At 32.6% G+C, this 60,948-nt stretch overlaps 4 protein-coding genes across 11 annotated transcripts; 2 read left to right on the forward strand and 2 right to left on the reverse strand.

Annotated features, from left to right (window-relative positions):
* Window positions 1-9,726: 9,726 nt before the first annotated feature.
* On the reverse strand, window positions 9,727-47,870 carry Hrb87f (Heterogeneous nuclear ribonucleoprotein at 87F). Of its 6 annotated transcripts, none has more exons than XR_013002273.1 (8): window positions 47,732-47,870; window positions 45,106-45,317; window positions 41,848-42,160; window positions 41,102-41,348; window positions 40,795-41,013; window positions 38,314-38,470; window positions 15,683-15,728; window positions 9,727-9,777 (listed from the first exon to the last, which is right to left on the reverse strand). XR_013002273.1 is itself a non-coding variant. In XM_076381731.1 (7 exons), the coding sequence occupies exons 1-6, from the start codon at window positions 47,750-47,752 to the stop codon at window positions 38,346-38,348; spliced, it is 1,131 nt and encodes a 376-aa protein (XP_076237846.1). In that variant the 5' UTR covers window positions 47,753-47,870; the 3' UTR covers window positions 36,107-36,246; window positions 38,314-38,345. The 6 variants fall into 6 exon arrangements, 4 of the variants coding, with proteins under 4 accessions (XP_076237846.1, XP_076237848.1, XP_076237845.1 ...); XR_013002274.1 differs by having other exon boundaries at window positions 15,673-15,728; XM_076381731.1 differs by lacking the exons at window positions 9,727-9,777; window positions 15,683-15,728 and adding an exon at window positions 36,107-36,246 and having other exon boundaries at window positions 41,108-41,348.
* Window positions 23,951-24,405, forward strand: LOC143181369 (uncharacterized). The gene is given in 3 exon segments (XM_076381752.1): window positions 23,951-24,043; window positions 24,081-24,338; window positions 24,340-24,405. Coding segments are annotated over 3 exon segments (417 nt in total).
* A 1,052-nt stretch (window positions 47,871-48,922) lies between the features above and the next one.
* Window positions 48,923-49,794, forward strand: LOC143181664 (chromobox protein homolog 1-like). 3 transcript variants are annotated; one of them, XM_076382195.1, is made up of 4 exons: window positions 48,923-49,031; window positions 49,109-49,286; window positions 49,359-49,520; window positions 49,648-49,794. In XM_076382195.1, the coding sequence occupies exons 2-3, from the start codon at window positions 49,165-49,167 to the stop codon at window positions 49,480-49,482; spliced, it is 246 nt and encodes an 81-aa protein (XP_076238310.1). In that variant the 5' UTR covers window positions 48,923-49,031; window positions 49,109-49,164; the 3' UTR covers window positions 49,483-49,520; window positions 49,648-49,794. The 3 variants fall into 3 exon arrangements, with proteins under 3 accessions (XP_076238310.1, XP_076238311.1, XP_076238309.1); XM_076382196.1 differs by having other exon boundaries at window positions 49,359-49,484; window positions 49,560-49,794; XM_076382194.1 differs by having other exon boundaries at window positions 49,359-49,794.
* A 1,899-nt stretch (window positions 49,795-51,693) lies between these two features.
* Window positions 51,694-54,516, reverse strand: LOC143181604 (uncharacterized). Its single transcript, XM_076382118.1, has 6 exons — window positions 54,308-54,516; window positions 53,812-54,185; window positions 53,379-53,724; window positions 53,118-53,282; window positions 52,686-52,853; window positions 51,694-52,625 (listed from the first exon to the last, which is right to left on the reverse strand). Exons 1-6 carry the CDS (start codon window positions 54,468-54,470, stop codon window positions 51,850-51,852), a joined length of 1,992 nt encoding a protein of 663 aa, XP_076238233.1. The 5' UTR covers window positions 54,471-54,516; the 3' UTR covers window positions 51,694-51,849.
* Window positions 54,517-60,948: the final 6,432 nt, after the last annotated feature.

A 60,948-nucleotide genomic window follows, 5' to 3' on the forward strand; every position in this document is an offset into this window, starting at 1 on the left:
ATTCTTCGTGACATATTCCAAGTTTTACCTAAAAACATTGCATAAATGGCAAACGGGCGAGAATTAGTTGATACCATTACTTTGTTATAATTTTTTGGTATAAATGTTCTTCAAAATTTTAAAGAATTCGGACAGATAAGTTATACAATTTAACTTCTTATTAGTTCCATTTTAACAGCCACGCAGTGCAAATATGTTGTATACAAACTACTGTAATCGAGACATAATAGCAATTGTACACACACCAAGAAACAGTCTACACGCACCGTTTAACAATAGTAAGTATTATTAAAGATATGATTTATGTATGGTCGAACTATATGTGAAACGGTCTTGTATGGGATGTGTGTGAAAAGTAAGAGTGAGCGGTCTGAAGTTGTTGCGACATCGCATATAGAAGAACGAGCACGCGTTTTCTATGGTCCTTAATTTCGTTAAGTGATAATTAGTTTTAGTTTAAAATAAGTCGTTTATAATGCACAAAGGAATGTATAGTTAAGTTTAAAAGCTCTGATCTCAACAATTATAACAGGTATACTCATAGAAAACACACGCACACGTAACACATGAAACAATGCCTGTGTGGCTTATGCTCACACAAGCATTAAATAATTATGTATAGTCCAAAAAAACTCAATATTCATGATACAAGACTGCAACATTCTTGCACTAAATTCAACTGTTAATAAACAAACCCAACAAAATACACAAACCACACGAAAGAGTATCTTTCCACAAATAGCAATCATGGTGAGTTAGGCAATGGACACTGACTCCGACATTCAGAATATCCTATCATTAACGAATATTTGAAAAAAAGACTTCCAGGATTTTTGAGAAGTAATTCAATATAAAAAGAAAAGAGAATCAACAACTCTATCAGAGAAACCAGTTTCATTCAAAATGATACTCAAGAAAAGCAAAACCAATCCTGGTTCAGAACCATTATCTACAACAAGGGCAATCAAACTGCTGAAGAGGGACGAACGGAGAAAACTCAAGCCAAGATCAACTGTCTCTCTTGATCGGACACACAGGGTTGGTTGCGGATCATCGGTTGTCGAAGAAAAACAAAAACAGAGACAGCCGAATAGACCTGGCGACAGTGCCGGACGGGGGACCGGAAGTCGAAAGAGGTCATTGATTGTTAGGTGGTCTCCGTGTGTGGATCGTTTCTTCAGTTTCCCTAAGTGATAGTTTACGGTATAATACTTTGGGGTTTTCATAGTTTAAATAAATTTTCTATACTACAAAGGTTGCGTAGCATTATACTACCGCCTGGAAGAGGAAATATAAATCATACAATACCTACCAATCATACGGCACGTGTGCCAAAAACCTACAGTACAAAAGAAAAGGTCTATCCTATACGAGTGCCATTAAAGAACGAACCACGAGAACAACAGTGAAGAAATCTTGGACAACGATATGCAACATAAGAATGCAGAGATCACTATAATGATGCAAACGATGACAGAAATGAAAAATCTCATAAGCGAACAAACAAAACAAATAAATATATCCTAACAAGACTTAACTACATTCTACAGAAGATCCAAAAATGGAGTCATATGAGATAACATTGTGGAACATTAACGGCTTATCTCAACACATCTTAGAGGTCCAAACACACTTAAATCTGGCTAAGATAGACATATTGTTAATCTCTGAAACACATTTCATAGATCGCAGTTATCGTAAAATGCCAGGTTACAATGTATACGCCACCAACCTCCCCAGTCGTAATGCACACGCAGGGTCAGCAATGATCATTAAAAATACCATCAATCATTATATTTTACAACCCTTTAAGAAGGATTATCTGCAACCCACAAGTTTGGTTATAAAAAATTATAATGGACGACTAATCCTTTCGACAATTTATAAATCACCACGCTACCAAGTGTTTAATGGAGAGATACATAATCTTCTTTAAAACGCTTGGTAACAGATTTATCGCAGGCACACTTCCTGGGGTGCAAAAGCAACAAAGCCTCAAGCAACCAGTCCAATGAACACCATACTCAAACTGAATCTAAAAGTTTTTGCAACTGGAGAACCCATGTATTAGCCCACTCACGAAAATCACAGATCGGACATATTAGATTTTTTCATCGCAAGAGGAATAAATCGAGAAAGTTTTTCAATTCAGATATGTCTAGACCTTAAATCAGACCACGTAACAGTTGCAGGAATCATCTCAAATCAAAACATCACTCACAAGGAAAGACCACCCACGTCACACAATGCTTTCACGAATGGGAACAAACTATAAAAAACCCTAGAAGATACGATCCAAATAAAACATGCATTAAAAATAGAAAAGGAAATAGACAAAGCAGTCAATCATTCTGCTCGCACAGTACATATGGCGGCATGGGAATCTACTCCTCCCCCGAAAAATAATAAAACATTTACATGGTATTCTAAAGAAATAAGGGAAATGATAATGCGCAGAAGAACACTCCAAAGAAGATGGCAACAAACCAAACATTCCCAGGACAAAACAAAACTTATTCAAGCCGACAGAAAACTGAGAGAATTATTGCAAAAAAGACGAAACGACACCTTCAAAGAATTCCTGAAAAATATTATTCGCTGCGAAATCATGGATTACTCACTATGGAATTCCACAAAAAATCGAAAATAGCCAATGAAATCCATCCTACCAATAAAAATAGAAAATGGAAACTAGGCAAGAACAGCAACAGAAAAAGCCGAAACGTTCGCTAAACATTTAGCAAAAGTTTTTCAACCGATAACAAAACAAATAAACGATCAAGAAAACGACAAACTATCAAGTCGTGCAAAGCACCACTAATGCCATCGCATTCGATTAAATATTTTACTCCAGGTGAAATCCAACATGAAAATCACTAAAACGTGAGTTCAAAAAAGGCACCCGGAATTAACTTAATAAGAGGTAAAATTCTTAAAGAACTCCCAAAAAAAGCAATCATGCTACTGACTGCGATATATGTAGTGGAATGCTTAGAATAGGCTACTTCCCAAATTACTGAAAAATAGCTCAAATTATACTAATCCTCAAACCAGGGAAACCACTAGAGGAAGTAACTTCCTATAGACCAGTAAGTCTACTGGCAATTATTTCCAAGTTGTTTGAGAAATTATTACTTTGTAGGCTGAAACCGGCAATAAATGATTGCAAGCTGACTCCAGAACATCAATTTTGCTTTCAACGGCAACATGCCACGATCGAACATAGACTTGCCAACAAAATTAGGAGAGACCTGAATGACAAAAGATACTGTTCTAAAGCATTCCTGGACGCAACCCAGGCATTCGACAAGATCTAGCACACTGGCCTACTAATCAAGATCAAAGAACTATTACTATAGTCATTCTACTCCATATTAAAGTCATATCTCACCAATAGATTTTACCAAGTTAAAACACAATAGGCAATATTTACTCTATAATCCTATTAACTCAGGAGTACCGCAAGGTAGTGTCTTAGGGCCGCAGCTATATAGCTGTATAGCCTTTATACGTCAGCCTTTCCGACAATGCCCAATACCACAACTGCTACCTTTACTGATGATACTGCAATACTAGCCTCCAACCAGGATCGACAAGAAGTTTCTAACAAATTACAACAATACCTTAACGAAATAAAACAATGGCTAAAAATTAACGATACAAAATGAACATGCCCACCAGTAAAACTAAACGACATACTACCTCAATAAAAGACAGTTAAATACTTGGTGTACCACTTAGACAGAAAACTTACATGGAAAATACTCATGCGCAAAAAAATAAAGTAACTAAACGAAAGATATAGAAAACTTTGGCAGCTAATTGGCAAAAAATCACAACAACCAACAACGAACTACTAATATACAAAATTATCCTCAAACCAATATGGACATATGCCTGCCAATTATGGGGCAAAGCTTCAAATTCAAATTTGAAACTCATAGAAAAACGGCAAAACGAAAAACTGAGGACTATTTTGAACGCCATACATACCAAACAAACAAATAAATAAATAAAGAAACTGTTATACCTACAGTAAAAGAAGAAATTACCAAATATAGCAGGTTATATCAACAACCGCTGAAGAACCATCTAAACAACTTGGCCAAAAAATTACTTGACATCTCAGAAGATCATAAAAAACTAAAACGATACCATTTTCTACACCTACCGTTTAGATTTACCGATATGCCATAATGATATACCAATTGATGTACTCACGCTTATGCCAATTTAACCACTCATAGGCTGTGCTGAATATCTACGATAATAGCACTTAATCAGATTTTAATAAAGAAAAACTTATTAAATACCAGTAATTTTTCATCTGTCTTAAATGACTTACATGACAAAGTAAAATAATAATTATACGTAAAAAATAAATACTTACCCTTACTTATACGCTCAACTTTTAGGATATGATTGTATGTTTATATCATTCATGTATTATATCGTAATGGTAATTACAATAATAAATTATAATTAATAAAGAAATGCACTCAAAGTGAATGTTTATCAAATAACTGAGCGTTTATAAGAGACATCTGACATATCTTTTCGAACTTATGTACGCATTTTTATATTTAGATCGATAAAATCAAACAGGGAATACACTTAAAGTGTTGCGTCTTATTTCAAATAAATGAATGTTCATTAATGTTTGAAGGTAAGCATCTGACGTAAGCATTTTTAGTTTTGTTTACTTAGATCTTAGACTATGTATGATTATGGACATGGTGTCAGATAATTTCCCTGAAGCAAAGATAAAACATCTACGTAACGTCACATATGGGCAAGATGTATAAGCTACGATAGTACGATGTGTACTACCTCTGGAGTTTCAAAAAAGTGATATATCAATGTTTCAAACATATAAAATTATTTTAATGTTCGACTCGAATATGTTGTTAATTTTTGTAAGAAAGAAATAAATAAATGTATACATATATTTTTAAGGTATACAATATTTTTTATACGTATATATTTTAGTCATTAGTTTTTACTTTACTTTTAAAATTTTAAATAGAGCTTATTATAACATATTTTGCAGATAATTTTGCAAAATTTATTTGGATTCAATATTGAGATGTTGATAATATTCTGTAAAAGGTGTCCGATTAATTATTTTCTTAAAACTTATTTTAGCTTAAACAAGTAATAAAGATACGAATAGTACACAAGTATTTGGAGAAAAATGATTTATTTTTAATTGAAAATTATAAAATAAAATAGTTTTAGTCAGCCTGCTGCGTATTTTATTTTTATCATAAACTAATTTGTTGTTGCCTATATATTGTGAGTTTGAACAGTGTTGTGTATTTCCTTGTAACCTTGAACACAGCATGTTTGCACCATTTTTAGTAATTAATAATATAAATTAATGTCGTATCAACCATTTTGAATCATCTTTTGCCTACATGTGACGTCCCACTTTCCACGTTATCTTTGCTTCACTCGATTCCTAAATTTCCTGTACATGCATCGTATACAGGCCATATCCAGTAGTACATAGTCTAAGACTTAAATCGATAAAATCAATTAGTGTGCTGATAGCTGCTCCAGGGTGTATAAATTTGCTCAGGTTAGCAAATATAATAGCAAGTTTGAGACGTTCCTGAGGTCTTCAGATCAAAGCGACATGAAATGTTTAATGGAATATTTCTGAATAATTTTTCAACAGTTGCGAACGCGTATATACAGCTAAATTTATAAAACATAAGCTTTCTAATTATAAAGTTTTCATCCGCATTCATACAATGCTATAGGTAAGAATATTCCATCCTTGAACGGTTAATCCTACCTACCTCTGTTCTATATTCTGTTTCAAAATATACAGTGAAAGTACCATCTACAAAGAATGTAAGTACGTATTCGTTATGTCAGTATTAGACGAGGATTTTTTTAGTTCTTCGCCTCGAATATGACTGAAGATATGGAAATATTGAAATTGAACTGATATTGAAATAAATATTATATTGATTATAATAAAACTACTGATACGAAACTTCCTCTCAGTGAAAAATACAAATCATGTTACGATGTTTGCATTAAAGAGCATAATCCTTCACATTTTAATTAACAAAGGCGTCTATTTATAGGCCTTCTGCTTTCGTATTATTTGTACTTTTATTGAATCATATTTCAATACGATTTACCAATTCTATAAAAATAAACAAAAATAAAAATTTAAATCAACATAATACCGCGAATACAATCATTTAATCAACCTTCTCATGATTTTTGAAAATTGTATTGTTTCTGAAATTAGATCCTAATCCTGTCTATTCTATTCATTTCAAATAAAAAATATGGTGGCTGGTTATCGTATAATTATGGTCTAACTTACACCTGGATATTGAAAACTTATTATCTATTAACCCTATCTATTAACTTATCTATTAACCCTAATATAACGCCAAAAATATTTAAGCATGCTTGTGGGTTCGAAAAGGTTATATTAGGTTTAAGAACGTTTAGGTTTAAGTAATTTACGACTGGGCCATTTGAGACGCTGATGGTTTGCAGGCGAGTGACGATGACCGGCAGAATCGTGTCCCAAACTCTTGAAGATAGCATTAAATTTATTGTTTAGATTTGGGTCGTGGGTGAGAAAGGAAGAGATGAATGACTGGAGACGAGAGTGCTGGATGAAGGGAAATTCGGCAGAGTGGATCGGAAAGCCCTGGCGTACAGATCACGAGGTAAAACGTGAAGTGGAGTAGTATTGCGTGGACTCTTTTAGAATATCTAGTTTAAATCATTTAGTAGTGGTACATTTTAATTGAATCTCTCTCTATATATATACAGGGTGTAACAAAAATGTCGCAGTTCCTTAAAAGGGGTGATTCAGGGGGTGATTTGAAACGACTTTTTCCTTAGCGAAAATGTAAGATGAGGCTTCGTTAAAGAGTTATTAATGAAAAACACCGGCCAATGAGAGCGCGAGTTTGCCGTCCGAGCGACTGCGGTAGCGTTGGGTACGCGCTGGGCGCTACGGTTGTACTCCGAACAAGAAAGTCGACATGCGTCGAAGGAAAAGCATTAGTGTGAAAATATTTGCATAACGTATAAACGAAAAAGCAATGCAACAAAAGAAACGAACGGAGAATTGGAGAATTAACGTTGAAGATAGAAACGTTGAAAGTAGTCTGCGTTAGATTTAAAAAATAATAATCATTAATGAATTAAATGCAATTCATCTGTAGTTTGTAAATCTGTGTCACTGGGTCACTGTACCGATACTGGTCATCGACCGTCGGAATGGTTTGGGTTAGGTTTGGGTAGAATTTTGCCAAAGAAGCTCCTTGTACCCCCCACGTAGTTTAAGCACCTCAGACCTTCTTTGTTCGGACAGTCCGAGATCATGTCTCCTTCGAAACCAAAGCAATAAAGCCATAAATTACCTAAACGCGTGCCCTAGCATAAACCATTTCGACAGTCGATGACCAGGATCGGTACAGTGACCCAGTGACACAGGTTTACAAACTACAGGTGAAGTTTGTCCTCTTCTTCCTTTATTTTTCGTTGTATTACTTTTTCGTTTATACGTTATGCGAATAAGAAATTTACATATTCGTGTTTTTACGTTGCACGTAGCTTTCCTCGATTTTAAGTAATTATTCACTTCAAGTGATACGCAAAAAAAGGACTCGGTATTATTTATTATGTCGCTTTCAGTTTTCATACTAATGCTATTTTCTTCCATGTATGACGACTTTCTTGTTCGGAGTACAACCGTAGCATCTAGCGCGCGTACCCAACGCTACCGCGGTCGCTCGGGCGGCAAACTCGCGCTCTCATTGGCCGGTGTTTTTCGTTAATAACTCGTTAACGAAGCCTCATCTTACATTTTCGCTAAGGAAAAAGTTGTTTCAAATCACTCCCTGAATCACCCCTTTTAAGGAACTGCGACATTTTTGTTACACCCTGTATATATATATACATTTCACGTTATCTTACACGTGGACTTGGATTTTGCAAAACCTTCCAATCCCACATGCTTGTTAGTCAACTCCAAACCACGCCAGCAGGGAAATATGCTGGTGGTAGTACTGCAGCACAGTAGGATACTTGGCTCTAAGAGGCGAACAAATGTTGTCGAACTGAAGTTTGAAAACCACCATAACTTTATTAAAGTTCAATCAATATTAACCCTTATCGAACGTCAGACTCTCAGATCTGAGTTGTATAATGTCACGTGGGAGATAACATACCTCCGACAAGGATTAATCAATAAATAACCATTTTAAAAGATGCAATTTCTGTTTTATGCATCCATAGCCGAATTTTATGACGTTCGTGTTCGGAGGGTGAAACCAGCCCCTAAAAAGGGGTGCATCAAACTGCAGAAATTTTTCGATGTTTAACAACTGCTACGATATAACAAACAACTTTTTGCAATTTTGACAAAATATTATTCGAAGGTATAACCGTTTTTTTTTCCAAAAAAGATATTTTTTAAAGGATATGTAACTGTCTTAAAGACTTTACGTTGTACGCGTTACAGGACAGAAATAATAAAAACTGTATCTTTGTAATAGAAAATTATCAACCGAAAAATAAAATTTAATGAATACAATTTTGAATGTATTCCATCCATTCAATGTAGATAATTTTTTTTTTTATAATTTGAATACAGAAGAATCTAACCAACCTCACATTTTCATCAACTAATCTGCAAACTTGACCACATCTCAATCCCCCATCCCAAAATTTTTTCCTACAAAGAAGAAAGATAACACCATTATCCACGAACGTCAATACATAAACAGCTCTAAGATATTAATTTATTAAAGAGCAGCATCCCCATTATATCGTTATAGTAAACCTTAGATGGCTTAGAATCATTTAATAACGAATTGCTATAAAAGTATTTACAATTATCAACAGATTACGCGAATAGACGTCATATGTGATGCGTTTGGTTAAAGCATCACATTAAAAAAATGTTTTAAAAACCGATATGGTACATATTGACAATAAATTTTTTTGTGTTACAAATGAAAAACTACTAATTTGAATGACGCAAAAAAGAAAGAAGAAGATCGGGATATACCCTAAAATATATAAAAAAATTTTCGTGAAGTGTTAGAACAGTAAAATGCCTGACTGCAATATCGATTATGTCCACGTATCAATAATCACGGAAAAAATACACAATAACTACAGAGCTACTGGAAAGTGCAGTACATACCTACCTCCAAGGCAAAAAAGTATGTAGCTTCTTTGCAACATACAAAAATTACTAATACGCAAACGGTATATCAGAGAATGCTTACAAAAGAACGTGTCTTATGGAAACTCCTCACTTTCGATAAAGCACAAGATATTTTAAGAATGCATAAATGATAAAATAAATATTAGTATATTATTTTTTGTACATTTTACTATATTATGCATCAAATGCTGACTTGAGCTTGACAGTATTGTTGCTGGTTGAAGTGATAAGGGTTAATATTTAGCGAGGAACCAAAAATCAATAAAGATTATAATTAAAAGATTATCTGATGTTGGCGATCACATAAAAATGATCATGAAGATAAAAAAAAAACGAAAAAAAAAAACTGTTTATTACAATAACTTGACTGAAATAAATAGCTTTGTTTCAGAAAGATGCTCTAATACACTTTATATATTTTTGCACGTTTATTACGTATAAATACTATATTACCTATATAATATTGAATTAATTATGGTTTGGGACTTTGCATAAAAAAGACAACTACATTTAATCAAAAATAACTTTATTTCTTAGAAAATATTTAACCATGTACAATGCTGAAAAATAATTGGAACAAATGAAAATCATGTTTTTATAAAATTTTATAAAAAAAAAAAACTAAAATTCTTGAAACAAACCTAATCACGCTTCAATTTATACGCTAAATAAAAGTATCTAAAATTATATTCTGCTGTTTGTTAAAACAATTAATTATTAACTATAAAACATTATTTAGAATCATTTCTTAGTAACGGTTCACATACTATAGACACTTTTCGTCTAACCACATAAATATCATGCTAGTTCATAAACTTGCGTGTACTTCGAGTAAAAGTATATCTTATACACATAAAAATACTTCTTATGTCTGTTATGATCTATTAGTGACATAGTTTTTGTAGTATAGGTATTGTTTTATTTTTTGCATCTGACAGGGATAAAAATTCAACCTCGTGTTTTAACTTACTCCAACTTTTTGTTATCAACTAGTACTGGTACATCGATAACGTCTTATTACACGTGGCTTACACGAAATAAAAGAACGAAGGCGTTTACCATATTATATGATTACAGTCCTCATCATGTTATGGCAAATAAGGAGTTACTACAACTGAACGGCATACCAAAAAACATTCGCGAGAAAACTCTTGATCGCTTACAACTATTACCTATAACGTTCAATGGTAGAAAGATAACATTTACAAAATACATTAGCTATGTATGTACTCGCAATAGTTTTTCGTGCTTTAACCTCTAATACCAAGGAGATTTCTCGAAATCCAAGAACATTCATGTTTTAAGAATTCGAAACTTTACACTTTTTCATGATTCAAAATATTCGAAACCCAAACAAGAAAAAAGTATTTGAATTTAAACAAATTATCAAACGAACATCTCATTACGCCACCAACAAGACCTTTCTGGAAGACCTTTCAATACATCCGAAACTACATACAAGGGTGTTTCGGAAATGCATGTCAATACTTCACGAACTGAATCTGCACGCTAAAAGAAGTAAAGATGTTACATGACTAAGAAAATGTTCCAAATGTCCACCGCGTGCCTCAACATACGCTACTACGCACACCTTAACATAGAGTTTTGTATTCACTGGAAAATATTAGATGTTCCTTAAATAACCTCAAATCTATTTGAAATACTTTCTTGCACACTGTTCACTTATATTGAGTATACAATAGATTTGAAATGGCCCCAAGGATAAAAAATCAATGGGTTGAGGTAAGGAGACCGTAGTGACTATCTGGTGGGTTTAGTTTGTCCTATCTATTGGTTTGCAAAAATACTGTTTACGAATGTTCTCAGTGTACTAAAGAAATGTGGCAGAGCTATTACATCTAATAAGATCGAGACGTAGTAAAGCATATAGTAAAGCATATATTTAGGTGCATAGCGGGTCGCTTGAACATTTTTTTAGTCATCCATGACTCGAGAATTAAGATATGCAGGATGTGTTTATATGACATTTTTTACTTATTCTAGTGTGTAGTGTGATTCTAAATTATCTTGTATATTCAATAAAGGTAGATTAGATATTGAAAGACTTCAAATATTCGTGTCCTTCAACAAGAATCTGGATTAGATGTGTCAATAGCGAAAGGGTGCCAAATTTGGACTGAGGCGCCTATGTTGGATCACTACTGTAATTTTTTACGGATAAGCAATATGCGCCGTGTGACAAGCAGTATGTATTGCTTATATACTAATTGTACGTTACTTATTAAGAATCTAATATTTTGACATCAAACTGAAAGTTCTCTAGTTATGCTAAAGTAATAGCATTCAAATGCATACATAAAAAAGTACATTAAGAGTAAACTACAATTGACTGTATTGAATTTCAAACTTTTACATACAAATAAAGTTCAGAGAAACATTTCTCTACTTTTTCAACTCAACATATTCTCAACATTTACTCAAATTGCCTAGATTGGACCACTCTAATATGAGTAACAGTAGAATATTACAAAGTCAATATTATTTTTAAAGGTATAAAAAGAAGTCTTCTAAGTGGTTCCATACTTCATTTGAAGAAACTAAGGAAAAAACATTATACAATGCATAAAACATTGTATGGTGGGTGTTCATATACTATGCACAAGAGTAACTGCAAAACCCTTTCTATGAGATTTTGCACATTAGGTACGCTGATATATACAAAAATATTTTTTGTACACTTGTTTTTACGAAAGAAATCATTCCTACACTTTAATCTATCTACTTGTCCAACTTAAGAAACCAAATGTCTAATATCCCAGGAAACTAGTTACTTTCATGGGATTAATATCACAAATTATAAAAAACTACCTGTTTAACTTTCTGTATCACATTTAAGTAAAAATAGATTACATTACCTTGAAGACATAAGTACTAAAACATTTTTTCTGTTACTTCCCAAATACTGAAGGTATTTTATTATCAGCCTAAAATACACAATATTTTCATGGTTCAAATTCGGCAACTTTTCCCTATATTATTATTTTTACTTGTATTTTGTTTAATTACGGTCAATAAAGACTTATGCAAATATTTTGTCGAGACTTCAGTTCATAAAACAAAATACTACTCTCTTACAAAACAAAATCCATATTTGGGGTTCCCAGGGTTTCGAAATCTTTCAAATTTTCGGATTATTAGTGATTTATTTCTTACGAAAAAAAGATTGGGTAAGTTATGAGAAAATATTAAATTCCTCCTTGCAATAGATTTTAAAACTTCTGAAAAGTAGTTATCATAAACGAGGCTGACATCGTCAGTATCTATAAAATCAAATCAAACATCTTCAAAGTCTCTCAGATCACACGTGTTTATCCCCAACACTTACTGGAATTATTTGAACTCGCGTTTTCGGTCTGTTAAGAGTACACTGGATCGCTCGAATTGTTTGTGTAGGATGAGCGACATGCACAAGAGCGATAAAAATCAAATATTCCGAGATATAGATAAAAATTATTCTATTCTTCGTGTTGTGTTTCCGAAGATGCAACTGATGCATTCGTGACATTCTTCCAATGACAATGATATAAAACATAATTGCAGTCGAATTATTTTCTATTTTATAATAATTTATTATACTTATGCTGTTACATAAGCAGGAATATCATTGCTGTATTTAAGTGTATTATATACATGCGTTTATTTTTGTTTATCTTTATTTGGTACCTCAGTATAAAAATATTACATACTTCCTGAAATGTCAAATTTTTGTTTCATGGAAAACTTTTTGTATCCTTCTATACACCAAAAATACAATAAAAAGTGCTTGCATAGAAGTATTGAATACAAGTGAACATTTTTTCCGTAGCCTTTTGCTAAATTGCCTTTGGTTAGTATTGGAGTATTTTAACGCGTCGTCCGTGGGAATTTTAGGGTAGCCAACATTTTCATAATTGATTACACCTTTGTATAATACACTGTACATCATCGAGGCGCACCAATACGCCAATTAAAGACTCGAACTCCTTATTATCTCCTAATGTGGCATACTTTCCACCAAATTAACAGTTTTTGAAGTCTTCGTCTTCTCTTCAATACACATTTTCTATTCATTTTGTACGAAACCTTTTAAGTAACTGTTGCATTTCTTCGGGAAATTGGCGAGGAATAAATTTTCTATATTTCAAAAAGGTAAAACGACAAAGATAGTTCTACGATGTTTAACCCCTTCGTAACTTTTGACGAGATCTCGCGACCTGATACTGGCCGTTTAATGCATTTAACGCGGTATCTCGTGACTCGAGGTCAGTCGTTAAATACTTCTGACGAAATAATCTCGCGAGTCGATACCGACCGTTTAATACTTCTGACAAGATATTTCGTCAACTAACACCGACTGTTTGACTCCCTAGACGAAATATTTTGTGTATTATTCCTCCTAGTTACCTAAGACACATTTATTTAGAATGCCCTTATGTACATTCGCATGTTATGATCCGTATATTGATAATTGAACAAGAATTTAGCCTTTCTTCGTTGGTTGAAAGCGTTATAACGTTCAGTAAGAAAGTAAGAAATATGATTATAAGTGATAGTAATAATAATGACGATCAAGAAGAAACACATGCAACGTTTGGAAACGAACTTCCTTTATCGGAAAGGCTGAGCAAACTTATGAAAGAAAGTAGAAGATTTCGACTGCTGAAGAATATTTTGTGCTGGAAATGATAAAGTACACAGATAATTCTAGTAAAGTACAGACGCTATCGAATATAACTTCTGATACATTAACTATATCTACTTTTAACGATTTTGTCAGTGAGGAATTTGCCCAAGTAATAGCAGAATATACAAATAAATGTAGCAACAAAAAGATCATGAATAGGATATATGCAATCCCAAATCTGACAATAAAATTACGCCTAATGATATATATTTATTTATTGCAATTAGCATATGCATGGGCATAGTTCGACTTCCTAACATATCAATGTATTGGGGAGTACCGAATTATCATATAATTTTTCGTTAGTCAAGTAGATTATGACAAGAAAGAAATTCACAATTTTTTATTAATTTAAAAATATTTACGTTTTAATGATATACACAATGTAAAAATGATAAAACTCGTAAATCACAACCGTTTATTGAGATGCTGGTACAACGTTTTCAAGAAATATATCGTCCAGGAAAGTACGTTGTAGTTGATAAGAGTTTCATGCTACGGAAGGACAGACTATTTTTCAAACAGTTTATTCCATCAAAGCGGGTGAAATTCGGACTAAAAGATTTTGTCCTATATGATTGTGAGACCGGTTACGTTTATAATAGAAAATCATGTACTGGAAAAATGTTAGAAGAATGTTATTTTAAATCGATTAGGATCTCTGGTTCAGTTGTATTCGAGTTGTCACAAAATTTATTACATGAAGGAAGACTAATGTTTTTAGACAATTAATATTCATCTTCCGCTTTATTCGAAAAACTATACAAAAGTGGTACTAATGTGTGTGATACTGTTCGATTGAATAGGAACACAATGCCTTCTGATGAACAAGTGAAGAATATAAAGTAACTCGAGAAAGGACGTATATTTGTAAGATATATTGTAAAATATAAGACAATGGTATTGTGTATGTGGAGAAATAAAAGAATAGTATCGACTCTGACAGCAGCACATACTCCTCATATAGAAGAATCAACCAAAATTGATAGGACTACAGGACAACGTATTAAAGAAACTGGATGTTGTTCTGGATTACAATCGGTACATGGGTGGCGTGGATCGCATAGATTAAATCCTCCAGGGATTATGTACTTTTAGAAATGTGAAACACTAGACATTTTTGTATATATTTCTAGATTATTTTTTGTCGCTCTTGACTATCGGTCGGCTCGTCTTAAGTAAACAAATTGAGCTCCAGTGTGTGGATATACGAATGTATAAATATATAGTTTGTGGTTAGAAGCTGCAAAGTGTGAGTTGTAAGAAGAATACTCATAAATTATAAGTTCATGACTAAATACAAAAAACATCCCACTGTCTTTGTACTCCTCAAGCATTTTAAAAACAGTCACTGCATTCATAATTAGTCAAACTTTTAATTTAATTTTCTCCAAGTTTTAAAGTGTTACGAAAATATTTAACAAAAAAAATTAATTTTTTACATTAAATTATTAGGCATAAATCCATATACTATACTGAAGTCAACAAATTTTTAATTTGTAAAAGAAATCTAAATACTCAAATTCATGAACCAGCACGTATTATGTGGTATACTACTTAAATTCTGCAATTATACTAAAATATTACTATATTTTGTGAGTGTATAGATTAATCAGTAAATAATCACTAAATCACATACATATTTCTTAAAATTGAAGTAATTTAATGTTAAATAAGATTAATAAATTGGAAGCTACTGAAGTTCGAATATTACACTCTTAAAAATATAAATAACGAAAAAAAAAAAAAGAAAAAAAACAAACTGACTTACATTCACTTACCTCCGGTGACGACCGAGTGACAATGGTAGTTGTGACATGGAGCGCTCTGGGAGTACCAGCCCAAATGGTAAACCAGAAATTAATGAAAACGAAAGATAGCAATTAATACACAAGAAGTAAGAATAAAAATAATTACTATTTTTTCTTATATACTTTAAGTGTAAGCAAAAACAGATATTTATTATTGTCATTTTCATTTTACATGTATGTATGTAAAGTGTAAAAATGATTTAATAATAGAAACACGAAATATATGTTATTCATTTTTCATGTCCTAATATAGTGCAAAATATAAATTAGAATACCTAACTTCGTTATGATACATAATAATTAATATTGTTTTTGTACATAGAGGGAACATTTTAATAAAAAAACTTCTTTATTGTATTATTATAATAATCAAGAAATTCGATAAATGAAATACCAAAAAAGGATGATAGTGTAGAGCACACGTCTCATCTAGTTCTATCAGATATTTGAAATTGAGTTTATTAATAATTTTCGAATAATAAAACCTAGCTATTAATTTTTTTAAATAAATTCTATTTAATTATCTTCCTGTTATACGGTACTAATGTACCGAAATGAAGTTCTTAAATTTTTACATAGAAAGCATAAAAATTCAGAAGCTTACCGATAGTATGCCAATAAGTAATTAGCTTCAATTATTTTGTATTTTTGTTATATATAGTTTTGTTTATAAAAAAAATGTTGTTAACATAATTCAGCAGAAATATTATAAAACATTATATCATGCACACTCTGCCATTCATCTCCCTATGTCTAAACAAATGAATCTAATACTCCTACCTGTGGTTGTACAACAGAGGCTAGCAAGAAGTCTAGCAAAGCCTAGCTTGCTGCGCAGTTCAGAATCCTTTGCTCTGCTACCTGCCCGTTTTTTGTTTCTTCTTTCATTTTTCGTCCTCACTTCTAATGCTCAAATCTACGTATCTGTCAGATGAATTTGTCTAGATATTGACAATATATTATGCTCATAAAAATGAAGACTCTACCTACCTATTTAAATGATGCTTTCCTACCTAACAGTTACCAGTCAACTTATCATAGGAAAAGGTTTTGTTATATCTACCACTGTTTCTTGTTGAAAAATAACTATATATACAGTGAAATTTAATTAACTTGTGTAAAAATGAAAACAATCATTTTAGATTAGATATATAAATACTAAAATTAAAATTCATTCTATCGTTCTTAATAAGGAAGAGAACTTCGTTTATAATCAGTGCTGTATAACATTTGAATGACACCAATCATTACGCTATAGTGACGATTGAAACAAATTTAAGTAAAAGGTAACGAAGTTTAAATAATCTATATGGAAAATTAATAAGTGTTAAATAGTGTGAATATTTATCCATACACTTCTGTAAATATATATTTAATAAACACCTATTTTTTTTAATAGCCTTTTGAAAGAATATTGACATTTTCGCATTAGATCAAACCTCTGTTTACATTAAAATAATTGAATAAGTATTACTTATTAGATGTTAGCAAAGTAACTGTTCAAAATTTATATTGAACAATAGTTTACATGTTGAACGTTAAAACGTTATTTATCGATATGATCGATAAATAATTGTAATTTAATATGCCAAAACAAGATGAAAATCAAAAATGAAATTGCATTTGAGGCTTCATTTCTTTTCTAAAATATTCGTTACTGAAAAAACGCCAAAAATACGTTTGGAACGAAAGCTTATTCCACTGTCACCGTGCATTAACTTAGAACTAGCCAGAGACAGTGCCTTCGCCACGTAGACTCAATACATCACTGAACTGTCGAATTAATAACACAACTATGTCAAAATATAATAATAGTTTTTACACTGAATGTCTTAAAACTTAAACCAATACATGACATTAAATCCTGCCTTCTCACAAAATTCCTAAGACGCTTCTTAATATCCAACCCATTCAATTCTCAAGTAAAGAAGATAAATGTCCTTCTTTTAATCGAATTTATACATATACATGCGCATCGTAATTGTCCTGTCTGCAATGTATTCACCATGCTCTCAGATACAAAACTGGATTACCTTGTTGAACTTTACGAAAGTTTATCATTACATTTTGTATAATATCCGTGGGACATTGAATATGTAATTTCAACTTTTTCAAAGAGCGTTGAATGAACTGCTTCAGGTGTCTCCAGAAATAAAAATCCAGTAGATTTAAATCTGGAGGCTGAATGGACATCTGTCGTGAAAGATGTCACGTAGTGCGAGTGTAGTTTGGTGGTGCAGCATTTTGCACAAATTACATTTTCTCTCGTTTGCAATTGAACGACGTGCTCAAAGAGGGAAAGCAATTGACCTCGCTGGAAATCAAGATTCCTGTTCTGCTGACCAAGGTGATAGAAAAATAGGACTAGTAATTTTATTTCTGATAAAACCTGCCCGAAATATTAGCAGACAACTGACACGGTGAATCTATCTACGTACAGATTTTCTTGAATCTAGTCGTGAAAGTTACAGATATTAATTACACGACATGTATTGAAAGATTGCTTCATTTGTAAATAGTAATCGCGATACAAAACTGTCAGCTGAGTTTTTTGCATCATTTACAATGCAAAAGTTACAGCGTCTTCCAGAATCACCCTTCATTTCGTGCGCCCGCTGAAAATAATGTGGGTGCAATTGACTCTGTTTTAGTATGTTCTAAACAGTGTTATTATTACTAATATCTATCACTGCTGATATGGTTTCTTGTACTGGAATTTTGTTACGTAAATCTGACTAGCTTTAGCAGTAACGTTCTTCATTTCCTCGTAATATACGCTGATGATGTCTACGAGTTCCTTATTCGAATAATTTATGTTGTCTATTTTAAACAACAGTCGCTGATGTACATTCATTTGAACACCACATTGCACACACCATACACAAGCACACCAAAAATACTATCATCTATTTTAGCGCGAAATATTAATAAGTACTAATAACTTATTATATACTTAAAAGTAACTACTAAAACCGATTAAGAACTAAGAAAGAAGATACTTCTCACTCACATTGAATTGTGTTGTCATTGACTATCGTCATCAAACTGAATACACGTTCGCTGAATCTCATTCAAAAGATATGCAACAAAACGACGAAAATCATTTGAAATAGAGGGTACATAACTGAAACGCTTGTATCGTTCAAATGAACTCCAGCATACGTTCAATTAAATTTCTTTAAGGTACAATAATAGCCCTATATTTCATTTCTATTTTCGTTTTTCATTGCTTTATTAAAAAATAGCACACTTTATGAAAGTTTACAATTTTACTTAATCCTGAAATGACACATTAGAGTTTCATATTCCGAGTAAAACTTTCAAAAGAAATAAATAAAAAGTGCCTTATCGTATAAATTTTCCTAATTATACTGGTTACTGATATCTGCAGTTACTGATGTATAACTTAAATAAATATCGAGTATAGTAGTAAAATGCAAGGTATGTTCTAATCCACATAAAGTTCAAATCAGTGCAAAACACAGTAGACCTAAATGTACAAGCATGAGGTCTTTTTAACATATTAGGAAAGTTACATTCGTATTAGTAAAAACAATGATGAGAAAACATAGATCAAAATTTATTCAAGCAGCATATTTTTCTGAAAGCCATAGAACATAAAAATACAAATTCCTTATTATTTCGTGTTATCCCAAATTGTTCAATGTTATACATTGTATATGAATACAATTTTTCCTACAAGATACTGATTTCCGTTACTGTATCTCAAAGTAATTGCTAATATTAATCTGCTATAACTTTTTTTATATGTTTCAATTATTTAAACAATACTACTCGAAAGTGTTTCAGCGAATTCTTGCAAAATTTTTTGCGTGTTCTAACCGTATGAAAATCATGGCAAGCCTGGAAGACATTAGAGACGGCTACATCTCACAAAATCATTTCTTAGCAACGCCCCATAATATTTCTATTGTTGTAGATGTAATAACCTTAAACACAATGTAATAACTTTATACAAATTTAGTATGCGAAACATGAAATTATTTTCAGGTGAGGGTGAAAGTTATCATTACATTTGTAGCATTTTGAATTTAATGGATAACATCACTTTGACGGGTCGAAAAAATCAATTTCCTTTTTACATACTTTGAAAGTGTATCCACCCCCAATATACTCCTAATAAATTTTCGGGAAATTCTCGTAAATGATGAAGTTGCAGCGTCTTTAGCCAGAAGCCAGAAAATCTAATTAATTCTTTGCTTTATCTCCTTTAGTATACTAAAACCTCCCAAATCCTAACTCTTATTGCCTGATTACCCTCCTAAAGCTAAGTACCCACTGAAAAAAGACATCCCCTGTTATCCGATATCTATAAAATGTAGATTATACCAAAAATTTTGTTACGTCGTGGGGCGTACAGGACGTTTGTATCTCGACTATTGGCTGCTGTCGCCAGTGCAGGTAATTTGGGAGCCTGCGCTCTCCAGAAAAGGATGTGAATTTAACCCTGTCGCGGCGAACAGCGCCTTTTGGCGCTCAGCTATACATGCTCTCTCCGAGCGAACAGCGCCTTTTGGCACCGTCCGCTTTTATCAGTAGCTGCCCAATAATGTCCATTAAGTCGTTTGTTTTCGATACGCTAGCAGCACACGTTTCTTGTGCAGAGATTTTTTTATATAATCAAATACAATTATCCATAAATTTTGCCTCGATCATGGATACATGGACGACGAATATGAGCTGCGATAGTGTGGATCCGGCTGCTTGGAGCGCAATACATTTCTGAGTGCTCCGCCGCGAAAGGGTTAACTAGTGGGGCCGCTTTGAGCAAGTCTATGCGACTTATAGCTCGGGATATCGAAGGTTTAATTATTATTCGAAATATTATTATTTCATTATTATTCGAAATCAAAATACAAGATGGGGAACACTTCTTTTGATGGAGAGTCTGGGCGTGTATCTTTTTTATCTGTTTCTTGTTCTATATGTTCGAACAGTTTCTCTTCTAAATATGTCGCCAGAGGCGCAGGGGGTGTCGTTGGAGGAAAGAGTTGATTTATGGCGGGGAAATTTAGCTCGCACTCCATAAACCAGTGTTCAGGTATCGCTACGTCGTTTGCGAAAGGGGTTGGATCGTATGTCCCTTTGTCTTTCCTTTTCTTTTGCCTGATTATAGCCCGACGTATACGGCGATTTTCTGCCCTTAACTTCCTCTGCACTCATTCGATATCTATAAAATGTCGCGTTGAAACCGAAACAAAACTTAAATGTTCTTTGGATTGTTACTTCAATTAGAACAAAATGTTTTGGACTTCCGGTTGGAATGCGTGGGTGAAAAGTCGAGAGTGTGCAACGGGAGAGGAAAAGTAAAGTGTAGAGTGGGAAAAGTGAGTAAAGTGCAGAAAAAAGTGCTATCCGAGAAGAGGAAACAGAAATAGGTGGAAGGATAGAAGAAAAGTGGGGTAGAATAGGAACAGAAAGGGAAAAATTGGAACAATAGAAGTTAGAGGTTAGAGGGTAGAGGTTAGAGAACGGAAGAACTATTAACAAGTAAGAACTAAGAGGTAAGGTAAGAACTAATAACAAGGCGAAACATAGATAGCAGCAAAGATAGGAAGGCCACTGGGAAGCAAAAACAAGCCAAAGGAGTCGACGTTGGCAAATTATGGAGTGGGGATGGGAAAGGAGGAGGAAAGGGAGGAGGGACGAATAGAGAAATGATAAAGGAACTGGTAGAGGAGACATTGGAAAGAATTGAATGGATAGAAAGAAAAATAGAACAAATAAAAATAAAAATGGATATGATAAGGAAAGAAATGAGAGAAGAGTGTGAAGGGAGAATGGGAGAATGGAAGAAAGAAAGAGAAGAATTGCAGAAGAAGGTAAGAAGATTGGAGGAGGGAAGGAAAGGGAAGAGAGAGAAAAGAAAAAGAAAAACATAGTGGTAAAGGGAGAAGAGTTCAAAGAAGAGAATATAGAAAAGAGCGTACAAGCGTTTATAGAAAAAAAACCTAAAGAAGCTAATTAAAGTGGAGAAAGCACATTTGCTAAGAAAAGAAAAACAAGGAGAGACAGGAAAGATGGTGGTGACAAGACTAGAAAATTGGGAGATGAAGATAACGGTCATGAAAAATAAAAAAGAACTAAGGAGGGAGGTGTATACAGGGTGTAACAAAAATGTTCCTTAAAAGGGGTGATTCAGGGGGGTGATTTGAAACAACTTTTTCCTTAGCGAAAATGTAAGATGAGGCTTCGTTAACGAGTTATTAATGAAAAACACCAGCCAATGAGAGCACGAGTTTGCCGCCCGAGCGACCGCGGTAGCGTTGGGTACGCGCTAGGCGCTACGGTTATACTCCGAACAAGAAAGTCGGCATGTGGCGAAAGAAGTAGTATTAGTATGAAAATATTTGCATAACGTATAGACGAAAAAGCAATGCAACAAAAAAAATGAACGGAGACTTGGAGAATTAACGTTGAAGATAGAAACGTTGAAAGTAGTCTGCGTTAGATTTAAAAAATAATAATCACCAATGAATTAAATGCAATTCATCTGTACATTGTAAATCTGTGTCACTGGGTCACTGACCCAGGTCATCGACCGTCGAAATGGTTTATGCTAGGGTAGAATTTTTCCAAAGAAGCTCTTTGTACCTCCACGTAGTTTAAGTACCTCAGACCTTCCTTGTTCGGACACTCCGAGATCACGTCTCCTTCGAAACCAAAGCAACAAAGTTATAAATTACCTAAACGCGTGCCCCTGATCTCTGCTAAGGTGGTTAGACTGGTCCTAGCAGCGACAACTCGACACATTGTGCTAAAAATCTTTTTCTTATTCTTCGGGAACGGAAAAGACTCTCTTCTTCGCGGACCCTTTTGGACCGATGCACGATGTGTCTGTTTTCTGTCTCGAAGCATTGGAGATACGTAGACAGTAAAAGAATGGAGTGAGCGCTTTTGTAAAACTGCCTGATGGTACTCGTTGTGCGCTTCTGCAAAGCACGTTTTCTTGACAGATACTGATTTTTTTCTCTCTCAATCTTGTAGTCGTAGTGAAAGTTAACTCATAATAGAACGATAGGAAACTATGCGAGGGTAGAAGGAGCTTCTTTGAAAAAATTCTACCCTAGCATAAACCATTTCGACGGTCGATGACCAGGATCGGTACAGTGACCCAGTGACACAGGTTTACAAACTACAGGTGAAGTTTGTTCTCTTCTTCCTTTATTTTTCGTTGTATTGCTTTTTCGTTTATACGTTATGCGAATAAGAGATTTACATATTCGTATTTTTACGTTGCACGTAGTTTTCCTCGATTTTAAGTAACTATTCACTTCAAGTGATAAACAAAAAAAGGACTCAGTATTATTTATTATGTCGCTTTCAGTTTTCATACTAATGCTATTTTCTTCGATGTATGACGACTTTCTTGTTCGGAGTACAACCGTAGCATCTAGCGCGCGTACCCAACGCTACCGCAGTCGCTCGGACGGCAAACTCGCGCTCTCATTGGCCGGTGGTTTTCGTTAATAACTCGTTAACGAAGTCTCACCTTACATTTTCGCTAAGGAAAAAGTTGTTTCAAATCACCCCGTGAATCACCCCTTTCAAGGAACTGCAACATTTTTGTTACACCCTGTATAGATGACGATTTGACAGAGAGTAAAGGGATTTACAGAGAGTAAAGGGATTTACAAAGAGAAGCGAGGAGAATAGCGAAGGAAGAAAGAGAAAAAGGAAAGAGGGCGAACGTAGGATTTATGAAGCTAAGAGTGGAGGGGCAGTGGTAAATCTGGAGTGATACGGAGGAGACATTTCGTATGGATACGAAAAGAGGGGAAAAACAAAAAAATAAAACGAAAGTAACAGGCAAGGGGGAAGCGAATGGAGGGTGATGACTGTTTATAGTCAAAATGTAAAGGAGACAACGGAGAGTATAACGAGAGAAATGGAGGAAAATGGAGAGTAGGTGATAATCATGGGAAGAGATTGGAATGCAAGAACGAGTAATAGGGGAGGATGGATAGCAGAGGTATTTGAAAGGGAAGAATTGAGGGAATCGCGCGACAAGATATTAAATGGGGAGGGCAGAAGACTGATAAGATACATGTAAGAGAAGGCATGGACAACACTTAATGGGAGTAAAGGGGATAAGGGAAATTGGACCTATATAGAGGTAAAAGGAGGAACATCAACCATTGACTACATAATAGGAAACGAAGAGGCAAGAGAAGGAATGAAAAATAGGAAATAGGACAGAGGTCAGAATCGGATCATATGCCATTAGAGGTTGAGGTTTATAGGATAGGGGGAGAAGAGAGATGGAGAGAAGAAAGATGGGTAGAAGAGAAAGAAAGTAGGACCTTTTTCGTCAGCAGTCATAATTGAAATATGCCTCTTCTTTTAGTCTTTTCCAAAAAGAGAAATAAAGCCTGAGTTACTATACGGTTCACCTCCTGGCTCTTATGAACGTTGCAGCGATTCTGGCTGGATGACGAGAGAATTATTTTTTGAATGGATGAAGAAATTCACCGAGTTTTCACATGCGTCATCAGAAAATCCAGCATTGCTTCTACTCGATGGATACTTCACTTACATAAAAAACTTAGAAGTTATCGTTTTAACCAAAGAACATGGAGTGATCGTGATTGCATTCTCTCCACATTTGCTCACATTGACTACAACCGCTCGATGTTTCATTCATGAAACCATTAAGCACTTATTATGATTAAGCAGCCAGAGGATGGTTGCGTTCAAATCCTGAGAAGTTGTTACGATGTACCAAATTACTGAAATATTTGGAAACACTGCGACTATGCAAACGGCAATAAATGGCTTTAGGAAATGTGGCATTTGGCCCTACAATTCAGTGGCATCCATAATTCTAATTTTATTGCTGCAGAAACTACTGATAGATGTCTTACAACTTCTCTATCGTAAGAAGTCCTTAGTGCTTCAATAGTACCAACAACTGAAGCAATACTAATAGGAAATGAAAGTAGTTCTTGCAGCGAAAACATATAATCGCAAAACCAAGACCCTATTCCTTGATGTTCTGTCCATAATGATTAGCAAACTGTAAATTCGTCTACTCTAATAACAGCACATGTCGCAACTTGAATTCTTCCTTCAATATTTCACCAAGAGACATTATATCCATCCCAAAGATACAAAGCAAAGCAAAGCAAAGCAAAGAAAATAAAAGAAAGGAAAAGAAAAGAAAAGTAGAGAAAAGAAGAGAAAAGGAACGGCGTAATCGACGTGGAAAAACAGCGATTTTAACTTCTTCGTCACAGAAAAGAGAGTTATTGATTTTAAAAAAGTAACCGAGGAGAAAAGACAACAAATAAAAAAAAAAAAAAAAAACAACGATAATGGATTTCGAAACGAAAAAAACCAAACGGGAAAAAAAATTTCTTCACGTTCAAACTTGTTTCTCTATAAAATGTGTCATTAAGAAAACATGTTTCGTCTTGCCCCCACAGCAGTTCCATTTTGTCCCGTATGCGGGGCATGATGGGAAAATTTTGTTTCTCACGATCCAAACAGCGTAAAACAGCGTAAACAAGATAAGCCAAACGAATAGTCAACGTTCAGGCCCAAAGAAAGGCCAACGTTCAAGCGAGACCGACCGCGGTCCGAATAACGCAAACAAGATAAGCCAAATGAAGACCCAACGTTAAGCAAGCGATAAGAGAAGATATAAAAAGGAAGCGGGCACGCGCGAACGAGTAGTAATAAGTCGGCGACCAGTCAGTCAACCTTTGTTGTATTCGTGGTGAGAGCAAAGACCAAGACAAAATAAATAAAGATTCGATTCTCCTCTTAAGTCTTAAGGTAGAATGCTGAATCAGAAGCTATTACCAGAATGCTCTCTGATATAATGAATCGATTGGAGAAATTAGGAACAAAGGACGAATTACCGCGGAGAGATGACCTCCTTTCGAAATCAACGCAGTCGATACTGACGAGCGATAACGAATTCGAACCAGCCCCGTGTACATTACACGAATTGTTAGGAACTGTGTCCGAATTCGACGGAGAAACATTACCAGTTGAAACCTTCATTTGCCAAATAGAAACAGCTAGACATAATGTCCAGAAAGAAAAAACTCAATTACTGCTAGGAAACATATTAGGACAAAAGATAATTGGAAAGGCTAGAACGGGGATCCGCGCTGAAATGATAGGAACATTTAACGACCTAAAAGAACAATTACGACAAAACTACGGAACTCCAATCGATTCAACAGTACTTCAATTACAAAGAATCCAATGTAAACAAGAATACAGAGAACCCGTAAATTCATACGTATCACGGTTCATGAGAATATATGATGCTGATTTAAACGCCGCACTAAGCAGACCACTACCGACCGAGCATCGCGAACTGCTACTCGAAGAGGAAAAAAGAAAAGGGGTAATAGATTTTATAAATGGGTTGGAAAGAGAAGTCCGGCTAGAGGTAAAAGCAACCAACCCGCGATCAATGCGAGAAGCAATCAACGCAGCCAGGATGTCAGAAATCATACAGCAAAGACAGAGTCTCTTTAAACCAAATCCAATGAGATTTCAAAACCGTACGAATTTTAATACGAGAAGACCGCAACTTAACTCTCAAGTTCGTTCAAAACCCCGTAAAACCCTAAGCGCGGAACGCGATAAAACAGTGCAATTACTGCAAAAGAATGGGACATATAGAGGCGGAATGCAGAACTAAACAATATCAAAATTTTCAAATGCGCCGAGGGTTCTCAGAAACTCCACCAGCGCACGCAATCCAAGAAGAACAGGGATCCGAACAAGAAACCGCCCCAGAAGGGAACCTTCAAGGGGACATCAACAAAACATTGTACGAATAAACACGACGATAGGGGATCGACTAACATACGTTAATTTGAAGTTAGAAAACGCAAAGACAGGTAAATTCCTAGTAGACTCGGGAGCAGCTATGTTACTATTAAGGGAATCTATGATCATCAACAAAAAGAAAATATCGAGGCAAAATATACGTGAGGTAAGAACTTTGTCGCGAAGCACCGTTAAAACAGTAGGAGAATTCGAAACAAAATTATTTGGAAAAAATTTAAGATTTCAAGTAGTGAGAGACGAAATAATGCAAAAAGATGGCTTGATTGGAATAGATTCGTTGAGAACATTGCACTGTACATGGGACATAGGTAAAGGGCAATTACGACTAGAGAACAAAATGTTTAAGAGAAGGGATGAGGACAAAGAAGAAATAATCATACCACCAAAAACAAGCAAACTACAAAAAATTAAAGTAGCTAACGTCCAGGACGGAGAAACGAAAATAACCCTACAAGATATAAATATGTTAGTCACGGTGAACGACGGAATCGCTCAAATACCCGTAAACAATCTAAGTGAAACAGAAACCAAGAAGGTGAGAACAACGGAGGTATTAGGTCAAAAAATTCAACCGTCGGATTGCCCTAAAATTCCCAAACCATCAACGAAAGAACGCGAAGAACTATTGAAGCAAAACATTAGGCTGGACCGCGTTATAGAAGGAAAAGAGCAAATATGGGAAAAAATAAAAAGAGACCACGACACTTTCGTACTACCAGGAGACCCCATACCATTAACAAATTTAACCGAACACTCCATAGAATTAACGGACCCAACTCCACTACACACCAGACAATATAGGTTCCCAACAATTCATCAAGAAGAAATAACAACACAAGTAAAAAAGATGCTAGAACAAGGAATAATTAGAGAAAGCAACTCTCTTTTCAATTCACCGTTGTGGATAGTACCAAAACAACCTGACGCATCAGGGAAACGGAAATGTAGACTGGTGATAGATTACCGAAAATTAAATGAACGAACAAAACAAGACTCGTATCCACTCCCATTAATAGACGAAATATTGGACAAATTGGGAAATGCGAAATACTTTTCTGCATTTGATCTAGCTTTGGAGAGGACTCGTCGTAACAACCAGCAAGACAAAAAAAGGACTGCAAATAGACCCAACGGCAGAAGAAGAAATATGGTACGTTGGACTGAGAACCAAGGTACCTGAAGTAGACGAAATAGAAGTACGAATCCTGGATCCATATATAAAGGAAACTATCCTGCGAATGATAGAATTTGTTCATAAGGAAAAGACGCCAGAAAAGCGGCTGATAGTAAGGTGTAATCTCACTAAGGACCCGGAAACGCAAGAAAAAAGGGAACAATTGATAAAAAGCGTGCACGAAAGCACATTGGAAGGACATCAAGGAATCGAAAAAACGCTCCAACGACTGAAGACCATGTATAACTGGTCAGGGATAACAAAATACGTAGAAAAATTTGTTAGGAAATGTGAAACATGCCAAAGGGAAAGATGAAAATATATAGCCAACAGACCGCCGCCAGGAACGCCAGACATACCAATGAAACCTAACGACAAGGTATCACTGGACATTCTGGGACCGTTACCACCGGACAGGGAGTACCGATACATCTTAGTCATACAGGATTACTTGACAAGGTACGTGCAATTGGCTTCACTAAGAACAAAAACATCCAAAGAGGTTACGGAAAATTTTTGGACAAGCTATTGTCAGATATTCGGGGTGCCAAAAGAAATACTAACAGACAACAGCCTAGAATTCAGAGGGGAATTCCAAGCATTCATAGAAGAGAAACTCCGAATTAAACACGCGACAACCGCAGTATATCACCCACAATCGAACGGAAAAAACGAAAGAACTCATAGAGAAATATTCAACTTTCTGAGAAACTTTATAGGAGAAAAAAATGAATGGGTCAAACTTCTACCTGATGCTACCATGTCATACAATACAACACATAACGAAGTCACTGGAGTATCCCCTTCCGAGTTTATGCTAGGCTGGAAACCATACATCCCAATAGAAACACGTGAAATGGAATTTGGAGAACGAATGGCATACCAAGCACTGAGCAATAGGAGATGGAGAATACGGGAAGCCGCTAAAGAAAAAATAAAGAAAAAATAAAGAAACAACAGGAGAAAACCGGCAAAGATTACCGACAGCCAGAATAGAAAGAGAATACAAAGTAGGACAACATGTAATGGTCAGACGAAGGTAACCGCAAGACAAAAGACTCGATTCACCATAGAAAGGACCATACAAGATCATACGAGTCATAGACAACCAAGCGATCACAATAAAGAAAAACAATAAAGAAGTAACGTATCATTCGTCAGATGTAAAACCCTTCTTTGTCACAGAAGCGGAAGAGGAAAGCCCGGAGGCAACGCCAAGTCAAAATGAAGATGAATCAGCTACTGAGCTTTCTAATTCTGAATATTTTAGCCCACAAAGTCCGGATGAAACTGATCAATAAAGAAGAAATAACCATAACACCGACAGAAGCAAGGGAATCAGTCTACCTAGAACACATACAGAAAACGTAAGTATATCGTGATACATGGGAAAATAACGGTAGGAATAGAATACGGACATATGCAAAAGGAAATAAGACTGTTAACGCTACAAACGAACCAACTAGCAGAAAGGTGTAAGGAAATCAAACCATCGTGAGCAGACGAATAACGTAGACGCACTATTCCGATTCAGGTGCACGCGAACTTACAAAACCACGTAGCGATTAGCTTACGGTTGATGGCTTACGTTCCTCCTTACATATATCATTTCAACATATGATCCTCTTTTTGCAAAAAAGCAGATATATCTTTTTTATATTTTATAAAAATCTTCCCTTAGTTTGTAACTGTTGACAATACGTATCTTAATTTCTTACAGGTTGGTAGTATGTGTGTGTAAGAGAGGGAGATGTGACTGGGTTATGGCTACTGTATGAGAGAATCCGGCGAGTTATGGACGGACGGTGTTATATCTAAGTTGCAAGTTTAAAGAAAGAAGTTTATTACTTGTGTTTTCATTCATCTATGCAATTAATGTATCTTTGTATTTAATAATCAGTACTATATAATAAATATACGGCCAAGGTGTGGCCACATATTTTTCTGGAATTCACGTGCATGACGCAGTTTTATTCTTTCCCTAACCAACAGTAACCAGGATATGCTCAGTGTATGAAATCTTTTACCTGCCCTTACAAACTATTTATTCATAAACAAAAATGTAAAAGTATACATATTTTGGTGACGTATTATGGATTTATTCCGTAATGTGCCCTTCTATTTAAAATTATTTACTATTTTTTTTATTATTTACTGAAGCTTAGAGTACAAGGCCCAATTACTGCCACCTACCCGATTACTGTTACCCTAAGCTGTTTTAGGTACTTAAAATAACGCATAAACCTTACAAAATTATACGAAAAAAATCTAACATACAATTGTAAGTGTAATTAAGATAATAAAAATGACGGCACATCATTCTGTTTGTCATTAAAAAAAATTTTAAATTGATTAGTGGACTAAAAATTACGATTTCCTTACTACTGAAAGGGAAAATGAGGCAATAAAAGCAGTGCTATAATTACAATGTTTAAGTTATTAACGCCATAAAATATTTTTTAGACAATATAGATATGACAGAAACTATTAACGATCGTAATTCAACGACTGATTCAATTATTTTCACTTAATATTTGAGTGATAGTGATTGGGTATACGTATTTCAAGCATTTTTAATTACTGACATGGCAGTAGTTGGTCATGTGAACAAAGACCTATGCTATTACTGTCACGGAACTGTTACACACATTATGTTCAAACTGACCTATAAAATTATTCTGTGAATGGTGCAAACAAATTTGTAAAATTATTCCTTGAATAGTGCGAATTGGTCCAGAAATATTTGTTAGGTTACTTTTTATGAATACCTAGGTACCTATAGTATAATACATAAATTAAAACATTAAATATAATACATTAACCAATAAAATATAATCTAGAACAGTTTTGTATTATTTTGTAAGTTGACAATGAATACAAAAAAAACAATTCGATATTCTAAAGAGGATATGCATTCAATAGTACAAAATCTGGAATGTCTGTTAAAGCGGTGAGTGAGAAATACAAAATACCTAGGTCCACATTAATTGCAAAAAGAGATAAAAAATATACAATTAAAAAGCCAGGTCCGCAAACTGTTCTTTTGAAGCATGAAGAAGGTACACTTGTGAATTGGATTTTAGATAGAAATAGTCTAACTGCTCCTGTTACAAAAGAACGGTTACTAAATACTGTCCAATATACTGTCTCGGATAGAAAAAAATCCTTTTACAAATGGTAAGCCAGAATGCCACTAGTATCGAAACTTCATTAAATGCCATAGTGAACTCAGTGGAAGAGTTACAAAAAATTTAACATTCAGTTATGCTTACTGAAAGGTTACTGAAAGTGTCATTAAAGAATGGTTTAATGAAATAAAAAATTATCTAGTTTTAAATCATTTAAAATATATAGAAGCATCACAAATTTTTAATGCTGATGAAATAGCTCTAATGTTATATCCTAAAAATAATCTTCCTATTTTCAAAAAAGGCAGTAAAGTTGTTTATAATACACTAGGCCAACAACGAAAAAGAAAGTCTAATCATTTTAATTATGGGCAATGCTGTAGGTCAATTGATGTCACCTCTATTATTTGCATTCAGAGTTTCTGGATACATTATATATGAATAAAGTGCCAAAAGGATAGAGTATTGGCACTTTTGATCAAGACTGAATGGTTGGACAAAATTTTTTTGAATACATGTACAGTAATGTTGCGGACGAAAGCCGCGGTCTATCCCCACTACCTCGTTTGATACGTGCCGCCGAGAAGCCAATTCTTGGAACCATCGCGTTCGAGCTCGACGCCCGAGAACAAGGAGGTCATAGAAAACAACGATAGCATTAGGGATTTAAATAGGAAAAATTGAAGTTTCTTATTCACAAACAGATTTTCACGCAAGTAACACCAGTCGATTCCTTGTGCTCTCCCGATTAAAATGATGCCAAACACGACATGATTCCGATTATTTTGAACAAAGATACATAAAACTTGGTTTGTAGAAAGAAAGGTCATGCTCATCGCGTTATGTATACAGTATGTAATGTTATGAACGAGAGTCACGAGCAGACCCGAGCGCGGCTCTCGTCCGTGAGTGGTGGTCGATTCCATAGCCACGACCAGACCTGAGCGCGACTGTCGTCCGTAGTATGTTAGAATACAACCTTTATTATTTAAATATCTGTATTATAAATAATTAGAATCATGTCGTGTTTGACATCATTTTTATCGGGAGAGCACAAGGAATCGACTGGTGTTACTTGCGTGAAAATCTGTTTGCAAATAAGGAACTTCAATTTTTCCTATTTAAATCCCTAATGTTATCCTTGTCTTTTCTGACGTCATTGCTTTTGGGCATCGAGCTCGAGCATCGACGGTCGAGCGAGACCCTTTTTTTTTTGCTTCTCCGGTCCTGTACCAATTATCTCGGCGACCGAGAGCAAAGGAAGCCGAATCGACTACCAGTCACGGATGAGGAGCCACGACCAGACCCGAGAGCGGCTCTCGTCTGTAACATTACTGTCTAACCAACAGTTTCCACCCATGGCTACTGGAGGTGGGTATAGAATTACAAATTGTTTTATACACGGATGAGATGAAATCCGTGGAAATTCTGAAAATAGTCATTCGACTATACATTAGCTAGGCAGTACAAGGGTGTTAAAAAATGTGTTTCAAGACTTTAAGGGTTTATAGTATTCAGTGAGAGGAGTAAAAAATATCGAATAAAGATAGATCCAAAAGTCAATCCATTCGACCAAAGATCGTCTTTTAATATCCAAGAATATTCAATAACGTGACTAAGTTTCTCTGCAACGCATAGAATGTAAATAGGGAAATTGATAAAGAAGTACATTCAAGGTTATCAATACAAGATTATTAGACTAATATCAAGAAATTTAGTACGAACCTTTTTTGTTACAGTAAATGTTCGATGTGACTTCCTTCAGTTGCAATGCAAAGCTCACATCTACTAACTTCGCTACTACGCTCACAATTACTCTCAATACTAAATGAAATCTGAAAATTTGTACTACATTTGAAGCTACGAAGTAATCTTTGTTGATGCTAGCTTAATAATCTTGTTTTGACAAACTGGAAGATACTTCTAAATCAATTCCTCTATTTGCATTTTCATTTCATTTAATTCCTCTATTTACATAGCATCGTGGAGAAACTCATTCATGATATCAAATATACAGATAATAAAAGTCAATTTTTCATCGACAGGATTGATTTTAGGACCTACGTTGATTAAATGTCTTTTACTCCTCTCACTGAGTACTGTAAGTCCTTAAAGTCTTGAAACACTTTTTTAACATCCTTTATATGTTTACTGAATTTATACACTAAAATAACTAAAAAAATGTTATATGAGCATATATCCCTATATACCTTATATTTTTGAATTTATGGATAGTTAAAGAAAATGTTCGAAAGTGTTCATCACCCATTGAATTTTTATTTTTGGGGCCATTAAAATTTATGAATATTTAATGCAAGTGAACAATATGCACCAATTGCAATAAAGAATACAAAATAGATTTGAGACTACTCGAGGAACAACTAATATTTTCGAACCTATGCGAAACTTGATGTAAGGCGTGCGTAGCGGTGTGTTGAGGCACACGGTGGATATTTTAAACATTTTCTTTAATCATCCGTAACTCGAGTAGTAAGGTATATTAAGATGTATGTTCATGCCATTTTTCGCTTACGTTAGCTTACTTACTTGCTTATGTTAAACTATTTGAGATACAGTGATGCCGGATTAACGGTCTATAGGTCGGGATCATATCTGGACCATAATCAAGGGTGGTCCTGGTTTTAGGAATATTCGAATATATTTTTTTCTGCCGCTCGCTTTCATCGGGGCGGGTGTAATGATAGAGTGAGGAATACTGAGTGCAAGTCAGACACGGATACCCGACAGGGGGTAGCGAGGTCATTGAGACTCATTATGGGCTATTTAGTTTGACGTAAGTCACTCGGAGGTGCCAGTTTCAACGATAGAAACGGACTGTAAACCCTGGAGAATTCTGGAACGATACACGCCAGCATCACTGTATTTAAGAAAGGGCTTTGATGAGTTATGTAACCAGAAAAATGTAGCCCCACAGAATTATTTATGTTAAATAACTTACATTATTTAGCAGCCAAGTGTTATGGGATGATCCTTAAACATTGCAAACATAAGGTTTGTTATATAAAAGTAATTGCTCTATTAGCCGAACACTTGACTCCCTATAAATTCGAATATGGGAGACTCTACTGCCACGACAGACAACTTATGTCGTTGTGGAATTGCGAGCATACTGCGATGAGTATCTATCTTCAGCAACCACCACTACCGAATGACCAAATGAGAACGAATTAGCTCGTATCTATAAAGGAATCACGGAGATAGGCCCGGAAGATTTTATTTAACCCATTGATTTGTAAAGAACTTTATTCAGGAACGATTATAAAGGAATGGACTACACACACAAATCTGTTATACTAGATACGGTATGCTACTTCTGCGAATAGAAAAAGTCTATGATTTTATGGACTGCTTGGACCACGTCGTCATCTATGAACATAAAGCATGTTCGCTATCTGAGCGGATTTAAAAAATCATCTAGAGTTCTTTCAACTAACATGCATACCTGTATAGATCACTGACTACACATTAATCGACCCATTTAAAAATCAGCCTAATTGTTACATCATAAGCAAGCAAATCTTTCTAGATGGTTACGACACTGTCACCTGAATTAGCTAATGCATATCAGTAATGGAGTAAGTCTTCGCGCCAAACTTTTTACGCACATTTAGGCCTATTTTTTCAACAATATTTCAGAAACGAAGCCTCAATCGTAATTTCCTTATTCTTAATTTTTTTTTCATTTTGACATATCGAATATCATTCTTATAATTTCTGACATCTGTTACAGTATATTTTAAATATATTCCTAATTCTTCATAGAATTAAAAAAAATCATAAGGACAAATAATATTAATTAAAAATCAATATATCTGATTTATATTTTTCAAATTTAATGTAATAAATGTACAATTAAAACTGAAGAGTATTATTTAAATTGTTTATTTATTGTTGTTCTGCACAACACTGATTAAAGGTTTTATCTTAAAAAAGTGGATTTTTTAAGAGGGATACGAAGAAGGACTAAATTAACTAAATTGTATCTATTTACCATAATGGAAAATAAGAGATGTGTACTATTAAAAGTGTAATAGTTCTATCTAAGTCTTTCAATATAATCATGAAATAATACTAATTTCATAAACAGTAGTTTTATAGGCATGTAGCAAATATTTTATATTTTAATGCTTATACTTTATTATAAGATGAAGTTGCCAATTTCGTATCACTCTACAAATATGGCATTATGAACATTTTTAGCAGATGTAATTTACAACATGATATTTATATATAAAATATTAAATTCAACGTACCCCTTCATTCATAAATCCATGTACCATACAAGTTATCAGAACTACACAAAATTGGTCATAAGACTTCATTATGTACAAATTATTTAATACTGTGATTACACATAAATACGCGAAGCCCTTAAAAGTGCTGTGTTCATTGACTACACAATTGACAGAGAATACAAACATATTTTTCTATTGTACATGGTATTTAAAATTTCTCATCAATATACTTCGTTATCCACCAAATGTGTCTGTATCTAGTTAGCTTTTCCTATTCTTTTAAACTCAGTTATCAAGTATTTGTATTCCTGGCTTATCCTATACTACTGAAATTTTATTTTATAAATTAAAGAGTGACATGGAAAAGGTTCTGGTCATTTTTATTAGCTAATTCTTAAAACATTACAACTTAAAGAATAATTAGTTAATCTAGATAATCTTTAAAAAATGCTAACTGATAATCGGGTTATTCAATTCTTTTAAATCCATTAATGGATATTTCACTGATACTTTTTCATGCGTTTACCTCGTATCTAAAGTTTTAATCTACATAAGAATCTCGTTTCTTATTACGAAATAAATTTGCATCAATAAAGTAAAACCTAAATTCTTACATGGACCGCCATTTTAATATATTCTACTAAATTAGAGAAACAATCGTGCTCTCCAATGTCTCATACATTATCCTATATGCGTAATTATTTTCAGAAATATTGCAGAAATGAACGTAGCAAAACATTATACACTTCAATGTTTGGATGGCACGGATGTGTCCCTAGGCATAGCAATCGAATGATTAAATTAACGTATCTCGTGATTTCTAATGGTGGCGCTAATTAAATATTAATAATAGTTTTTTTTGGATGTCATTTGTGCTGCAGAAGTGCAAGCACAATCTAGAAAACTGTGATACTGTAATATTCACATAAATGGTTGAATATGTAAGGTATATGCAGTAGGATGCTAGATACCAAAAGAAATATAAGCAAAAGCCTCCCTCTCACTGTGATCTAATAGATGACGCTTCTCTGTCCTGTATCCTGATTGTCCTGCCTGGTCTTGTCTCTAGCCTTATAGCCCTGCCTGCTCCAATACTAAACAGTACAGAAGTACTGGCGACTAGAAGACAAGTAGAAGGTTCACCTGAGGTTCAAAAGTCACAAATCTATTAGTTAAGATGATTGCAAATACTCAAACTGTAAGAATCTATCAATTTTGAGCTAAAAATGTACTATAGTATTTACTCTCATAAAGATATTTTTTATTATATTTCATACTATATACCTATAATAATTGCAGAAGTGTATATATATATATATATACCTATAGAAATATGCTCAATTTTTAGATTCATTTCAAACTTTATACCATACAACCTAAAAATATGCTTGATTTATACTATGAGATAATTATTAACAAAAAAATTAAGAAACTCCTTTTAACATCTGCGTGATTAATAAAAATCCGATGAAGTTTTACAATTTAGTTCTCAAAATGTATATAAAAAATTCTTGATTAAATATATTTAAATACTTGTACCAAATATTGGACAAACTAAGTTACAATTACATCTTATCTTATAAAACATAAAAGACAGTATTTCCTCGATCAACTCGAGATAGGATTCGATACTATTCGTACTCTGCATACGTTAAAAAAGTCGTTTGCTTGTCAAAAACTCACCCTGACTCGATTTACAATGTAAAAGAAAAAATACTAGAGAAATGAGTTGGGACAAAAGCCGGCAATAATTACTGACTTTGTCTAAATCAAGAATTGGAAGTATTTTCAAGCTCAGATTAAACACATATAAATGCTTCAAATCGTTGCAATACTTTAAGATATTTTAAAATTGCACAAATATTTTATATATTTTTAAATTGTACAATTTTCTATCTTGTTCTGATAATACTACTTCAAAACTCTATATCCTTTAAAACCTGAAGCTGCAAAGAAATTACAGGGTATACAACAAATACTATTAAAATGTTTTTGAGCTTGTATTTGTTTCATAATTCAATATTAAATTCTCGTAATTACGTTGAAATAATTTTAAGAAGATCTAACATTAATCAAATCATATGTCGCGTATAATAACTCACAAACCACTTTTTTCACACACGGAAATTGAATTTTTAAATTTCATATTTAGCAGAGTTTTATATAAATATACAATATGTATAATGACCAATATCTATTAATAATACGAATTTTGTTATACTTATATTTCTACTAAAATACAGATGAAACTAATTTGTATTTAACCCTCTTGTTGCTGAAGATAAGTATAGTTACCTAACCTCAAACCTCACTGTACTCTAAAAATAGCCATAGTCGCCTGTCAAAATTTTACATTAACTAACAATAATTCTAGTTGACAGCTTGATATCTCCATGATAACTAATATTTTGTGACAAAAACATTTTGTATATAACAAGAAATCAACAACTTTTATAGTATGACAAAGTATCAAACTTTATACTGGTAGCTAATTTGCTATAATGAAACAATTAAGTATCTTATACACGTTACAAGTTACGTAAGCTAAAAACAATGGTAAATTTGATTGAAACTTAATTAAGTAAATTATCAAGTAATTTGCACTGTCCTTTTGCCAATTATTTGGTACAATTTAAACATATATTTTTCAAGAATTTTTATGTAAAATAATGTATCTATAAAATATTCTGTCATCACACATTTTTTCTATTTTATTACTATCTATAAATTATATTAAACATAAATATCCTTTACTGGAAATTTATATACCATATACCTAATAATAAATAAGTAAAGTTTCTAATGTAACTATATTTTTATAACATTTTTTTCCTCTGTTGTACCACTTATAACCCCACTCAACTAAAAAAATAAACTACTATAGTTACAGATTCAATATAATCAGAACTATGAAACTTATATTTTGAAGTTTTACTAAATGTTTAGAATTGTTTAATACTTTTATCCAAAAATAAAATGTCACATACTTCTATCTATAATTAAGTAGCAAGATTTCATATGTCATACATAATGATAAATAAATATATATATATATGTATATTTATAATATAAATATATATATATAAAATTTAAAATAGTAATTATTTGAACAAATTTTCAACTTTCATGTAGCAATATTGTGTTTTGTATACGTATATATCGCTTTAATAATTTCAGATAAGTTAATATTTGCAATAATATTACGCTTACCATGCGAGGGAAGCACCCGTGGGTAGACGGATTTAATATCTTCTTCCACCACCACCACCTCCACCTCCCATGTTTCCACCACCAAGAGAACTGCCGCCGTAGCCTCCTTGATTACCATAGCCTCCACCACCTCCAGAATTTCCACCGCCCATAGGACCTAAGAATTATTTAAATAAATCACGAAATTAATAAAATATGCCAGCAATGACGAAACAATACACATTAATAACAATTTACAGTTTAAATAAATAATCCTAATAATAAAAAGTCTAATGAGAAATAATAATATTGATTTAAAATAATTTAAGTAATTGTATATCGTGTAAAAGAATTATTAATATTTTAAGAATGGTGTAAGAAAATTGAATAGAAATATAATAGAAAGAAATGGACAAAGGCGCTCCTTCCCTCTGCAATATTGCGCCTTATTCTTTAATCCAATTAATACGTTCAAAGTAAAGCTAAGTTCTTCCGTCTGTATTGTATTATGTTAATATTAACAATAAGTATAATTTTATTGATTTGAATAACCAATTTGAATAACTAATTATACAATCATATCCTAAATTTTAAAGACTTACGAGAGAAACATACAATTTACTAATCACCGATATTAAGAGTCTTTTATGGTAAATTTATATCAAAAGTATAAGATTTTAGTATTTGAAATTTTTAATATTTTGTACTCATCCACATAAGTAAAAAAATATATACTTATTCTTGCAAATTCGTTCTAACCAATGGCAAATAACTTATCCATGTGCAATTAGTATAATATAGGACGTTCGACAACAGGTAGAAAATTAAAGACAATCCTGGGCACGAAAATGAGACGAAAATCAAGAATAATGAAATTGCGTTCGAGCGTTTGTTGGTTAAATGCAAACGTTTAAAGATGGGTCTACACTATATGTTACATAACATCCAACTTTTTAGAGAACAGAAAAGCGGAATGCTATACATGTCTCTTTTCTATTTTCTAAAAAGTTATAGAACTTTGTTATAGAGGATGTACTAGAAAATATGGGATATTTCTGTAGGTTAGGGTTACATTGTACATACGGGAACGATGAAAAAAATTCATGTGTATATATATTCAGAAACATCTGGTTTTTTAGTTATATGCTATTTTGTGTTAAGTAAAAGGGTAACTCAAATCTAGTAAAAAAATAAGAAAAACGTGGGACACTTTTGGAGAACAGATTCTAAGCACAAAGAGGATAAAGAAAAATAATATGTACATGTGTTCGAAAGTGCATAGTCTTTTAAGTACACACTATTTTATTTTGCGTAAAACGATGGTCTATCTCTTGTCTGTGCAGTGTGTTATCATCCTCTTTAAGGTTTTTTACTAGGCCTAGAAATATCCTGACCCAATGAGTGAGTGTCGTAGATTTTAAAGAAAATATCACACTATACGCAATATAAAATAACGTATAACTAAAAAACTAAGCGTTTCCTAACATACGTCCACATGAACTATGTTCATTATTTTCGTGCCAAAAATATGCCTTCCAAAAATGTTCCACATTTTCTGATAAATACTGTTTAACGTTTAGTATAGACCCATCTTAAGGAAAGCGCAGTGATTAGTATAGTTGCGCCTCGTAATAATTATGGCTTTACCCGTAAATGCAGGTAAAATCTACCTGAAACTCAACAAATCACTAAATACTATGTTGCTACATACTCCCGTGTCTAGGGTAGGTATAGTGGGGTATAAAGTCATAATGGGGTATATGATTATTAAACTGTGATAGGGACAGATTTTACCTACATTTAGATATCTATAATGTACAAACCCTGTCGTAATTTCATTATGACGTTTAGAATCAGCCTTAAAATTTTGTTCTTAAACACATAATATATACTAATTCTATGCGGATACATTTTATATATCAACATCGTATAGTGACTCTACGAGATTATTAATATGGTAGTTATTTGACAGTGTCATGGAATCATTAATGACTTATTATATTAACTATTATTATAGTTAAAGTATTACGAAAAAAGAAAAATAAGGATTCGACTCTTCAGTATGTAGAACATACATCTCGTTACTTTCTACTCTGCCGTACTACAACAAATTCAAGAAAATAAGTTCATTCTATTAATTCATATAAGTAAATACAAAACATTTAAAATTTGAAATACTGAAGTCTTAAACAAGCGAAACACATCGAGTCGATCGGCTAGACATGTGACAATACAACTTCAATATAAATTAACCATGTAAAGACCCGGTTAACTTAGCTGATCAGTAAATTGTTTCTTCCCCTTGTTAGTTTCACTATATGAAGAATTATCGGCATGTAAAACAATAATATTTAAACTGAACGCTCTTTGGGCAACTTATTAAAGTCACTGAACGATAATATTACATTAAAATGTAATGAAAATAATAAAAAATAAATAGCGAGTATCTCTAGTTGCTCAAAGTGCGTAACAGACGCGTTGGGTTTTGAGGACAGAAGCAACCTTGTCCACCGAAGGGTGATAGCCATCTCGAATCTCCAGACTGTCGGCCACTAGGACCCGTATTAATACCATAGGGAGCAGGTCTTCCTCCAGAGTTGAAGTTATTCCGAACTGGACCACCGCCATAACCTTGTTGATATCCTCCTCCGAAGTTATCATTGCTCCAATTTCCACCACTGTTATATCCTCCTTGACCTCCTTGTCCTCCCCATCCACCACCTTTAAATTTCATTCATTAAGACATAATCAAAAGTGATCAATATATTACATACTTAGTAGGGTATAAAAAGTTTATCTTTCTGCGAACCTTTACCTTGATTCTGATTCTCCCAAGGACCGTTACCGCCCCAACCTCCTTGATTACCTCCACCATAACCACCCTGATTACCACCATTATTCCAGTCTCCTCCACCGCCACTGCCTCGTCCTCCCCAGTTACCACCACCCTGATTGCCGCCACGAGGTCCTCTTCCTACGTTTTGTCCTCCTCTGCTGCCACCGCCACCACTACCACCACCGCCAGATGCAGAAGCCATTTCCGCCCTGCTTAAAGCCTATAAAAATATTATAAAGTATATCGGAAAGTTTCTGATATATTTTCCTTTTTCTACATAGACCGTTCGAAAATAATACAACAAGCAAAACTTGTTTCTATAAGTAGCTAATGTAATTTATAGACTAATTAGGTACCGCTTTACACCTATAATTAGTCACGTAAACACAATAACTAACTGTAGATTATAATGGAAACGGTACAAATTCTTGAGTCTTAATAACATTTGTATCAATGTTTTATACCCCGTTATGTACTTAACTGCTTTCAAATATTAAACTACTAAATAAATTTTTAATTCCCTAATTAACAGCAGTGCAATGCTAATATTTACTCGTTTGTGCATTGAAAATAAAAATCTGATTAATTCTATCTATTTGATTATCTATATAGAGAATAAAATACCAAAGTTGTCAAATATGTTTTAAGTAAAGAAGAAATAGGTAAAGTTATGCTTATGTAATTATGGTAGGACACTGTATAAGCTAACATTTCTTTACCTTTTTAACATCTACATGTTTGCCACGTATTTGGTGATTACGTTGTAAACAAATTTTATCCACAGGATCATAATCATCAAATTCGACGAAACCAAAACCACGCTTTTTGCCAGATTCCTTGTCAGTAACAATGCTGACTGAATTTATACTACCATAGCTTTGAAAGTATTGTCTAAGATCTTCTTCTTCATGGTCATCTTTTAAACCACCCACAAACAGTTTCTTCACTGTTGCACCAGCTTCTGGTCTACCAATTTCTTGCCTAGGAACAGCTCTTTTGGGTTCAACTACACGTCCGTCTACTCTATGCGGCCTACAGTTGTCAAGGTGAAAATATAAAATAATTAATTTAGATAAATTGAAATCAAACTCAAAATTAGATAATTTTATGACAAGAAAATTAATCAATATTAATAGAAATAGTTTATACAAACATTTTTGTTTGTTATATATACTATGTGCATTTTTATTCGATATATTTTCCCAATAAATAAAATTAACCATTTTCGAGGAAGTCACAAAACATATTTATAAGTGTTCAGATTGAAGTTAAGACATAATGTATAGGGCGAGTCACTTCAACGTTTGCACCTCAAATATTTTTGTTGCTTTTTAAAATGCGTCAAATATCCCAAGTAGAAAGTTGGATGGTTTAATGGAACTCGTACAATATCGAAAGAATTTTTTTTTTGTAATTTTTTAAAGAGATATCAAGGTCACCTCCATTTTTTTAAAATGCAACCACCCCTTATTAAACACCTACAATGATAGTCCCTTGCATTTAGGAATTCGGTGGCTAATTATTCAAGGTCATTCAAGGTCACAGACAGAGAAAATGTATAAGATTTAAAATATGAAAGCAAAATACGTTTATCAGGAGTGAAAATTGTGAACATCTTAAGGTCATATTCAACGATATTGAATATTTTCAAATATCCTCTAGCTCAATTAATCTATAGAACGCTCTTTATTGGTCTGTTGATAATCCGCACTGACAAGATCTGCCAATTTTGTTGGAAGATGTCTGACAAAACCATCATGATACGTGGTACCAACATGACTGTTGTCTGCTCATTATGCACGAATAGCAAGAGAAACGTTGCATTCTAGATTTCCAAACAGATGGATTGGACGAGGTGGAACAGTTTCATGGCCAATACGTTCGTCTGATTTAAATCCACTAGATTTCTTTTTGTGGAGTCTACTAAAAGAAACCGCGTACATGAATGCTCCAACAATAGTTGAAAATATACATCAGTGTATCATCACAGCACGTGAAAATATAACCTTGGATATACTTGTCACGGTTCAACATTCCTTCATAGCCTGTTTACAGCAATGTATCGACGTAAATGACCATCATTTCGAACATTTACGAAACACAGGTATTCCGTTTTCATATTTTAAATCTTATATGTTTTATCTGTGCATGACTTTGAATGACTTTGAATAATAATGGTCATTGAATTCCTAATGAAAAGTATCATTGAAGGTGTTTAAAAAAAAAGGTGGTTCTATTTAAAAAAAAATGGAGGTGACCTTGATATTTCTAAAAAGACATGATAAAAAACAAAATCTTTTTGGCATTGTATGAGCTCCATTGAACCGTTCAACTTCGCCCTTAAGACATTTGACGTATCTTTGAAAATAACAAAGATATTTTCAGGTACAAACATTAGATAACTCACCCTGTATATTAAATTATTTGGTATTTGTTGAATTGTAAAAGAAAGTTTAAACAAATGAAGAAATTCATTCATACTCCAAAAGGATAACATCTCAAATAGCTTGTTATTTATTCAGCTTGATTTAAGAATGTTTCAAATGAAATTTGTTGTATTGGAGAGGTAAGAATAAACTACAATAAGTGTAATTATAATTATAGCTATACGTATCGAGGTAACTTAAAAAAAAATTATATCGCCCAATATATTTGGGTAGAGAATTCATTCAATAGTGACTAGCCATAGTAGTAACTCAAACATAGAAGATTCAACACTTCTTGTTTCAAGTTCGTTAAGCAGATAGCTCTAATTATATACAAAAATAAAAGAATGTTCAAAATATTCAAAATTTTCATAATTATAACATTTAATGCAATACTGTACCACATAAAAAAGGTTTCCACGACGGATTATGAACCCAAAACAATAAATTTATTGCGCTTGTCAAATTACGTCACAGTCATTGTTCAATAAAGCATTCGTCTACCCATATGTACCAGACTATACACAGCCTTCTTAAAATTTTACACGTATTTTTTCTGAAATTAACTCAATATCTGCAACTACAATTATGGTTACCAGTATTGCAGTTATAGACTTATCACTCTACCAAATTTCATTGAAATTGATCACAGCCATACATAAGACTTCCTTTATTAATAATCCTGTATATCTTCATCTAAGCATATATATATAACTATTGATAAAATACACTGATAAATATAGTCCAACCACACTTTTTGCAATATGCGTTAAAATTGTTAAAAATTGTTAAAAATTGTTAAAAATTAACCTTATTTTTATAGAAATTGCTTGAAGAAATCTTGTACTACGTATTTCATACGTTTATTTTAGGCAGGTAAAAGTACTTATTCATATTTCTGTGTCCATACCTAATCCTGTGCTTTCAGATTAAAATCATGTATAAAAAGAGAACTTTTATTCATATACTGAGGTATTATTTTTTTTAAAGCTTACTCAACATATAAGATTTAAAGAAAAGTATTACTGTTAATAAAAATTCTTTTTTAAAAAATTATTTTAATCCAAAGGAACAGAAATACGGACAAGTATCCAAAATTTATTGAAAGCTCACTTCGTAACACTAGTTCCAAGAACTGGTGGAAATAGTGACGATCAGTTAATTCAGCAGAATTCCAGACAGATAGGGCGGCATTAAAGCGACTATACGATGTTGATAAGTTGGCAATGGAGATAGTACAAGGGCCAAAACAGTATTTTTCAAATTCCCTTTAACCTCGCCTATGTTGTTTTGTGCAAATTAATAGCGATAAAGTTAAACAACACTAATGTATATGACGTTGGAAAAGGCGAACCATAATCCACCTATATTCCTTCCAACTGCCAACTTACCTCAGCAATTGCAAACTATTTACTATTTACTACATTCTACTATTAATTCTTTGTTAAGTATATAGACCCCAATTATAGTGTAATTATAATGTGCTAAAATTTCATACATGTAGATAAAACTTAATACTAATCTGAATAAATTCAATTTATTATAAACAACCTTGCATTTTGAGCATCGTCCACCATGTGAGCACGAGAGTAAGTAATAAATCCAAACCCTCTGGACCGTTTTGTCTTTGGGTCTTTCATAACAACTACATCCACAATTTCTCCCCATTTCTCAAAATGCTTCTTTAGAGAATCATCTGTGGTTCTATAATCTAAACCACCAATGAATAATTTTCTAACATGCTCTGGTTCATTTTTACCATCCTGAAACAAAATATGTGTGAAATTAGAATATTAAATTGTAACATCAAACTTGTTTATGAATAAAAAAAATTTATTGAACATATGCAGAGAAATTCATATTAATACTTTAAATGTTAAATCAGTTTTACAGATTGAGAAAAGTTTAAAATAAATTTAATAAAAATAGTAAAAGCAACATGAGCGTGGAAGTATTTTTTGAAAATAATATTCCATTCAGTGACTATACATGTATTTTACACATGTATTTCAGACAAATATTTACTAATTACATCTATATTAATGAAATATTAACATTACATTTAAGTTACTGTTATAAATGAACCTTTTAAAAACTACGAACTGATGAATTTCACTTTCCATAAAAATTTCATTTTTATCACAAAAGTACATAACTAATAGTAAATATCTACAAATTGAAAAATTTGCCTACATAATCTAGTGTTGTAAAATATTAATTCTATGTATGGTTGATAAAAAAATATTTAACATATTTCCAAAGCTATTTTGATAAATTAGGTTTTGAATCAAGAATTCAATATCTTAGGAATAAAACCAATAATCTTTTAAACGATTTACTATAGTAAAATATATTATTTATTATATTGCCACTTTTCTTTGCTTTTTGTTTTATGGAATTGATCAGTTTGGCACCTGAGCAGCTCTAATATAGAATTGTTTTAGTTCTAACATACTAAAAATTATATATTGTACATTTTAAGTCAACATACATAAAAAAAAAACACATTGCATATTATATCATGCAATACAGGTTATAATTTATAAAAAAAAAAATTTGTTTTTATAAAGTGAAATTTTTATCATTATTGCACCATTAGTGAATGTAATAACATATAAAATTAATTAATTGAAAGGAATTAATCTTGTCTCATCTACTTTTTGTTGTCTTTCATTTTTCGAAACTATAACCACTGTCCAATATTAGGTGTCATCCAACACAAAGGAACTTTCCTTATACTATAGAATGTTTCTAAATATATAGGACATTTTTTAACAGTAAATTCTACAGATGAAGATAATGAAAGACATTCATATGCACAATAGATATCAAAGACAACCTTCTTATTGGTACCTGCGTAAACCATACATCAAACATACATATTAAAGATCTACTAAAGATTTTTAACTCTTCTAAGTAATTAAGGCTATAGTCAATAATATTAAGTAGGATAATATAAAGTATATTACTCAGCTGGCATGCAAATCTAATAATCTCAGGACTTATCTTATCAGCAGAGCATAGTATGTAATATAAAATAGTGTATAACTACAAAATAAATGTTTCAGGGTATATGTACAAATGAATATTTTTGATTGCTTTTACATGTAGAACATGTCTCCCAAAAATATCCCATACAAATACCTTGCATCTTCATAAATTACCTTTGTAATTATTTTTTTTGGATTATATATATTTGAACATCACAAAAAAAAATTAAATTCAACATTTATGTCTATATAACTTGTAAAAGGAAGATTATGCATTTATATTATAATAAATAAACTGTAAGAGGTAACTAAAAAGATAAATATAAACATTCACCATTAAAACATAGAAAATCCTTTATTTTTTACTTCTATCCTCTATAAAAGGTGATGTAAAAATCTCCTTAATTGCAATGTTAATAAGTTCATTAAGACTTTCTATTTTTCGCTTTTTATCGTATATCAAAATTTCTTTTATTGTGTATTTAAAGTATTTTTCTAAAAACAATCATAACCTTCAAATTTCCCACAATTGTATTGATAAAATATGACTTTATGCATATTCAAAGTACCTATCTACAGAAACAAATATTTGAAATAATATGAATTTACATATGCAGGAATAATACCATAATAAATATTAGAGCTGTAATAGTTTTCTCCAAGCACTCGGTAACTTTTGAAATATATTTAGGGCGTGATAGAAGATTGCTGCGTGTACGTAAATTTCACAAATCGACTTAAATGGCGTAGCGTCACAATACGCCATACTAGAACTGGACATACACATACACACACTACACATAAATATTTGGTATGATTATTATACACTTAATTGTACATTGTTGGGAATGTTTTAATAAACAATGTTGTCAATTCAATACAAATAATGTAGTCTCCATTGTTATATTACAATATTTTGCATAAGTATACACGTAACTATGAAAATTCCGAACATTTTCGTAACAGAAGCATAAATAGTAAATTAAGTAACTAATGTAAATATACAAAAAAGAAGAAAAATATACTATACATAAAATGATAAATGAAATTATTTTAGACTTTGTAAAATGTACGTATAAGTATAGAAAAAAGAATCAACTTCTATAATACATGTTCATTCCGGTTGTTATTTATGTATAGACTGAAAATTTGAGAAATATACAGTACTAAATTATTCATTTACTTACATCATGTTCCATTTTCACCATTTTAGACAATTCTAAAGGGCCAGATACCCTCTGCTACTTTAAACACCAAGAATCTCACACAACAGTTACGTGCAACGAAATGGAGATCACGCACGTCGTCCAATCGATTACTACTCCTTTCAAACACCTATGTAAACCCCAAATGCGTAAAACGCCACCGTCGCCGCCATACAAATACTTTGAGCATGCGCACATACACATCCTATTCTATTTTAGTATTTCCTTAAAAATATTTTACAATATTTATATCAAATGCTATATAGAAAAATATAACAAGTTGTATTCTATGACTTCTAATGTATTTTAATGATTTATAATGAAGAAAGGTTTCAACTAAAAATTTGTGATCGTATCTTCACAATTTCAAACAATATTCATCTCAATTTCATATATTACATTGTTATTTTATATTAAATTATTACTACAAAAATTGTAGTGCTTAATACACCAACAATACATACACATATATACCTACAAATTTATTTAATAGAATTTAATAAAATATATTTACGATAAACATGATTAATACACAGCGCCGGAAATACAAATCGTCAGTATTTCTAACTACATACAAATAGGAGAAGAAAATGTATTTTATATTTCCAATTATTTGTAAGAAATAGTAAAGAAAACAGAATGAAATCTGAAATATCTAGTTACTGAAATTTTATGTTTAGTGTGAATTTCTTAATAAAAGTAACATAAATTGTAAAATTTATCAATATATGTATAAGTACATATAAAAATGTCAATACCATATTAGTTGAAACAATTATAGGTACATAATAAAAATGATGCAAAATATGTATATTAATGTAAAAATCAAAAGTAATGTAAAAGTGTATATTAATGTAATTATAAATTGAAATTACAATTTTACGAATTACTATTTGACATTACTAGAAATATATTATATTTGTTGCTACTTGAAAAATAAAGCAAAACATTTCATAATTTATTTCGTAGAAAATTAAAATATATAGTAATTATATTAAAAAATCTTCTAATCTCTTTTAATAAATTTTCATTAAAACTTAACCTTTAATATTGTTTCCTTTCATATAGAGGTTAAATGGAATGAAGATTCAAAGTTAACAAGTGTTTCGTATAAACAAGATATATATTTAAATAATATTATGTCGGACACTTACATAGTATCAATAATTTGATGCTTTTTATTATAAAATTTGAGAAATGTGATACAAGCTATTTGCTTTTATACAAATTCGATTATATATGATACAAACATAATCATGTTTTATATTTTGGAAATCTTTAGGTATATACCATAATATTTTCTTAATGATATTTCTGTTGTTTACTAAATTTCATTGTATGCATACTGATGTTTTGTAGGTAAACGAATGTAAAATTCAAAATGTTTTTTAAACTATAATTGGAATACTATTACGATGAACAAAATGGAAAATTTTAATTGTGACAATAAAGTTTATGGATTCAAAAGAGAATTGGAGCCTGATAAAATTATTGGAGCTGCTGACTCTAACGGAGAGCTAATGTTTTTAATGAAATGGTTAGCTTATGTTAAATATTTATAAAAAATAAGATAATTGTGTTATTATTATCATAGATTTTGTTTATTTAGGAAAGGAACTGAAGAGATGGATTTAGTTACTGCAAAAGAAGCTAATTTGCATTGTCCACAAATAGTCATACAGTTCTATGAAGATAGACTTTCATGGCATGTTACTAAACAAAATCAAAAATAAAAGTATGAAATTAATAGAGAAGTAATACGAATAAATAGGTAAATTATTTACTTAATAAACATAACTTATTTGAACAGGATCATTGCACTATATGCACCTGGCGTGTACATAAAACTTATTATACATATTAGATTTCTATGAATACATAAGTTAATTATATTCCAGCACAAGGCAAAACGTATGTTAATAATTTATGCATAATTCATTGGATCTTATAAATGCATAAACTTTAAGATTTACATTATATTGATGAATGTATTCACAGAATTAAGTTATAGGACTAAAAAAAAAAACATACAATTTATATGTAATATCAAAATGTTCGAAAAAGACAGCAATTAAAACCATCTATATTAAAATTATTGGCATTTTCAAATGGTTTTTGATTTACTTTTTAATATAAAAAAAATAAAACTGTAGTTATTAGCTTCCTTCAAACGTTTGTTTTCAAATTTGTAAGTAAACAGAATAGAATTATAACAAGAAATGTTAAACAATAATTTTATATTATCAAATAGTGTCACATCCTTTGGAATTTTTTTACAGTTTATGCAGTTTATATTAGAAAAATGTATGTGTGTTCTAATAAACAAAATATATAGCTAAAATACATTCAATATGTTTTATACATCAGTACTTTACTTCTAGGGTATACAATTAATTTGTTTTATTCAATGTATTTTTTAAAGACATATTTATGTACAGATTATATGATAACGCTTATTTTGAATAAGAATGATCGTAACATGTTTTTTATAATAGTTTAAGGTATTACATGTATTTTATTATTGCAAGATTAAATAATTAGTGAATCAAATAGAATCAAAATGTTTTATGACATAGGGTCTGATCTGTCTTCGTTTTGCAATAATAATGCCTTAAAGTTAACATACTTATACAGTATTAAGTGAAGTACAAGATGTATAGAAACTTGTAACAAAATGGCATTTTGGTTGCAAATGACCTTTACTATGTATATAAAAAATTGTATACATATCCATATGAAAAATCTAAATTGACCTTCATAACTCGGAAAGGTCACAAATAAAAAAAAATAATTTCTGTATACCTTATAGCTGACTTAAAGCCATGTAAATTTCTTTTATTGAACTTCTTTGTAGCTTCAACTATTTACGAAATATTTGTTTGGATATTTATGAATGGACACATTGTATATGCTAAATTAACAATCAGAGGATTTTGTAATTTTACAGATGTGTTGAAGAGCAAAAATAGAGCAAAAAATTTAATGGATTTTGTTATATTTTTTATGGTTTAACTTTTATAAAACTTTCAAACTCCGCGATCCATTTTCTACAAGTATCTTGGATTTCTAAAGCTTTATAAAAGGTAAAACATAAGAAATACAACAAAATGTTTAAAAATTTTTTGCTCTATTTCTGTCCTTTAATGCATCTGTAAAATTATAGTCTTTTGATTGTTAGTTTAGTATACATATAGATGTGTTAACTTTAAAGCATTGTTATTGCAAAACAAAGACAGATTGGTCACTATGTCATGGGTCATTTTGTGCTTGAAGTTGTATATTCAACCACTTCTTAAAATATCGAAGGCTATATGTGTTACACACTGTATATAATGTAAATATAAATATCACAAATATCAGAGAAATTGTATTACATATACATGTACATTATTACATTAACATTGTAAATTAACAATTATATTATTTTATTACTAATAAATTTGAACAATCTTTTATTAAGATTAAAGTAAGAATAACTAACAAATAGTAAATAAGAAAGAAATGATCGTAAATGATTTTCGAAATTTTATCTACAAACTTTTGTTAATCTTTTTTTAATATTTTATATTTATCTATCGTTTTATCTCTTTTATTACTTTTATATCTGTTTCATAAGAATACTTTATTTAAAGTAATTGTAATAATACATTGTTTAAAGTTATAATCATATAATAAGTTAGAACAACGTATTATTGCTTGCATTTTTAGGAGTGTAGTTTAAAATAATTAAAAAAATAAATAACATAATAATTTATAAATTATTAACAGTGAATTTTTAATTCTGTAAATAAATTCCATAAATAAATGTACAAATTAGAATTAAACTTTTTCCCAATATCTTATGAAATTTGTCAAATTGTACATTCTCACAGGTGAGGACATTTATGTGAATCATATGTTTAGTATATTATTTAGTTTATTTTTTCCTATTATAGTTTCAAAATTATTCAAAATGTTACTTTTCACTTTTGTCATTTTATTGTTAAACAGTTTATTTTTGTGATTTAAAGATTTTGTGGTATCTATGTTTCTTTCTGATTTAAAGGTGTCCAGATTGGTTTATCCTTTTAGAATACATTATTATTGCTTATATTCAGAGTTCAAATTTCATTGGAATTGATCACTAAATTTTTATTTTCATTCTCAGGTTTTAGTTTGATTTCCTTTTCATTACAAATTAATTTGTCTTCACTGTAGCATTTAAGATTTATTTTTGTACTTGAATTTGATTCAGAAAATGAATTTTCATAGGAAGCTGTTTTGTGTGCAGAATTTTTTATATCAAGCGTTGTGGAGAATGTTTGATTTACAGAAATAGGATATGATTTATCTATACAATTTAAGCAATTTCGAAAAAAATAATTATGACTGGCTGCATTCTGTGGGTACAACTTTTCTTCAATTCGTTTATTTATTACAACAGCTTCAGCAACAGGTATTGGTTCTGTGTATGTAAACATCTTTTTTCTAGTGTCAGTCTTATTTTCTGATTTTTTAATGCTAATTGGTCCATTAATGACAGGAACTGCATTGCTTACTTCACTGGTAGTTCTTATAACAGGTGTAATATTACCCATTGAATCTAATCTTGAACTAATCTGATCACGAGAATTTACACAAACTACTGATACTTTAGCTGAACTTTTTGGTAATGAATTGTAAGTAATCTTTTGTACTTTCTTTGTTTTTAGTTTCTGCTTTGAATTTATCTGTTTAGTTTTTTCTAAATTTGTGTTTATATTAGATTCATTACTCTGTACTTTATCAACGGTATTAGAAGGTGGATTTTCTGGATGATGATGTCTAACATGACGATGCAAATTATCTTTCCTTCTAAATACAGTTTGGCAGTATTTACAAGAGAATGGTTTTTCATCTAAAATAAATTGTATACATTACTATGGTAGAAAATTATATTCTATTAGTTATAACATACCTGAATGCACTGTTAAATGACGCCTTAGTTCACTTTTAGACAAAAAGACTCGACTACAGTGCGCACATGAGAATGGGCGATCTTTTCCATGTGTCTTTTTATGTCGAATTAATAATGATTTATCTTTGAAACTTTTAGTACATTGATCACATACATGTGGTCTTTCACCTATAACATATGAAAATGCTTAACAAGTCAATAAACTTTAATTTTCTACACTTCATTTGTATTTATATAATATAACGTTAATTAACCAACATGACTTCATTACATGCATAATATGTAAATAATTACTAAATAAACATTAATATAAAATAAAAATTTAGAATTAGAAACAAAATATTTTAAGATATTTTTTAAACTTTTTATACAGATATTTTTGTTACTTATATTACAATGAACTAAAAAATTTTTGTATGCATTCATACTTACTTGTATGTGTTTTTAAGTGGCGTTTTAAGTTAGTCAATACTCTAAAAGTTTTTTCGCATGCTTTGCAAGTATATGTTTTATCATTATGTACATTTAAATGATTTTTTAAGTCATCTCGTTTAATATATCCCTTGTTACATGTAGGACAAACAAACCGTTTTTCTTCTAAACAATTGTATTCAATAAGTTTGTTTTCATTAATACTCGTACAGCTATTAAATCTTAATAAAAAATTATATGAGTTGTATCACGTAAACTTACTAGTATGCGAATACATATGTCTATTAAGTTTATTTTGTTGAGGAAATGCTTTTTCACAAAGATGACACTTAAATGGTTTATATCCCCTGTGAATTCTTTCATGATATTCGAAGTGGGAACGTTTAATAAATGTTCTATCACAAAAAATACATTCATAAGGCCTAATACCTGTTACACAAGTATCATGATAGCACTTCCCTTTTTTATTTCGAAAAATTTTATTACAAATATTGCACTTGTATTTTTCTGGTGTTCCTGGTATTACTGAAATATGACTGCGATCATAACATTTTATTGACTTATTTCTCACCAACTTTCCTTTAATTGACAACTCTGTTTTATTTTCCTATAAAACAATTTGTTATAATTAATTATAATTTATTACAAATATCTGGATATTTTTCAAACATCATATATAAATTTTTAAACTTACAGAAGTGCTATTTTCTGTTGTTTTACTATAAGACAGTAATTCTGTTGGTACATTACTAGTTAAATGTGTACGTACATTCAAATGTACATTGTTAGTTTCAACTTTGGAAACATATGATTTATTTACAATGTCATTATTCTTAGTATCAGTAGGAGAAGATTTACATATCTCTTTGTTTTTATTACATGTATTTTCATAATATATTTCAGAATTACTTGTACAATCATTCAAAATGAGTTCAAAATTATGATCTTTAAGTTTAGAATGTTTATGAATGACTAATTCCAAAGGTAATACTACTTCTCTATTACATTTACTATTAATGCTGGAACCAGTAACATTATCTGTATGTTCTTTTACAGAAGACTGAAAATCTGGAAAAATATAAATAAATGATATTTGATATAATGATTTACTGAAATACAATGCAAAATTAATATAATAATAATCAATAATAAGCTTATATTAAATATATAACATGAAGTAATTTTTTTACCATAGTTTTTAGCATTCAATATACAGTTTTTATTACAAATTTTGCAGCCTTCATCTTCATACAATAGACACATACGACATTTGGTATGGCCACAACTGTCTTTTACAAGTCTCGAACATGATGTATTTGTTACTCGTTTACAACTAGGGCATTCTTCGTTCATTATAAAATGTTTATAATTATAATTTCTTAATAAATGCTTAATTTATTACTTTGTACACCCACATTTCACATTTGTAAAATAAAATAAGGCGATTATGCACATATATTCAGTTATTGCTGTTTTTAATATGTATGTATGTACATACATACAAATATTTTTGTTTCATTAACTTTTAAAGGCACATTTAAAAAGTTAAAAATGTTGAGAACAGTAATAAATATATTACTATACAACGTAAAAATTGACAAACCTAAATGCATTGTCAATTTAACCAATGGCATAAACGAGCAGGTTACATACAGAAGGCAATATGCCGAGCGTAGAAAGAGAGGAAACTACCCAACGAATTTAAAGGTCCATTCGGCCATATTCGGGGAACTACGGTAAATATCGGTAAACTGCGGTAAAGTTTAAATCCTAACGAAGACACTTTTAGTATAAAAATATTCTCTAAGTACATTCGCAAAAACTGTGATTGTTCCGATCATATAAATTATTGAAATCGAATAAGGCCAATATACATTAGCTTTTAATGTGTGTTACAGAAAATTTGTGAATTGAGCATTACTTTAGGAGTCAGACAAATTGAAAAATTAAACGTAAAATGTACTTGACATGTTACTTTTACTATTTCTGTTTAATTGTTCAATTTGTCTATGACTCCTAAAGTGATGCTTTTTTTGCAAATTTTTTAAAAGGTATACTATACTATTCACATAAACTATAGGGTGTCCAATTTAACTGGAAACTCTCGGAAATGCTGCCTCTATCGGCCAGAGATGGAAATACAGAGGTCTTGTCTTCGTTCTATACTGCGTTCACTCAGAGAACGCAGTCAACGCAAATCTTGAGAATTACCTCCTCCACTACATATACAACGCACGGGCCACGTATCCGTGACAGAAGGTGGATCGTGATGCGCACTCTCTCATTCTTTGAAATGTTTAAATCCCAATCGCCAGCAAGCAGCAAGCGGCACGCACTCTGTGCGACCTTCCCGTTTGCTCGAATATTTTCAGTTTCTAACTTAGAAAAGTATTCTAATGAAAAAAAATTTCGAAAATTTTTTTCTGCAGAGAAACTCATTTTAAGACCCCCTGATTACGTTTTAATTATTAAAAAAAGAGCTTTTTTTAAAACACTGTATATGTTTATTAACTCAATTGCATTCAAACGGCTGAATGAATTTCAATGAAACTGTATATCTAAATTTCATATTCTTATCTCAAAATCTTATTAGATTTAGAGCAGAATCGATGCATGGATGATGATACTTACCTCTTATATTTATATTTATATTACACATATATTTTTTACTATTAGGTGGGAAGATAAAGGTTTTCATTTGTAAAGTTAACGTAACGCGATTTAGTCTGGAAAACACTACTCTTATCGAATTAACCCTTTCTGATTCAGAATTAATTGCACTTCAGAATTCAAGATTATCATAAAATAAATACTCTGATACTGAAAATTCGTCAAATGTATTAGAATAAGAGTCCACTCTTGACCAGTAACGTGCACGTTGTCACAACCATCAATATAAAATATTTATATTGGTAATTATTTAGAATAAGGGTCTCCTCACCGATTTCTTTGAAACTTTTTTATATCATGTATCTTGATACGTGGATTAATTTTTCTAAATGAAATTATTGTCGCTCTCTTCTCGTTTTCGAGATAAAAATTTTTATATGCTTGAAAATTATGGTGCCAGGCCGAGGGTAGGTAGCAAAACGGGGGTTTGAGTTGGGTTAGAGCTAGGGCCAGTGAAAGAGGTGTTTCGAGTTGGTTAGAGCTAGGGCCAGGAAAAGAGATATTTCGAGTTGGGGTCATTCTACGCGAAATCGGGCACATTTCGGACCAAGTTCTTGTCATTTGCTCAAATTTGAATATGTTGTAGTCTTTAACGATATTTAAACGTACCCCAAAGGATTTTTCAAAATTTTGAAAATTGTCGATTTTACAGCTGTTTGAAGTTAAGTGCTACCTTTTTTTTAAAATATTATAGCTATTGAACTAGTAAGCGGATGGAGTTGACCTGTATGGTCCTTATAGAGAAAACATTGAAGTTTGTAAAAAAAATTATTTCATTTAAAAAAAATTGTATTTTAATCATCTTTTTTGCAATTATTTTAAACAAATGCAGGTTTTTAAGATGATGCGCGATTTTAAAAATCTGAAAAAAAGGAGAATATAGTTTGATCCTTCCCCTTGATGGACAAACTTTCAAAAAGATAGACATTTTAAAAGTAGCCCTGTGAAAATTGCGGAAAGTTGACGCTGCGTCGAGTTGCACGGCCGCGGCGCGGTGGGCGCGTCGTCGCTGCAGCCTGGTCGACTCCAGTGGGCGAACGTGCGTTATTATTTGCGATCAAGTATCATCATCCATACATCGATTCACCACGATCCACCTTCTGTCTCGACCTCCCGAAGCTGCCCGAACTGTCCGAAGCTGTTCGAAGCTGCCCAAAGTGCCGAGCTCGCGGATACGCGGCCCGTGCGTTAGTATATGTAGTGTAGGGGGTAATTCTCAAGAATTGCGTCCTCAGTCTAGCAGCACAGACGCAGTCGTTTCACGCAGATGGCTCCCATTGCCCCGACTGACTTTTCCACTGAGATTGGTGAGGGATTCAAGAGCCTGAAAGGACACGTCTTGCTTCTTTCTACTCTATATACCTAGTGTCCAAATGAAACAAATGTTTCTACCTATTAAGAAACAATATTTATTCAGATATAAATGTATAAGAATCCACAGCTTATTTGATTATAAAGAAACGGCAACAGTAGAACTGTTTCCTGGGTTTCCTACAAAATGTTCGATGCGACCAGGTAGTTTATGACACGGGAAATCCAGGGTTCGTTTATGGTATTGCAACGCAGTAAGAATTCTGACTGGTACCGATACGTTTTCGGTCGACAGAGACGATATTCAAGAAGATTTTTATTTGCTAACAGGGCCGCATTAATACTTTCGGAGGCCCCAGGTGGATTATTATGAAAATTGAAAGAAAGAAATGGGAAAAAAACTAAAATCTAAAAAAATATCGTTTGCTTGTTCAAAATTTCTTTCACACCGTTTACGCGCTAACACTTGAAGAAGTGACTTTCTTTAGAAATGGTAGAACCTCCAAGGGCCCAACAAGCGGTTCATGGGTAGGGACGTGCTCGGGAGTGACAGAGCCAATAACTAATGAGCGTAGGCGTGAACTGCGCAAAGGGTACGAAAACTCGTCAACCGGCAACTGCGTTCTCCCAGTGAACGCAGTATAGATATGTATCTCTTAAACGCTGCTGGTTATCCTATCATGGAACTGTCAGTTCTGTAACCTAAATAAATGCGAACGAATTGATTTCTCGATGATAATTATTTGCATCGTCAGCGCACAAAATGTTTAGTTGTAAAATGTTTGTAAACTATTTGCTTTGTTAATTTGAACTTTTCATTTCATGTTATCCAAAGAATATGAATATAGTAATAATTGGTTACATAATGCACAAAGATTAATGTGCGTGATTAATAATTGTTTAGACATAGCAATATGATTAATTAATAATTTGATGATCCATTAGCATAAATATGAGATGAAGAAACACCATATTCCTCAATTGTGAAGGATAGAAAGATAAGTTACTTAACCTATTACATCAAGAAACTTATAAATTTATTGTCTCTTGTATACTTTGGCTTATTTATAAAAAATTTCCTACTCCAGGTATCTTTCCTGAGGCATAGAAATTGAGCCTTGTTAATTCTGTATTTAAAAGTGAAGGCAGACTTTTAGTTATCAGTTAAAGGCTAATAAATAAAGGAAACCTTATGTCGAAGATATCAAGGAACATGGTTTCTGATAAATTATTATTATTATTAAAAAATATATTAACCGAAGAAGAATGTGGTTATGTAGCCGGCTGCTCTATTGTAACCGGTTTAATAAACTACAATCTATCCATTATACATACCATTGAGGCAAAACATCAAGTCGATATAATAGTTCTAGAAAGGATCCTGTCTCTCCATATTACTATCTAAACTGTCTGCTATCAACTTTAGTGATCTCTCTTCATGGGATCTCAAGTTTTGTAAGACTTTTAAGACTTTTATTTGTTAGTTTGAGTTAAACCTTTGCTGTTCAATCTTTTTCAATGATACATGTAAAGTTGTTATTCATAGCACGTTTCTCGTTTATGCGAATGACTTAAAATTCTTTTGCATTATTGTAAATAAACATGGTACCATTCTCCTATAGATTAATCTTTTAAACTAAGAAAAATAGTGTCATGAAAACAATCTTGGATACAATATATTCAAGTGTCTTATGATCCACACTAGCCAGTATTCCGCCTTTGGATATCATATTTACTTCCTATTTATCTTTCAGTGATTACTATCAGAGTAGGCAGTTCAATTTTTTAGTTAGTTGGATTTATTCATCGTTGCTTCTGTTGTGGCAGACAACGCCCATCCGTGTAACATAGTTGCGTCACCCGAAAACGGTTTAGAAAGACGCGTCCCGTTAAGCACGTTCCGCTAATTCAGCATCGACATCTTAACGTTGTGGCTAACAGAATCATATATATGGCAATGTTATACCTCACCGAAAAATGTCGAACAGAACTCGAAAGAGTTGGAAATCGAGGAGTTTGAAGCAAACCATGGCTGAGAACAGGTCGATGCGACCACTGTAACCTCCTGAACTGTTCAGCTCTTTGCTCGATAAACAGAGTTTTGTTGAAATCACCCGGTGGATTCTAATCCTTTTACCGCTCACGGACCCAAAGGCCATATTCCGGCCCTCGTCCTACAAAGCCACCACGCGGGGCACAACAATTTTTAGTGGCACCGATGGGATATTGCGCTGTCCAGGATCTCCCAAGGACCGCTACGTCGAAGTGACGACCATGCCGCCGAGGACCGACACTAGGAAGGCATCACGCCAAATAGGCAACGTCAGGCAAACGGCACAACCGTCGCTACTGAGATAGCATTCGACGAAAGTAGGACGAACTTTGAGGAGACGTTCACCGACGTCAAGCCGACGAGCCGAAAGTCAGGTAATTCCGACGCGAGAGCGAACGGGTGACATAGCAAAAGACAATAAAAACACTGAACATCAAACCATCTGCGAGGCCCCTGAATCCGAGGACCGAAGCCACAAAGACTGGAGGATTTAGGAGGCAAGTGGACGCTGCTATCAGAGGAACGAACGCACGAGAGGACGACGCGTCTCGCGTCGAGCTGCCCCGATAAGCGAAGAGGCGACGAACTTGCAGAGATCTACTTCCTACTCCTTGTCATCACCACTTGTTCACGTACGAGAGGATGTCTGACCGAGCCGTGCGAGCTGCTCCGTGAATAAACAAGCTAAAGATTGTAACCTGACCGTACAGATACACGATCTTGTACAAACCAGAATCATTAACCATTGCGACGGCCTATGTATGTCTACAGAAGACGAACGCGTGCGTAGGTACATACTTCCGAACCAAAAAAGTCTATCTAAATCACTAGAATCATTTTTTGAGAAAAAATTATAAAAGGACCGAGGCCGTCTCGACGCCGTTTACACTGTACAACAGCCATCTGGAGTTGTAACATTCAATACTCGTTTCTTATAGATTTTTATGCGCTGAATACGAATCTGCAATCTGTTAGTCGCCGCCACCCTCAGTTTTTGAAAAAATCGATTTTGAAAATAAACACAATTTTTAAACTTTGAACAATTATTGTGTTTAAACGGTAATAGTTATTTAGTTGATTTTTGTGTCAGATTATTCTATGGACATTCCCGAATAAAACGATATGCATTATTACTGGGTGCAGTTCAATTCAAATTATTTAAACATTTAAATATGTTTAAACAAAGATCAAAGGTACAAGGACACCCGAAATGCACCAATTTTGGCAAATATTTTGCAATTTATTTAAAAAACTAAGGGTCTAGATGAAAATCTGACTCCACCACGCGATGCAACAGACATTTTTCCTTCGGAAAGAATCGACAGAAGTTGTAAGTTCCGTTTTGTTTTCAATACGGAAACGAAATAGTTTAGTAAAACGTACGGCGCCGTCAGCGGTACTCAACTACGCGGCGCGGTAGGCTCGCGTGTCCACTGCACTGCCGCTCAGCGTCAGAGTACAGTAATGTTGCGGACGAGAGCCGCTCTCGGGTCTGGTCGCGACTCTCGTCCGCGACTGGTAGTCGATTCGGCTTCCTTTGCTCTCGGTCGCAGAGATAATTGGTACACGACCGGAGAAGCAAAAAAAAGGGTCTCGCTCGAGCTCGATGCCCGAAATCAATGACGTCAGAAAAGACAAGGATAGCATTAGGGATTTAATAGGAAAAATTGAAGTTCCTTATTTGCAAACAAATTTTCACGCAAGTAACACCAATCGATTCCTTGTGCTCTCTCGATAAAAATGATATCAAATACGACATGATTCCTATTATTTATAATAAAGATATTTAAATAATAA

This window comes from Calliopsis andreniformis, chromosome 7 (assembly GCF_051401765.1).
Source record: "Calliopsis andreniformis isolate RMS-2024a chromosome 7, iyCalAndr_principal, whole genome shotgun sequence".
Lineage (NCBI taxonomy): Eukaryota > Metazoa > Arthropoda > Insecta > Hymenoptera > Andrenidae > Calliopsis > Calliopsis andreniformis.

What these genes read in the sequence shown, in the direction of transcription:
- Hrb87f (XM_076381730.1), bottom strand. Translation starts at nt 47,752, where the DNA reads ATGGTGAAAATGGAACATGAT. An exon ending in TGGTGAAAATGGAACATGAT is followed by an intron (nt 45,318 to 47,731) that starts GTAAGTAAATGA and finishes ATTTTGTTTCAG; the next exon opens with GATGGTAAAAATGAACCAGA. An exon ending in ATCACCCTTCGGTGGACAAG is followed by an intron (nt 38,471 to 40,794) that starts GTTGCTTCTGTC and finishes AATAATTCTTAG; the next exon opens with GTCCTATGGGCGGTGGAAAT.
- LOC143181664 (XM_076382194.1), top strand. Translation starts at nt 49,165, where the DNA reads ATGAACAAAATGGAAAATTTTAATTGTGACAATAAAGTTTATGGATTC. An exon ending in CTAATGTTTTTAATGAAATG is followed by an intron (nt 49,287 to 49,358) that starts GTTAGCTTATGT and finishes TTGTTTATTTAG; the next exon opens with GAAAGGAACTGAAGAGATGG.
- LOC143181604 (XM_076382118.1), bottom strand. Translation starts at nt 54,470, where the DNA reads ATGAACGAAGAATGCCCTAGTTGTAAACGAGTAACAAATACATCATGT. An exon ending in ACATATGTATTCGCATACTA is followed by an intron (nt 53,283 to 53,378) that starts GTAAGTTTACGT and finishes ACAATTGTTTAG; the next exon opens with AAGAAAAACGGTTTGTTTGT. An exon ending in TCATTTAACAGTGCATTCAG is followed by an intron (nt 52,626 to 52,685) that starts GTATGTTATAAC and finishes AATTTATTTTAG; the next exon opens with ATGAAAAACCATTCTCTTGT.